This window comes from Lathyrus oleraceus, chromosome 2, assembly GCF_024323335.1.
Source record: "Lathyrus oleraceus cultivar Zhongwan6 chromosome 2, CAAS_Psat_ZW6_1.0, whole genome shotgun sequence".
NCBI lineage: Eukaryota > Viridiplantae > Streptophyta > Magnoliopsida > Fabales > Fabaceae > Lathyrus > Lathyrus oleraceus.
This window is the reverse complement of record NC_066580.1, coordinates 437,523,486-437,595,574: the sequence shown is the minus strand read 5'-3', so window position 1 is coordinate 437,595,574 and position 72,089 is coordinate 437,523,486. Positions and strand designations below refer to the sequence as shown.

General features: G+C 36.9%; 4 protein-coding genes and 1 pseudogene across 5 annotated transcripts; 4 read left to right on the top strand and 1 right to left on the bottom strand.

Moving 5' to 3' along the window:
• The first annotated feature begins 36,035 nt into the window (after positions 1-36,035).
• Positions 36,036-44,094, top strand: LOC127120087 (DNA-directed RNA polymerase II subunit RPB1). Of its 2 annotated transcripts, none has more exons than XM_051050467.1 (15): positions 36,036-36,320; positions 36,464-36,727; positions 36,959-37,258; positions 37,355-37,513; positions 37,683-37,844; positions 37,969-38,189; positions 38,276-38,417; positions 38,504-38,839; positions 38,940-39,226; positions 39,545-39,803; positions 39,894-42,955; positions 43,126-43,197; positions 43,361-43,414; positions 43,516-43,619; positions 43,908-44,094. In XM_051050467.1, exons 1-14 carry the CDS (start codon positions 36,237-36,239, stop codon positions 43,616-43,618), a joined length of 5,505 nt encoding a protein of 1,834 aa, XP_050906424.1. In that variant the 5' UTR covers positions 36,036-36,236; the 3' UTR covers position 43,619; positions 43,908-44,094. The 2 variants fall into 2 exon arrangements, with proteins under 2 accessions (XP_050906424.1, XP_050906423.1); XM_051050466.1 differs by having other exon boundaries at positions 36,037-36,320; positions 43,904-44,094.
• A 6,198-nt stretch (positions 44,095-50,292) lies between these two features.
• LOC127123595 (uncharacterized) lies at positions 50,293-51,186 on the bottom strand. The gene is made up of 2 exons (XM_051053798.1): positions 50,671-51,186; positions 50,293-50,613 (listed from the first exon to the last, which is right to left on the bottom strand). Exons 1-2 carry the CDS (start codon positions 51,184-51,186, stop codon positions 50,293-50,295), a joined length of 837 nt encoding a protein of 278 aa, XP_050909755.1.
• Positions 51,187-55,086: 3,900 nt separating this feature from the next.
• LOC127120091 (uncharacterized protein At1g76070) lies at positions 55,087-56,070 on the top strand. Its single transcript, XM_051050470.1, has one exon. It carries the CDS (start codon positions 55,444-55,446, stop codon positions 55,939-55,941), a length of 498 nt encoding a protein of 165 aa, XP_050906427.1. The 5' UTR covers positions 55,087-55,443; the 3' UTR covers positions 55,942-56,070.
• A 4,350-nt stretch (positions 56,071-60,420) lies between these two features.
• LOC127120089 (pentatricopeptide repeat-containing protein At4g02750) lies at positions 60,421-62,860 on the top strand. Its single transcript, XM_051050469.1, has one exon. It carries the CDS (start codon positions 60,579-60,581, stop codon positions 62,823-62,825), a length of 2,247 nt encoding a protein of 748 aa, XP_050906426.1. The 5' UTR covers positions 60,421-60,578; the 3' UTR covers positions 62,826-62,860.
• Positions 62,861-63,403: 543 nt separating this feature from the next.
• On the top strand, positions 63,404-66,952 carry LOC127120090 (DNA-directed RNA polymerase II subunit RPB1-like; annotated as a pseudogene).
• Positions 66,953-72,089: the final 5,137 nt, after the last annotated feature.

Sequence of the window (72,089 nt, the reverse complement as noted above, 5' to 3'; positions counted from 1 at the left end):
TACTTATGAATTCGATTCTTCTACCTTTACTCCACTTTCTTGCTTGTTGTTGAGCTCTGAGTCGTATTGAGAGGTTGAGTTGAACTGATGAGTGAGCTCGTGATGAATTTGAGGTTGAACGTTGATCTGAGGTGAGTCTTTGAGTTCGATGAAAAGTGAATTGAGACTGTGTAGAACCAAAGTTGAATTGTGATGAAGGTTGGATATCAATATGGTGAATGAATTCAACAGTGTTTTTTGGAGGGGATGAAAACTGAAGATTGTAGATGAATAATGAAGATGGAGGTGAATTATGTTTAGGGATTTTAGAGAGAGTGGTTCATAAGTTGTAGCTTGGGAGTGAGAGAGTTAGGGAGAGTTTGTTGGTGAAAATTTGGAGAGAGGATTTTGATTTTGTCATTGGTGATGATTGATTATGGAATGAAGAAGAATATGAGGATTGAGAGTGAGAAAATGGTGGAGAGATTTGAATGAGGAACGGTGAAGTCATTTTATAGGTTGTTAGAAGCATTGGGATTGTGGATGTTGGTTAGAATTGGTTAGGATTTCAGTTTGGATTTTGTAACTATCATTGTTGAATTCGAGGCATCCATCTGGCAATGATAAGTTAGTTGTTGAATGTAGTTAGTTATGACAGTTAGGTTTAGTTAGTTCTATTTTGGTGAGGTGGCATCATGTTAGGTAGTTCAGTTAACATGGCTAGGTTAGAGTTGTTGTCTTGAACTGTTATTTTGTGATGTAATTAGTTAACTTTAGGTTTTATTGCAATGCTTTGATGTTAAATTGTTATGTATGTATTGCTATAAATGATGTTTGTTGAATCGGTTTACCTGATTTCAGCTATAAATCATTATTAGTTAACAAATGTTAGGAATCACTATGCTTTCCATGTACTGCAACTGCTATAGATCTGGTGTGCAATTTGTTTGTTCTACATTGCATATCTTCACTATATAATGTATGCCATGAATTTGAGATGCAACCATAATTATGCTGACATGATCATGCCTTGCTGTTTTGTTTTGCTTATCTCGGTTATTGTCATGATTAGGTTGACTAATATGAATTATTACAGTTTGCAGGGCCAAGGTTAGGGCAATGTTTTGATTGAGTGCTTGTTCATGATTGCAAATGGTCAAATGCAGGTTAGGTATTGTAACAGGGTTTTGGCATGATGATGGTGATGAAGTGGCAGGTTTTGATCATGTGTTGTGGTGTAAACTTGTGAATATCAGATGTAGTGAGTGCATGTGATTCTACAGTTGGGTTGCCCTGCTTATTCTGCAACTCCAACTCAGGTTGGTTGCTTCATGATCTGCAACATATGGTTTCATTCTGATTTGGCCTTAGAACTATTTCTCATTATGCCTCATCATGCCATAACTTATAGCATGTCTTCTTATTCTCCATGTTTCTGACTTAGGACTACGTGGGATGGAATCATTGTTTATGTGTTGGCATTGCTATGATCTTATGGAGTGGTTCAAGTATTGACTATGACTTCATTCATTGACATGGTTTTCACTTAGGCCATTCTGACTTTGTATTCATGTTCAACTTGTAGTCTTGTTATGCATTGCAGAATTGTGGCATGTTACATTGATGTTTGGTATGACTGGGTTTTTCTGCAGGTGTGCTGCAAGTCTTTGTTTTTGGTTTCTGCATGATTGCTTGGCTCTTTTTGGAAGCATTGATTTTTTCCTGCTTGGCCAGGATCATTGCTACCACAATATTATATTGTTTGGAAAGTCTATTGCAAGTTTGGGATTGTATAGTTTTTGTTGTAACATGATTAACATGGTTTACTGACTGATGCACTACGTGATGTTCTTTCAGGTTGACAATGTTGGTTGCAAGTTTTCATTTGGTCATGTTTGCTCATGTTGAAGGAGAATTGCGGTCCAAAACGCAGCGGAAATTAAAATTTCTCCTTTAGAGATCCTTACGAATGGTCATGATCAGTGATAGAATATTTACCTCTTGTGACGGTTGAAACCTTTGGTGCAGATCTCTTGTAACGATCAAAACCCTTTGATGCAGATCCACGAAACGATCACGAACGTTGAACGATGACAACGTCTCTACTCAGTCCACACGAACGGATTCCTTCAATCTCAGTGCTAGCTGGTACGAATGAAGGCTTTGAGTGAGAGAGAGAGAGAGAGAGAGAGAGAAGACGAAAATAATGCAACCGCAATGAATGCTTCTGCACAAGGGTTCTATTTATAGAACCACTTGTGTGGGCTTCAAGCTAAAAGCCCACTTAAGTGTATTTTGGCCCATATCTTATAATATGCCCAAAATCACTTAAGCCCATGGTACCTTACCATATTTCGTATTCTACTCAAGTACACCGTACCTTACGATGTTCTATAATTCACTTAAGGGCACCGTACCTTACGGTATTCCTTAGTTACTCTATCTCTCATCAATCTGTCCTTTGTGTGTGACCCTGTAGGTTTTCGCGGCGTTGGCAATTATATTAAATCACGTATTTAACATAATAAACAGTGAGCGGTATCTAGCAACACATCACTGCTACCCAAGACACGAAAATGTCATGTGATCTGACAATTCCTTCTGTGATAATACTTATGTGTATAATTACCCTTTTGCCCTTATGTCTATATTGAACACAAGGCATAGACCGTGTCATCCTTGTCCAGTTCAATATTGGGCCCATAGACATTTATCCTGTTATGCAGGATGGGCAAATTCCATCTAGGTCACTCATGTCCCTCAGCATGCTTTGTGGAGTACCCATCAACTGCCTTTATGGCTATCCAGTTACGGACAACGTTGGATCAGCAATAAAGCACTCGACTCTACATCTAGGATCCATAGTGGTTTCAGGTCGAAGAGTGGAATACACTATTATCACCATGAGAATAACTTATGACACTTTGCATAACTTTCTATATAGTATTCTCATAGCGGGTCAATCCGGTATAAATATTACTCCTAATATTCATACCTATGTTTAAGACTTGATAACTCTTTATCCATGATCCATGAGATGTGATCACCAGTCTACAAACATAATAGTCTTAATGCTTTAATGTTATCCCACTTCACACTAAAGCTCGACTACGGATACTTTAGGAATAATGTCCTTATGTTTAATGTGTTCTCATGATTAAGTCACACTTAATACATTAAACGGACTATCTATTCCAGGGACTTTATTAATCAACCATAATAAAGAGAATGCCTTTTATTATTCGATACAAGTACCAAAATGTATTGGCCTCTAGGGCTTACACCAACACATGTTTCATAGCAGGTTCTGACTTGGATATTGACACAAGCTTGTGGCTTTAGTTTCATGGTATGTCAACAATACTTCATGGCTTATGCATTACAATGTGGTTTTAGTTTGGCATGGTATTGCATTTTGACTTGTGATTCATCCTGGCTTGTTTGTGCATTAGGCTTTCATGTGATCATGCTTCATGTTTTTTAGTTCATAGTCATGGCTTTGTGATCTAGCTCATTTCATTTATTATAACTTCATCCATCATGCCATGATCTTATAGAGTTCAGGTTCTGATTTGGCTCATGCTTTGCCTCTTGCTTATGTAGGTCATATGCACATGGAAATTGGTTGAACAAGACAACATGACATCGAGTTGGAATTTTGAAGCAACATGTCTAAATGGAAAACCAAAGGACCAAGATTAAATTTTTGGATTAGAAATAGGATTAGGGTTTTAGGATGGGGAATTTAGGGTTTTAAGATTTTTTGGGGATTGGGGTGACTTTGGTCAAAGTCGACAAAAAAGTCAACTGTTAACCAAAGTCAACATTTGGTTAAAGTTGCCATTTTTTGTAATTTTCTCATGGAATGAACATTTAATGACTATGTAATGAATGAAATTGATATATTTTGAATGAATTGGATTGGTTCTTGAATGTATGTTTAAATGGAATTGGTTGATTTTGAAATAGCACATGAACATGATATTCAAATGAACTTGAATTTGCCATGATAAACTTGAACATTTATGGCTTGAATCAATTATGATCATGAGTTATAATGGGCTTAGAATTAAAGCTCAAGCTCCAATGAATGAAACATAAGAATGGCCCATGACAAATCTTGAATTGACCATTAACATGAATTAGAAGACATGAATGAATTATGGGTGACCAAAAATCAAATTAATGGGAATGATGGATGGTACAAAGCATATATGAACTTAGGGTAGCATAGACCAATGTACAATGAATGAACCCATGGACACAAAATGAACAAACCATAGATGTACCATGAAATATGGCTTAAGCAAAGATTCATAAACCAATGGAAAATGGCATGACAATAGCAAGAGATGAACTTGACATATAATAACCAAATGAAATAGCAAAGCATGTACTAGGCACTTTCAATAGCCATATGAAATAGGCCTAAGCAAGACATGAACTTGGACTAGGAATCAAGAAATTATCACATGAAGTGCTAGAAATGAAGTAAATTAAGTTGAAATTAAGATGCCATGGAAATGGGCTTGAACCAATGAACATAGACAAGCAAGAGATCAACATGTGGGGCCATGAGATGAATGTCAATCAAACCAAAGAAAACACATGAACAAGTGAGCCTTGACTGGACCTTGGCCAAGCAAGTGAAACATACACACCATGGAATGATTGGACTAATGAAATGGGGTTAGGAGCACACACAAGGAGTAATGGCCATAATTAGGGTTTGGGGACACCATGATGAAATGAGGATCCCAAGATTAGTGTTTTGCTGCACCGTGAAGCCAAGACTGAATCACCAATGATATGAACAAATACACAAGCTGCAAAAGCTACCTCCGATTAGGGTTTGATTGATTGAGCCTCCTTCAATTGCAGAGAACCCCTAGCTACCACTAGGTGCAAGCACAAAGCTTTGAATCCATGGTATTTGTCCTGTTGTATTATACCAATGATCATGCAGGTGAAATGAATGATATGAAGATATACATATGACTAAGGTTAGTGAGATATATGAACTTTGTGAAAGGTAGGGTGAATTTTGGGGTACTACATATGTCTCTATGTCGATGACTTGTTAATAACAGGTAGCTACAAGAAGGAGATCAAAGACTTCAAAGGTGATCTCAACAATGAGTTCAAAATGTCAGATATGGGTGACATTTCACATTTCCTTGGCATCTAATTCTACAAAAGTGGCAGAGGTCTGATAACGTATCAAAGCAGGTATATAGGAGAAATACTCAAGAGATTTGAGATGCAAGATTGCAACCTAACTTTGACTCCAAATGAGCCCAGATTACAATTGTCGAAAGATTCAGATGAAGATGATGTCGATCCAGCTCAATATAGAAGACTTGTTGGGCCACTTCGATACCTATGTTACACAAGGCCTGACTTAGCATACAGTGTATGTACGGTGAGTAGATTCACGCAGAAGCCAAAGGTATAATATCTAGCAGTGGCAAAGAGGATACTAAGGTATCTGAAAGGAACTCTCACCTATGGCATTTTGTTTCCTGCATCTGATCAAGGAAAAGAATGCAAACTAAATATGAGAAAGATACAAGAATGGGTGGGGTTGAATTGTGTTAACTATTTCTTTCTTTTAAAATTGTTTGGTCAAATTCTAAACATAAGCTATAGAATCTGAAATAATCAAAGGTAGACAATGAATATGAAATACAAGAAAGAATAGTGACACACAAATTTATTCTAGTTCCTCTCACAACTTGAGAGTAATCCATCTGCTTGTACTTATAAGAGATTTTAACTATAGTCGCACAAGATTACAAACCACTCAAGCCTACGAGTAAGATACTTTTAATGCTCAAACACTAAAGTAAGAGACTTCAATGCTCAAGCACACAAGTAAGAGACTTCCAATTCTCAAGCACACAAGCAAAAGTCTCATATGCTTAAGCATACAAGCAAGAGACTTCAAATGCTCAAATACTTGGTAAGAGACTTCTAGCAATCAACCTAACAAATAAATGATTATTTGGGATACTACACTTGATATACAATCAGAGGTGTATAAAGAATAGAATGCAAATAGACTCTTATAAGACTTAAGGATTCCTAAGATATACAAGGAGAAGAAATCACAAGTTCAACTTATGCTTTTGTTTTGATATAATAACTTCTCTTTTAATGCCAATAGATGCTATGTTGTTTTCTTCAAGTCTTTAGCTCCTTAGATAAAGAATGAAAATAGTAGTTGAATATTTTACACAAAAGAGTCTTTAAGAATCTTGAATAGAGTCGTTAAGATGTTTCTCCAAATGGACACTAAAGTTGAAATCTTGTTTGAAAATATTTTTGCTACAAAAGGAATTATCAGTTGCATCTAAGTTGACTCTATGAAGAAAATAAAGCTTATGTATTCACGTGAAAAATAGGCTCAGAGGTTGACAATGATTCATCAGAGTCACTATGGTCTTCGCGCTTTGAATGACTCATGTTCTGATCATCAAAAGCAGACTTCTTCAAAGTCTGGTCTTCAGAGGTTGACCTCTTCAGAGGTCGACTTCTTAAGACGTTGACCTCTTCAGAAGTTGGTTTCTTCAGAGTTGCTATTTAGCTTCAGATCCATTAGATTTTGGTCTTTAAGCTTCTCTTAACATGTTCATAGTCAGAACTAATACCCGGATTGTTCATGAAATTTTAGTTTATGGTCCTGCACACTTGAACAAATATTAATATACTCAATTGTTCTTTAAATACTTTGTTATCATCAAAACCTAAGGGATGCGGGACAAACTAATTTTGTTTTAACACAAAGTCAGTAAAATAAAAAACCAAACTAATGGATCATCCACCAACTAAACCCTAAACTCGAAAAATAAAAGCAAAATGAATAATGTCATCAGAAATCATTCCATCTCAATCTCGTAGATCTTCTCTACTTAAAAAAAATCGCATAAACCTTAAACCCCATCTTTGAAACACAAAAAATGACCCACCTAAGTCTCATGACTTAAATCAATCTATAAAAATATTTTCTTCTACATCAAGCATGTTTCAATCCTGTGATACCTCTTCAGAGCATGTTGATAACATCATCATTATCGATCCCTCAATAAGAAAATCTTTCGGCAACAAATGATGTTCAATCATCGTTTGGGCAAGAGATCCTGTTGATCTAGAGAGTTACACTTTAAGAGGCTATGATGTTCATAACCTCACTCACACCTGGATGGTCAAACACACTCACTACTAATGAAGACTTTTATCATGTTCTAGTGCATAGATTATATGTTGCAATTGACAACTTATTCATTCATACCATTATCCCTCGAGCTGGAAGCTTCGAAAAAAGTTATAGAGCAAGACTTTATAGTCATCTTTCACCTCTCGTATAAAGACTTCTAAACCCATGATATCTTATCTTGAACTTTATGACGAATGTTACACCTGTTGGAAGAAGTGATTGATATGGGACGGTTTTCACTCGTATGTTCAAACATTTTCGCATCCCTAATGAGTCTGAAATCAAAGAAAAAAGTAAACACTTTGCTATTGGATCTAAATTAGGATGTATGCGTATTCCCATTATTAAGCATCCCTTTCTCAAATGCAAAAAAAATCTTACAAAGATCATGCTCCTTCAAAAAAAATCAAAACATACTGACCCAATATCAGTAACAACCACTAAAAAATAATATACTCCATTATTCATCCAAGAAACAACCATTCTTGAAACTACTACGAATTCTAAAAAATACGTTTAGAACTCACTCAGTTGTAATACGCTCATTCTTACATCTGAGAACAAACTTGTCACCGAGGGCAAAACCCTTGGTCTGAATTCAATTGTGCCTGAAAAAATGCCTCCTTCCAAGGATATACCTCTCACTGAGGATACCTCAACTTTGGCTGTTGGAAACTTAAGTCCAGTTATTCTGTCCTCACATATCCATCATTACACTCTTATCAACCTCTTAATCATCCAAGATGAAGTTCATCTTTACCGTGGTACAAACGACCAAGACCTCAAAGACAACGTCTCAAACTCTCCATGCCCATCTTTGATAATTCTAATTCTACTAACACCATAACATTTCCACCTAATGATAATTCTCAACCTTTCATTGATGTATTTCCCATCAACTCAACTCACGTGTGTTTACATTGAAAATTTATAAACAACCGTTGATCTTCCAAACTTCTAAATTTGGTCACTCACAGGATCAATCAGATTGATCCTAGGACATGTGCTAAGTGTCTCGTAAACGTGGTAGTAGTAAATGATCAAAATTAGACGTCAGATCAGAGTTTTAAAGAAAACTAAGGACAAAAGAGTGACTTAAACGAAAAAGAAAAGTCTTAAATCAGCGTTTAGAACTAGTAAAGAAAAATGAAGTAAACGACGGGAATTGTAAAGGATTGAAAATAATCAAGTAAAAAGTTTGCAAGTACTGAAATCTTAAGACTGTAAGGTAAAAGTTAAAAGTAAGGAAAGGAACAAAAGGATCTTAAATTTGCAAATGACAAAGTAAAAATAAAGTGTTTGAAAGGAAAAAACAAGGAAGAATGTTTCTGAAAAGAAAGTAAAGATAAATTTATAATGCTTTGAAATGATTAAACAATGGTGTAGATAACGTACATTTTGCGTTTTACAGTTCTTCTTCACACGAATACTTAGTAAATTTGCAGATTTTTATACACAATTTGACACATACTTTTCTAACACTAAGATCCTATATTTATACTGGATCGAAATGACCGCTTTGATGGTCCTTCAATCACGTTGATACATGTGGTGCCCTGCATGCGTGCAGTCGCTCACCCTACTCCACGTGTGTTCTTACGGTTTCTGATGAAGGTGAACTTACCTCCTTTATTTAAATTTCAAATCTCTGATCGAAAACTGTTTTCTAATCGCTTCTCAAGGAACTGCTCAAAAATTTCAGCTATGAGCTTGATCTTTATCCAATCAGCTAAGTCGATTTACCTCTAGCTGGTCGAATTACTTCTTGGTCAAAACCACCTGTGCATATTTTCTAATTTTGGTAATTTAGGGTGGGCGTCGAAAATATGAGCTAACAGATTGCCCCCCAAAAATGTCATTTTCGACACACGAGAGAGAAAGACATTTTTTGAGACCTTACTTCGACGCCTCAATGATTGATACTGTGCCATGTGTCTCAATGTTGGCAAAAACTTTTCAGTTCCTCCACTTGTCTGGTGACGTCAGCGTCATCATTGCTTTTCCTACCCACTTCTTTTTAGCCCACAACAGAATCTTTTTTTGCTCATCACGTTTCCTAGCTTCTAGAAAATCATGGGTTATATCATTAATTGTCATTTTCACTACATTGCCCAAGGGATACACGCGTCCCATTAACTTGTCCACCATTAATGTTGATTTAAAACGTCTCCCCGCAGGCATATAAAACCCAATTACTTATCTATTTCAAAACTTTCTCACATTCTCTGAATCTTCAATCATTCAAACTCTCATTTCTTCCAATATCTTCTAACTGAAACCCAGAATTTGTCTCCAAACCTTAACAACGGACGTTTCAAACAAAGCTCTCAAGGGAGCAAAAGTCTCTTTCAAAACCACCGCCAACAGGTCTAAAGCTCCGAAGAAGATCTCTGAACTTCCTCCATTTGCTATGCTATCCGCTCCACTTGCAGTTGGCAATCGTCAGTACCTACCAGAACCTCAGACAGAGAAGCAGCGCAGGATTTACGCTTCTCAGGTACTCATTCCTGTTTCTGTCTCTGATAAAACTCATGCCTTATCTGGACCTTTAGCGGAGTTAGACGCTAATACCAGCAAACTTAGAGAGTTTTTTTCCGTCTTACCATAAATGCAAACCCATAGGGCAGGCTAGAAACCCTAGGACTTCCTCTACCGAAAACACTCAGGCTGAGGACACTATAGATTTGAGGTTTATGAACAATGGTTTTAGAGCCTTCCGTGCCACCCTAACTTTTAAAGATCCCACTGATTACTCCAATTGGTTAAACAAGATAGAGAAACAAAAAGTTGAGGCTTGCAAAGATATAGAGATATAGGACCTCATTATGCTGTCAAAATTGGATTTAGATTACACTAACCATATGTTAATTTCTTCGATGTACTTCTGGGACATCACACACTATACCTTCCATCTTCCTTGTGGAATGATCACACCCACTCTCTTCGACATGGCTGCTATCACAGGGCTGAAACCCATTGGCCACACCTACGATCCTGATGTTGATTCCATGGATACCATTTCATTTTCGACTACAAGAGCGGCGTATTCAACACACATAACCCACTACCATGACAAAGACACTGAAATTGTCTCCGACGTGCAGCATATGGATTTTTTGGCTATGTGGTTGTCACACTCTGTATTCTGCTCTTAAATTATTACAAGTTTCCAAAAAACATCTCACCCTGGCTAACCAACTGCATGCGGGGCACGACGTCTGCTTAAGTGAGATGATTTTGGCAAGCCTTTACGAATCATTGAGCGACGGAGTGGCTCAACTAAAGAATCTGGGGGACAAAGGGAACCATCTGTTGTCTGGCCCCTTTTGGTTATTACAACTTTGGATTAATGCCACATTCGAGGCCAATCTGCCAAACAAGGGTTTCGTCAACGAGGATGCTGAAGGAATTCGGCATAGAAGGGTCGAAGGACCAAGACTAGCTCAACTAACCCCTAGGGACGAAGGACAAGCTCTTCAACCAACTTTCATGAGTTATATCATGATTTTTGCTAAGCGTCGTACCTTTATTTCGAGTATGGATCCATTCGCTTTCAAGAAAGTTGGCCCTAAGTGGTTTACTAGGACCTTCCCCTCTCCATCTAAAAAACAAGAGACAGAATCCTTGCTAATTTGGGAAGCCTTCTTGACGCCTAGGACTCCTACTCTTCGATTTAACCCTTCAAAGGTCCAAGTTACGTTGATAACTTACCAGCCCAACCTTGTTGCTCGAAAATTTGGGTTGGTTCAGGTCCTCCCGAAGTGCTTGTATGGCAAGAAGAGTAACCTCCTCCTTCATAATGCAGTTCATATTGAAACCACGACTCTCGGGCAAATAGCCAAGTATCCTGGCAGAACCCAGTTGACTCCATTCCACTTTGAGCCTAGCTTCCTTTGTAGTCGAGAATTTGGAAAGTGGTGGGCTAAGTATTACATCGAGGAATTCTGCAACGTTACTTCCTTTATTCAACTGTTTGACAAAGCTTTGCTTCCTTGTGCAGGAAAAGACCAGGAAAGGTACTTATATGCTTATAAGAGAAATTCAAGCTTTTCAAAACTACTTTGAAACTGCATATCGACATGATGATCTTAGTCGAACCATCCGCGAAGCAGTTGCTACGCTCAAAGAATTTTTTTCAAAGAAAATAGAAACCTTAAAGATTCCCTCATATGTTCCTCATGAGAAACACTATGAAATGGCTCTCGAACTATTTCCCCCAAAGTTTCCTCCAATGCCAAATGCTGACTTCGGAGTGGCCCTTGCCCCCCCCCCCCCCCCAATTTCCAGATTGGTTCATTTGTGGAGACTCTATTAAAATCGTAGGATAACAATCTCATAAAAAGGCTCAGCGGGTGGTTGTGACTAAGCACACTTTAGGCAGTTTCAAAGGGCATCTTCATATTGGAATCGAAGATGTCCGAATCGAATCGGACATATATGAAGGTGTGACACAGGGGGATTCCCTCGAAGTATATTCCCTTTGACAAGCTATTTTGCTTTTAGCTAACACTAACCATTTCCTATTGTTTTTGTTTAGCTATCAAGATCCCCCCAAGAAACACACCAGCAAAAGACCCATCGACTCGAAGGCCGAAGGAAGCAGCAAGCCTGCAAAGGTACCTTTCTTTCCTTGTACCTTTATTCGTGTTATACATTGATGATATAACATTTAATTCCTGGCTCAGGGTGCTCGAAAACCTCTGGTGAGTCCCCTAAGAATCCAAAAACCTGTTGTTGCCCTCATCATCGTAGATTCTGACGAAGATGACATGTCGCCTGTTCTCGACCTCACTTCTAGGAAAAGGAAGTCACAGCCGAAAACCACCGATGTTTCTAATCAACCACCAATCAAACTTCCAAGAAAAAAACCCGTTGCACTTATTATCCAAGAACCCACTCCTGAGGAAATGGCAAGAGTAGCAGCGGCTCAAAGTGAGAGCGAAAATTCTAGCCCCGGGGTCGAAGGTTATAAGGTATCACACACTTCTCTTCACTTCATTCAACTTGTTTGCCTCTTCTATCCATTTATACCTTATGATTGTATTGATTTTAGGGTGACGTGAGCACTGTCATTCTTTCCAAGAAAACTGCTTCCTCCATGCCTGTCTTTGTTCCTGGTGTTTTGAACAGCGCTGACGAACCTACCTATCGACCATCCTCTGAAAAGGGGTCCATAAGCGAGATTAATCAACCTCCACCTGGTGACCTCAATGCTTCTCCACCAAAAACTACTACTCAACATTCTCATACCAATGACTCTGGTCATGAAACTGATTCGAGCGAAGAAAATGGGGCCAAAGGTGATCCAGACCATATGGTTGAGGATGAGCTAGCTGAAGATGAGGAAACCCCTGGGGCTGATCTACATACAGCTGAAGGAACGAATGATCCCTAGGGAGAAGGATGGGGCATCGAAGACATGGTTGTAGAGGAAGCGGATGAAGGAAATCTTGCCACTAACCCTGATAATGTTGAAGGCCAAACAGAAGGAAAGGCTAGTGCAGGTGAATGACATGGTCGAACTCAAACCCCCGTTATGGCTGACAATCCGATAGTTTGAGTTTCGTCGAGTAGCATTGGTGCCCTTTCTGCAGAAAAATTGGCTATCTTGAAGTGAAGTCAGCCACTTGAATATTTAAAGGCTATGCTAAATTGCAGGGAAAGTTCTTCTAACCAAAGCCATAACACTTCAATGTTTGAAGATCAACCCTGGAGCACCCCTGTAACACCCTTCTAAATACCCCAAATTATTATAATTAAAATAACAATATATATTCATCAGAGTAATTATGCCCCGAAGGGTGTCACACAATCATTTCACAACAATTATCAAAATATCCTGTCATGCTCATTTCTTTAATCAAAATAAGATTCTTTGCATAAATCGCAGCGGAATCAATTCAACATCAATGTAAAACATGTAACACAATGCATGTCAATCATTCAACAACAGAAATCAAATTAATTAAAACATCCCCTCCCGATGTTACATCTATCAGAGCATGACCCATAAGAAACTACTCTAGACTCCAAGCATTAGCTTCTACTCAACTCATTTCTCGTTACCTGAAAAATAGGCGTAAGGGTGAGTTCCTCAATCAATATAATAAGCATTATAGAACAATATGTAATGCCAAGTAATTAACACATTAATTCACCCTAATCAGACTACGCATTCAGCAACAGCAATATTCGTTCAAATATCATACTCAACAGTAGATTCTCAACCATATTCAACATCAATAACACAACACACAATACACATATAATACTGGAATACATCCATTCATATTATATGCCATACATTCATTATGCAATGAGACTCTATGCATGCGGTACCGACTATTTGTGAACATATAGTTCAACCTCACCGTCCAAATCCAGGCACGGCTACCAAGCTCACTAGTCCCACTCATTTGAGACATAGTGACTCACTCACTAATTCCTCACCATGGGAATTAGCTACCACCCCAAATGGGCCATGAAATGCACGCTAATCACCTAGCATGCAAACATCAACAACAACAATCAAATGATATACTCACTAATTCCTCACCATGGGAATTAGCTACCACCCCAAATGGGCCACAACATGCATGCTAATCACCTAGCAATGCAACATCAACAATAATCAAGAATAGACACATGCTCACACTCTAAGCCATAATACAGTCTATTCACAAACGTATACATTCACATCATCATGTATACCATCACACATTATCAACATAATTAATCACAAAAGCACATCATATCATGCCACATAATCAACCACAGTATTAGCCCGCTCTACTAATACCTATACCACTCAAAACAACGGGAAATGATCCCTACAACATCATATCTCAGCTAAGTACATCACTCAGCCTAAACAACCAAAAACTGCACAACAACAGTTCAGGAAAATCCCAACTCTGCCCATACGCGTACTGTCCATGCCATACGCGTATTGCCCAAACCTGGCCAACTCCATACGCGTAATGCCTACTCTCTTACGCGTATTGCGCATTTCCTCGCCCAACTCATACGCGTACCACCTATCCCATACGCGTACGCTACGCGTAACAACTTCCCATTACGCGTACCAACAGAGACCAATTCACGTTCAAAATGCCATCTTTTCCACCCATACGCGTACCAACATCTCATACGCGTATTGCCTAGTGCCATACGCGTATGACCAGAGACCAGAGCTCTCAGATCTGCAATGGCTTTCTCTGCTACGAGACCTATCCAATTCAACCTTCTACAGTCCAAATTTCACACACAATTCATTCATATCATCTAACACGAATCATACACTTTCGATTTCACAAATTTCTAACCTTTCTACCTCTAATTCCTACGAATTTCGTCAATTATAATCCAAATTTTCGTTCATCTCAAAAGTTCACAAATTCAACATATATCATCCAATCAGAGGTAAAACAATGGTCTATTACTACCCAGTACATATCATCCCATAATACCCGTTAATCGATGATAAACCCCCCTTACCTGAGTAATCCGGCAAATTCCGCAGCTTCAAGCTCCTCCTCTTCTCTTGCTCTGCCTTTTGCCCTTTCTGCCTCTTTTCCCTTTTTCACGTGAAAACCTTTTTCCAAAAATTGGGACTTTTTATTATTCCAACTTATATACTCCAATAATATTATTCCACTAAATAATTATCCCAATAATTATTATTCCAAAATAATAATAATAATTCAAATATTCTAATTAAATTAATAAACATATTATTAATTTAATTTAAATAAATACATATTATTATCGGGGTGTTACAACTCTCCCCCACTAAAAGAGTTTTCGTCCTCGAAAACATACCTCAAGCGAACAACTCCGGATAAGACTCCTTCATCTGACTCTCGAGTTCCCAAGTCACATTGCCACCTGCTGGTCCTCCCCAAGCTACCTTCACCAAGGCAATCTCTTTACCCCGCAACTGCTTCAACTCTCGATCCTCAATCCTCATAGGTGATGTTTCAACAGTCAGGTTATCTCTCACCTGTACATCATCTACTTGGACAACATGCGACGGGTCATGAATGTATCTCCTCAACTGAGACACATGAAAAACATCATGCAAATTCGCAAGCGACGGTGGTAAGGCGATACGATAGGCTACCTCTCCTATCCTCTCCAAAATCTGATAGGGACCAATAAATCGAGGTGTCAACTTCTTCGACTTCAAAGCTCGACCAACACCAGTTATCGGAGTAACACGAAGAAACACATGATCTCCCTCTTGGAACTCAAGTGACTTCCTCCTCTTATCATGATAACTCTTCTGACGACTCTGAGCAATTCTCATCTTCTCCTGAATCATCTTAATCTTTTCTGTAGTTTGTTGAACAATTTCCGGTCCAACCACAACACCCTCACCGGACTCATACCAACATAAAGGTGTCCGACATCTCCTACCATACAAAGCTTCAAACGGTGCCATACCGATGCTCGAATGAAAACTATTGTTGTAGGTAAACTCAATCAAAGGCAAATAACAATCCCAAGCACCTCCTTTTTCCAAAACACAAGCTCTCAAAAGATCTTCTAATGACTGAATCGTCCTCTCAGTCTGTCCATCAGTCTGCGGATGATATGCAGAACTCAATCTCAGCTTAGTTCCCAAAGCCTTCTGCAAACCTTCCCAGAACTTCGATGTAAATCTAGGATCTCTGTCCGAAACAATACTCGACGGAATACCATGCAAACTTACAATCTTCTCAATATACAACTCGGCTAGCCTCTCTAACGGATAATCCATTCTGATCGGAATGAAATGAGCCGACTTCGTCAATCTATCAACAATCACCCAAATAGCCTCAAAATTCTTACTTGTCCTCGGCAAACCAGAAACAAAATCCATACTGATACTATCCCACTTCCACTCTGGAATAGCCAACGGTCGCATTAGCCCAGACGGCTTCTGATGCTCAATCTTCGACTTCTGACAAGTCAAACAGGAATACACAAAACTTGCAATTTCTCTTTTCATTCCCGGCCACCAAAATAACCTTTTCAAATCATGATACATCTTCGTAGCTCCAGGATGAATACTCAAGCCACTACGATGTCCTTCTTCAAGAATACTCTTCTTAAGTCCTGTAACATCTGGAATACACACCCGGTTACCAAATCTCAAAACACCATTCTCATCAACTCTGAATTCACCACCTTGACCTTGATTCACTAGAGTCAACTTATCAACCAAAAGCATATCGGATTTCTGACCCTCTCTGATCTCATCCAGAATACCACTTGTTAACTTCAACATTCCCAATTTAACACTATTGTGAGTACTCTCACACACCAAACTCAAGTCTCTAAACTGTTCAATTAAATCCAATTCCTTAACCATTAACATAGACATATGCAATGATTTCCGACTCAATGCATCAGCCACCACGTTTGCTTTACCCGGATGGTAATTCAAACCAAAATCATAATCTTTCAGAAATTCTAACCATCTCCTCTGTCTCATATTCAGTTCTTTCTGATCGAACAAATACTTTAAACTTTTATGGTCACTGAAAACTTCAAATCTTGACCCGTACAAATAATGCCTCCATAACTTAAGAACAAATACCACAGCTGCCAGCTCTAAATCATGTGTCGGATAATTCCTCTCATGAACCCTTAGCTGTCTCGAAGCATAAGCTATAACCTGCTTATTCTGCATCAACACACCACCTAAACCCAACAATGAAGCATCACAAAAAACCTCAAATAGTTCCGACGAACTCGGTAATATCAGGATAGGAGCAGTAGTTAACCTTCTCTTTAACTCTTGGAAACCTTCTTCACATTTTGAATCCCAAACAAATGCTTGCCCCTTTCTAGTCAACATCGTCAACGGTAACGCCAACTTAGAGAATCCCTCAATAAATTTCCTATAATAACCTGCAAGTCCAAGAAAACTCCTTATCTCAGAAACTGACTTCGGAGCTTCCCACTTAGATACCGCTTATATCTTAGAAGGATCAACAGCAACACCACCTCTTGAAATCACATGACCAAGAAAACTAACCTCTTCTAACCAAAATTCACACTTTGACAGTTTAGCAAATAACTTATTTTCTCGTAGAACTTCCAACACCACTCTCAAATGTTCAGCATGCTCTTCTTCAGATTTCGAATACACCAAAATGTCATCAATAAACACCACTACAAACTGATCTAGATACGGATGGAAAATCCTATTCATATACTCCATAAATACTCCAGGCGCATTAGTCACACCAAAAGGCATTACAGAATACTCATAATGTCCATACCTCGTTCTGAAAGCAGTCTTCTGAATATCTTCAGTTTTCACACGTATCTGATGATACCCAGATCTCAAGTCTATCTTGCTGAACACACTAGCACCAACCAATTGATCCATCAAATCATCAATCCTCGGTAAAGGATACCGATTCTTGATCGTCACTTTATTCAATTGCCTGTAGTCCACACACAACCTCATAGTACCTTCCTTCTTCTTAACCAATAGCACTGGTGCACCCCACGGTGACACACTCGGACGAATAAATTTCTTATCCAACAAATCATCCAACTGACTCTTCAATTCAGCTAGCTCAACAGCAGACATACGATACGGAGCCATCGATATCGGTCTAGTACCAGGTACCAAATCAATCGAGAACTCAACTTCACGTTCTGGTGGCAATTCATTCACTTCTTCCGGAAACACATCAGGAAAATCACACACTACAGCTAGATCGCCAATCACCAGTTTATCTTTAGCTTCCAAAGTCGCTAACAGCATAAACAACTCTGCCCCATCTGCCACTTCCTCATTCACCTGCCTGGCTGATAGAAACAAACTCTTTCCTTCTTCAATCTCAGGAAATATCACAGTCTTATCAAAACAGTTGATAGAAACTCGGTTGAACACCAACCAGTTCATACCCAGAATAACATCAATCTGCACTAGTGGAAGACACACAAGGTCTATCCCAAAGTCTCTACCAAAAATACTCAAGGGACAACTTAGACAAACTGAAGTAGTAGTTACTGAACCCTTCGCAGGAGTATCAATCACCATACTTCCAAACATCTCAGATATTTCTAACTTAAGTTTCACAGCACAATCCAAGGATATAAAAGAATGAGTCGCACCTGTGTCAATAATAGCTACAAGAGGAAAGCCATTAATATAACACGTACCTCGGATCAAACGATCATCTGCAAAAGTCTCAGAACCTGATAAAGCAAAAACCTTGCCTCCTGACTGATTTTCTTTCTTTGGCTTAGAACACTGCGGACTGATATGACCCACCTCTCCACAGTTGAAGCAAGTCACAGTCTTCAACCGGCAATCTGCAGCCAAATGACCACCTTTTCCACATTTGAAACACTTCTTCTCATTACTGGTACACTCATGGATACGATGTCCAGCCTGACCACATCTGTAACACTTAACAGGAGCACTAGAGTCTCCCCCACTAGGCCTCTTCATCCCACTCTGTCTCTGGAAACCTTTGCCAGCTGCATACGGTTTCCCACGATCGATCTGATTCTTGCCTTTCCTATCAACCCTCTGCTGATAGCTCTCAGCTCTTGCCTTGGAATCCTGTTCGAAAATCCTGCAACAGTCAACCAAATCAGAAAACACTCTAATCCTCTGATATCCAATCGCCTGCTTGATCTCGGGACGCAACCCGTTCTCAAACTTCACACACTTGGAAAATTCCCCAGCAGCCTCAGCATAGGGAGTATAATACTTAGACAACTCTGTGAACTTAACAGCATACTCCGTAACAGACCGGTTACCCTGCTTCAATTCCAAGAACTCTATCTCTTTCTTTCCTCTGACATCTTCGGGAAAATACTTCCTCAGAAATCTCTCTCTGAATACAGCCCAAGTAATCTCAGCATCTCCAGCAGCTTCCAACTCAGTGCGGGTAGCAACCCACCAATCATCAGCTTCTTCTGACAGCATATGTGTACCGAACCTGACCTTCTGGTTATCAGCACACTCAGTTACTCTGAAGATCCTCTCTATCTCCTTCAACCACTTCTGAGCACCATCTGGATCGTATGCTCCTTTGAACATTGGAGGATTGTTCTTCTGGAACTCACTCAACTGACGAGCAGCTCCCATTCCCACAACATTTGGATTCCCTCCAAGTACTCCAGCTAGCATACCCAGAGCCTCAGCAATCGCAGCATCATCTCTACCTCTTCCAGCCATCTCTATTCTGAAAACCCAACAAGCTAAAACAATAAGTACTGATAGGGTTACACAACACCTATCCCGTACAGGGGAAACAGAATAATTACGACTCGACACGATCGACTATGCTCTGATACCACTAATGTAACACCCTTCTAAATACCCCAAATTATTATAATTAAAATAACAATATATATTCATCAGAGTAATTATGCCCCGAAGGGTGTCACACAATCATTTCACAACAATTATCAAAATATCCTGTCATGCTCATTTCTTTAATCAAAATAAGATTCTTTGCATAAATCGCAGCGGAATCAATTCAACATCAATGTAAAACATGTAACACAATGCATGTCAATCATTCAACAACAGAAATCAAATTAATTAAAACATCCTCTCCCGATGTTACATCTATCAGAGCATGACCCATAAGAAACTACTCTAGACTCCAAGCATTAGCTTCTACTCAACTCATTTCTCGTTACCTGAAAAATAGGCGTAAGGGTGAGTTCCTCAATCAATATAATAAGCATTATAGAACAATATGTAATGCCAAGTAATTAACACATTAATTCACCCTAATCAGACTACGCATTCAGCAACAGCAATATTCGTTCAAATATCATACTCAACAGTAGATTCTCAACCATATTCAACATCAATAACACAACACACAATACACATATAATACTGGAATACATTCATTCATATTATATGCCATACATTCATTATGCAATGAGACTCTATGCATGCGGTACCGACTATTTGTGAACATATAGTTCAACCTCACCGTCCAAATCCAGGCACGGCTACCAAGCTCACTAGTCCCACTCATTTGAGACATAGTGACTCACTCACTAATTCCTCACCATGGGAATTAGCTACCACCCCAAATGGGCCATGAAATGCACGCTAATCACCTAGCATGCAAACATCAACAACAACAATCAAATGATATACTCACTAATTCCTCACCATGGGAATTAGCTACCACCCCAAATGGGCCACAACATGCATGCTAATCACCTAGCAATGCAACATCAACAATAATCAAGAATAGACACATGCTCACACTCTAAGCCATAATACAGTCTATTCACAAACGTATACATTCACATCATCATGTATACCATCACACATTATCAACATAATTAATCACAAAAGCACATCATATCATGCCACATAATCAACCACAGTATTAGCCCGCTCTACTAATACCTATACCACTCAAAACAACGGGAAATGATCCCTACAACATCATATCTCAGCTAAGTACATCACTCAGCCTAAACAACCAAAAACTGCACAACAACAGTTCAGGAAAATCCCAACTCTGCCCATACGCGTACTGTCCATGCCATACGCGTATTGCCCAAACCTGGCCAACTCCATACGCGTAATGCCTACTCTCTTACGCGTATTGCGCATTTCCTCGCCCAACTCATACGCGTACCACCTATCCCATACGCGTACGCTACGCGTAACAACTTCCCATTACGCGTACCAACAGAGACCAATTCACGTTCAAAATGCCATCTTTTCCACCCATACGCGTACCAACATCTCATACGCGTATTGCCTAGTGCCATACGCGTATGACCAGAGACCAGAGCTCTCAGATCTGCAATGGCTTTCTCTGCTACGAGACCTATCCAATTCAACCTTCTACAGTCCAAATTTCACACACAATTCATTCATATCATCTAACACGAATCATACACTTTCGATTTCACAAATTTCTAACCTTTCTACCTCTAATTCCTACGAATTTCGTCAATTATAATCCAAATTTTCGTTCATCTCAAAAGTTCACAAATTCAACATATATCATCCAATCAGAGGTAAAACAATGGTCTATTACTACCCAGTACATATCATCCCATAATACCCGTTAATCGATGATAAACCCCCCTTACCTGAGTAATCCGGCAAATTCCGCAGCTTCAAGCTCCTCCTCTTCTCTTGCTCTGCCTTTTGCCCTTTCTGCCTCTTTTCCCTTTTTCACGTGAAAACCTTTTTCCAAAAATTGGGACTTTTTATTATTCCAACTTATATACTCCAATAATATTATTCCACTAAATAATTATCCCAATAATTATTATTCCAAAATAATAATAATAATTCAAATATTCTAATTAAATTAATAAACATATTATTAATTTAATTTAAATAAATACATATTATTATCGGGGTGTTACAACCCCTGCGGCGAAATCCTCTCTAAAATCAAAGATAAAGTCTTTAAGGGTGACTTGTTTCTGTTGCTGTTGGCTGATCCTATTGCCCCTTTGACTCTAAAAGCTCATCTTAGCCAGGTTGACTTGCTAGAGGCTTCCCCCGAAGTGGCGAACATTATTCTAGAGATAGGAACCATGATCGACTAAGCTGTTGCAGATCATAAGTTGCTACCTCACCTTATAGGGGAAATAGATAAAAAGTTTGGTTCTGAGGCTACAACCTGGGATGCTGCTACCGAATACACCAATAAGGCAATGCAGTTGGAACATACCAAGTAAAAGAATAAAGAGAAGGTTGATGCTCACGATCGCAACATCGCTTCCTGCAGACAACAAATATCAGAACTTCAGGCAAAAATCTCTAAAGTTGAAAAGGACAAACATCAACTATTGGAATTTGATGAAGCTTCGATGGCTCAAGATCTATCATTTGGCATGGAATTTATCGAAAAAGCTCGACAGCTTGAGTCGGACGTCGAACTCATGCGCTCAAAAAGATCTTTGTGCGAAAAACGGTTGAAGCTCCTTAAAGTTAATTATCTTCAGATTAAGGTTAACCTTCCCTTTTAGTTATATTTATTTATTTATTTGGTAATGTAACGGAATTTCTCCTTGTAATGAATATTGGTCTTTTGGTCCTATGACTTTACTATCACCATTTGACACTCTTACCATTTTGGCTTTGCTTCATTTATGCGATTACCTGTCTCTTATTTTTACTTATTGGATTTTCGGTTTATATTTTTCCAAATATTTCCTATTTACCCTTAGAATCCTTCTATCTTCGCTGAGCTCTTCGATCTCATAAGCACGATTATAAAAAATCTGCAAAATTTGGAAAGGGCCTTCCCACTTTGGGGACCATTTCCCCAAGGCTCTATCTTTTCGATCCATTGGAAGGATCACTTTCCAGACCAAATCTCTAGGCGTAAAACTTTTAACTTTCACTTTCTTATTATAAGAGACTTCTATCCTCTTCTTTTGTTGCCTTAGTAATTCTAAGGCATTTAACCTTTCCTCGTCTAGATCGACCAATTCATCCAACATCATGCTCAAATATGATTCCGTTGGGAGTTCATGTTGCCTCTAAATCCTTAGGGATTGTAGGTGAATTTCTACTGGCAAAACAACATCATGGCCAAAAGTTATGCGAAAGGGGTTCGACTTAGTGGCCTCTTTAGGGGACATCGACATGCCCATAAAATCTGGTCCAGAGTCTTGTGCCAATTCCTAGGCTTTTTCCCTACATGTTTTTTTAATTAAACCAATGATCACCTTATTGGCAACTTCAACTTGTCCATTGGCCTAAGCATAATAGGGTGTTGACGTTAATAATTTGAAACCTATGTCCTTGGCGAATTCCTGCATTTTCCGACCAGTAAATACTGATCCTTGATCCGTTGTGATTATCTCTGGAATTCCAAACCTATAAATAATATGTTTTTGAATAAATTTGATCACATCCTCTTGGTTCACATTTGGTAAGGGTATGGCTTTAATCCATTTTGTGAAATACTCGACTCCTACCAATATATATATTTGACTTTTAGATGACAGAGGTCGAATTTCTCCAATCAAGTCCAAAGCCCAACCTTTAAATGGCCATGGTTTGATGATAGAATGTAATTCACTTGCAGGGACATGTTGTATGCCTGCATGCACCTGACACTCTTGACAACCGTTCGTGAATTCAACATAGTCTTTCAACATAGTAGGCCAATACACTCCTTGACGGAATAAGAGTCGTTTCATCTTATGACCGACTTGGTGTGCCCCACATGTTCCACTATGTACAATTGAAAGGGAAAAGTATGCCTTTGACTCACTAAGGCATTTCAGCAGAATTCCTTCAGGAGATTTCTTAAACAACTCTGAACCCAAAAGAACGTAACTTAATGCTCGATACCTGGTTTTTTGATCAGTAGATGTTGTGGGATTCTACAGGTATACTACTATTGGCTTTCTCCAGTCCTCATCCGTCAAACTTTTTATCACCAATATTTCGAAATTTCCTTCATCAACACATCCTAGCTTTGTCTTTTTTAAATCTAAAGGAATTAATCTGGTTGCCACCACCTTTCCTCTGACTTCTATGACTTTGTGCAACTTTTCCTTCGAAATTTTATACCGGGATGCAATTTGAGTTAAACCATTAGCTATCATATTTTCTATTCGTGGTATATGTCGAATATAAACCATTTCAAACTTTTTAAACAATCGACTGGCGATTATGAAATACATGATCAAATTCTCCTTAACACATCTATATTCTTTCGTGATCTATTTTATAACTAACTCCGAGTCTCCCATTATCTCGACCCGAGTTGCCCCCAATTCCAACAACATTTAAAGTCTTGTTATAAGGGCTTCGTATTCAACTTTGTTATTTGAACAAATGCCTACTACTTTGTACTGAAATTTTGTTGGAATTTTATTTGGACAAATAATTACGATCCCGACACCTATGCCATTTTTATGACTAGATCCGTCGAAGTACAACTTCCACGACCCTAATTCAACATAGTTCAAAGCGTCGACGTCAACGGAGTGATCGACTATGAAGTCTACTACCACTTGGCCTTTCACAGCTTTTAATGGCATGTATGTTAAGGAAAACTCAGTTAATGCTAATGCCCATTTCCCAATTCGACTATGCAAAATTGGTTTGGATAACATATGTTTAATAATATCATAATGAGATGAAACATACACGTCAACAAGTTTGATATAATGCTTCAATTTTGTACATGAGAAATATAAGCATAAACATAACTTTTCGATTATGCTATACCTAGTTTCTACATTGTTTAAAACCCTACTGAGGTAGTAAATGGCTCTTTTGACACCATTATCATCCTCTTGTGCTAACATGCTCCCTAAGGTTTTATCAGAGGCAGATGTGTATAATCTCATACTTTTATTTCTACAAGGTGGCGTCAAGATTGGTGGGTGGCTAAAGTACACTTTAATCTTATCGAATGCTTCTTGCTGAGCTTGCCCCCATTCGAACACTTCCTTGTCGAGTCGAAGCAAAGGCGAAAACGCTTGCATCTTCCCACTAAGGTTTAAGATGAATCTCCTTAAGAAATTGATCTTGCCCAGCAGCGACTGCAAACCTTTCTTCGTTGATGGCGCTTTTGCTTCCATGATGGCTCTGGTTTTATTCTGGTTTATTTTGATCCCTTTTTTAAGGACCACAAAACCTAAAAAATCCTCAGCCTGCATACAAAAAGCACATTTTAGAGGGTTCATTTTTAGACCATATTTTCTCATTCTTTCGAAAGATATTCAAAGGTGTTCTATATGACTTTTCCCTGAAATAGACTTAACAACAATATCGTCTATATACATTTGGATAAAAGTCTCTATGAAATCATGGAAGATTGAATTCATAGCCCTCTGGTAGGTTGCCCCCGCATTTTTCAAACCGAAATGCATCACTACCCATTCATAGGTGCCTAAGGCTCCAGGGCAACGAAATGCCATTTTTGGGACATCTTCTTCGGCAATGAATATTTTATTATACCAAGAATACCCGTCAAGCATGCTTAGATATTCATAACCTGCGGCAGAATCGACAAACATTTCCGCCAACGACATTAAATATTCATCTTTTGGGGTTGCAGTATTCAAATCTCTAAAATTTATGCAAACCCTTAACGTACCATTCTTCTTTACAACTGACATAATGTTAGCTAACCATTTGACATACCTGGCAGTACGGATGAAGTTACAACGGAGAAGTCTTTCAACTTCCTCCTTGATCTTCGATAGTATTGCTGAAGCAAATCGTCTTGGATTCTGCTTCACTAACTTCTTTCCAGGTTTGATTGGCAATTTCAATTCGACAAACTCCCTGCTTAAACCAGGCATTTCATCATAGTCTCATGTGAAATAGTCTTTAAACTCTCTCAACAACTAGACCACCTCGATCTTGAGTTGAGGATAAATGTTAGCGTTGATGTAAGTTGGCCTTTTTATTACCCCCTCTTCCAAGTCCACATCTTCGAGGGGATCTTGAGCCAACATCTTAATATTTGTTGCTAGCGGGTCCTTCTCGAAATCTAAAGGCTCGTCGTTGTAGATCGCATCAAGCCTCTGGTCTTGCTCTTCGTCTTGACCTATGTCAGGTGGTCTTGGGTTAAAGTCTTTCCCGGGACCTACTGGTGGATAAATTTCACTGGCTTCAACAACCATATTTTTTACTTCGGCCTCTAAGGCCAGTTGTTGCTTGTTTTCGGCTATGTAAGCCGAAATCCTCTTTAAAGTTGCAAACTCAGTCATCATCACTGAATTCACTTCCCCACCCTGTGGGGTCAATTCCGGATACTCCTAAATATCTGAAGTTATCTTCGCCTACTACCTCTATATCCCATTGGAAACCATAATGAGGATGGAGTGATAAGGAACAGTAGGCGTTGTCATCAGGGGTGAACGCAAACTCAGCCGAATCACAAGGAGCTATAGTGGCCAAGTGCTTGTCAAATTGGCGTCTGTCAACATGATTGATATGAGTTTTAAAATACCCCTGACCCGCCTCTATATTTTCGATGATGCCATCTGGACGCCAAATTATAATCCTCTGGTGCATCAAATATGGGACGACTCTAACTCCATGGATCCATTCTCTTCCCAGCAACATGTTATAGTTTGCCTTCGTTTCCATAATCATGAACATTGTGGACCTAGTGACTGTTCCCACAATCAATTCGACTTTGATAGCCCCCATGGTGGAACCTACTTTGCCTTCATAATTGGTTAACACCATATCATGAGGTTTGGCATCAGTGTCATATTTGCCAATTTTCGCCAGCATGCGATGGGGCATCAAATTCACAGTCGCTCCATAATCTACCAGTATTTTATAAACTGGGATGTTTTTGACTTTTCTGGTGATGAAAAAGGGTTTTAGGTGGCTCTTCATGGTGTCACTGGGTCTTTCGAAAAAAGCACTTTGCTCCTTGACATAACCATTATTCATTATATAGTAACAGACAGGTTTGTGAGCGACCATTTCCCTCTCGGTGATACTGTCATTATCATCGACTTCGGTGATCCGATCGAATTCTCTGGGCATTACAGATACTACTCCGACTAAAATGTCTAAGGAATCCTCTGAACCAGAGTCGAAGTTGTCAGTTAATAACTCATCTTCAGTAGCCATCTGATATTCTCCGGCCGTCTTACTTGAAATCTTGGGATCTCTTTTGGTGAAGTTAGGGGCATCCTTTTTCTTCACCATCACGTTGGTACTTGATTCAGCCTGGTCCATTTCACCAGCTTCTCTTTTGGCTTTTCTCCTTCCTTGTTCTCTTCTCCACTGGGATCTCGTCATAGGATTCTTTCCTTTATAGTTTTCGGACACATGTGGGGTCCTTTTGTCGGACCGAAATTCCTGGCGGTAAGCCAGCGATGAACCTCTTTCAACCTCGAAGTTCTGTCACTTGCCATGACCATGTTTCCTACCCTCAGCCTGCTTGGCCCACTTCCTATCTGATCCTTCGATGCTTGACTTAAAGGTTATGGGTTGGAAGTTTCGCCTAGCTTGCTTGGTTTCACTCAACTTCACCATAGGGCGCTTAGGATCAGGATATCTCCTAAGATCAAAAAACCTTTATAGGTTACCCGCTTGATTATTGTGGATGACTTTACGGTCATTTTGGTGATTCACTCTCCTAACCCCTTCCAGATTCTGGGCTGCCCTTTTGTCGAAGACAACACTGCACCTGGGGTATAACAAAACTTCCGATTTCTTTTTTTGGCACCTCCGGAGGAAGTCCGACAGTGTTTCTTCCTCCTGAGGGAAGGCAATCTTGTTGTATTCCTTTTGTCGACATTCATCATCAACTTCCATGGAGACTTATTGATATACCTCCACCATATTAACTTCCATGTGGATATCCTCATTAATATCCAACCTTTGGAATTGTTTTTGAAGGCCGTCAGTGGCCTTGTCCAATTGAATAAAATTATCAGCGGTTTCTTTAGTGATCATCATTAACTTTGAATTTCCAGCACCCTCGACATCTGAGGCTTCAACATTTTCTTTCTTGACATCCTCTGTACCCCTTTGTGCGAAATCGTCAAGAGGTGCCTGCTCGAAGTACTCATGTACTTTAACCATGACATGCCTATTGACAAAGTCTTCAGTAACCTCGGTCATACAGAAATCATTAACAACTTCAATGAAATTCACCTCCTCTGGATCAGTATAATGAGCTTCAAAAATTTATAGAGGATCAGAATCGATTTTCATATGGCTCTGTGTCTTATCACCGAACTTGAGTATTCCCTCCTGTATTGCATTCTGCACCAGATCCCTAAAAAGAAAATATTGAGATGTTTTATGACCAAAAAAACTATGGTATTTACAAAACCCTCGTTTCTTTCTTTGTTCTAAAGGGGGTACTTTAGCACCCAGAGATACTATCATTTGACCATCTTTGACCAGTAAGTCCAAAATTTCGTCACATTTTGTAACGTCAAACGTATATGTTTTCTTAGGAAATCTGTCATTCTTTTTAGGTTCGACAACGTTTTTCCCGTTAGAAGGAGCTAAAACTTTGCACGCATATGGTGGCCCTTGTGTCAATTCAGCAAGGTCGATCTCAGTATCGTCGAAGTCTGGAACTTCATGACATGAATCTTCGTGATCTTTCCTGAAATCGACATAGGCCATCCTTTTATCTTTGTTCGTCCTAGCCTTTTCTTCTTTTAAACGCTCTACCTATCGAACTCTGTTATCCAACTGAGCATACCCCTTAGGTATTGAGTATCCAATTTCTTTCTAATCGAATAGTCAAGGCCCCCATCGGCCATTTCGACCAGTTCATGTTGTGGTATTTGCGTAAAACACTTGGCTTTGAGTAGTCGAAATCTATTCAAGTAGTCATCAATTGGCTAAGTGAATTTCCGTCTGACACTAACCAACTCTTTCAAACTTATCTTCGTTTGCCCCATGTAGAACTGTTCATGGAACATTCTTTCTAGTTGGTTCCATGAGTGGATCGAATTTTAGGGCAAATTTGTGAACCATGTGAAATCATTCTTTGTAAGAGAACTTGGAAAAAATTTCATCCGAAGACTCTCGTTATTTGACATATCTCCAGCTTCGATTAAATATCTCGCCACGTGTTCGATAGCAGACTCAGTAGTATCCCCAGCAAACTTGGTGAATTTGGGGAATTTCGTCCTCATGGGTGCATCCGTTTGTAGGACATATTCTGCTAAAGGCGACGTATAATTTGGTCTTCTAAGGCCAATATTTACGCCATTTTGAACCATAATTCTTTCGACTATAGCTGTTAGGTTATTATCTGCTGCCACATCATCATGTCGGACTTGCCGTATGATATCATCAACATTTTGATTCTTATTTACCATTAACACCCTTGGTTCCCTGGGTACATGTGGTTCAATCCTAGGGGGTACTACTACTCCCCCTTGATTTTGCGGGATCTGGTTAATGGTGAGGTCTTCCTCAAACGTGGGCTCTTAATTCTCTCTTACCCGATCCCTAGGCAGGGGACGCTAGTGCTGAGGTATACCAAGAAACTCAGACATTCGAGCCACTTGTGTTGTCATCTGTTGATTCGACTGAGTTGTATTCTGAATCAGAGGATTTAGCACAGTGGTCAAAGTATGAGTTAACATTTGGACCATTTCATGATTGCTTTCGTCCATCTGTTGCCTCCATACCGCTGCAGAATTATTGGTAAGAGTTGGTAGTTGTACTGGGTGTCTTAGACCTAATGCTTGATTGGTTTGACCCACGTTTATCTCGGACCCTTGCACTGGTGAATTTATGTTATCCGCCGGTTCTGAAAAAGTAGAACCCACGTTTTTTAGATTAGCCATCACTGAAGTTGGCATTCAATACGATTGTTCTCGACCGCTAAATAGTATTGAGAAACCAGGGGGTACCAACGACCTATTTGGGATGTCCCTAATTGGTGAAGGAGTGTGAGGAGGTCCCCTAGGTCCAATGTAAGTTAGAATTGGTTCAGAATGGGAGATCGAATGCATAGGCATCGAACTCGCTATAGACGGAACTACTTCAGACACATGTGTTGTGCCCGTGTTTGTCCCTATCGAAGAAGAAAGGGGACACTATGTTGCTAGTTGATGGATTTTGAGAATTCCGAGTTTCTGGTGGATTCATATTCGCCATCCTCGTTTGGGATTCTCTCCCTGTTCGTCGTTTATGGCTATTTTACCACTTTTTAAAAGCATACAACGACTCTTTACTCAAGCAAAACTTAGCAATAAAAAATGTTACACAATACGTGACGTTAGCACAAGTCCCACTCGGCGTGCCAATTTGTTTACCTTGAAAATTGGTAAACAACCGCTGATCTTGCAAATTTCTAAATTTGGTCACTTACATGATCAATCAGATTGATCCTAGGACATGTGCTAAGTGTCTCGTAAACATGGTAGTAATAAATGATCAAAACTAGACGTCAGATTAGAGTTTTAAAGAAAACTAAGGACAAAAGAGTGACTTAAACGAAAAAGAAAAGTCTTAAATCAGCGTTTAGAACTAGTAAAGAAAAATGAAGTAAACGACGGGAATTGTAAAGGATTGAAAATAATCAAGTAAAAAGTTTGCAAGTACTAGAATCTTAAGATTGTAAGGTAAAAGTTAAAGATAAGGAAAGGAACAAAAGGATCTTAAATTTGCAAATGACAAAGTAAAAATAAAGTGTTTGAAAGGAAAAAACAGGGAAGAATGTTTCTGAAAAGAAAGTAAAGATAAATTTATAATGCTTTGAAATGATTAAACAATGGTGTAGATAACGTACATTCTGTGTTTTACAGTTCTTCTTCACACGAATACTTAGTAAATTTGCAGATTTTTATACACAATTTGACACACACTTTTCTAACACTAAGACCCTATATTTATACTGGATCAAAATGACCGCTTTGATGGTCCTTCAATCACGTTGATACGCGTGGTGCCCTGCATGCGTGCATTCGCTCACCCTACTCCACGTGTGTTCTTACGGTTTCTGATGAAGGTGAACTTACCTCCTTTATTTAAATTTCAAATCTCTGATCAAAAACCGTTTTCTAATCGCTTCTCAAGGAACTGCTCCAAAATTTTAGCTATGAGCTTGATCTTTATCCAATCAGCTAAGTCGATTTACCTCTAGCTGGTCGAATTACTTCTTGGTCAAAACCAGTTGTGCATATTTTCCAATTTTGGTAATTTGGGGTGGGCGTCGAAAATATGAGCTAACAACGTGTCACATCTTGTTTCAATCAGTTATCACCTTTTCAATCAGTTGACATAGACAATCAAATTAACTTGAATGTTTCATCCATCAAATACTTTGACACTCCAAATGATTAGCTAGATGATCTTCTAATTCAACATCAACTCCTTACAAATCAAAATCACTTATCTAGTGGTTTTAATACTATTGGTGAAACATATCATATGTACAACTATAATCATTAAGATTTGTAACACTCGTGCCTCCGAGTTTCATCTCCTATATTTTCCTCAACAAAAAACATTGAGAACAAATTCAATCTTGATGCCTTCCAGTCTCCTTCAATCTTTGATCTCTCTCCTCCGCGTATTCTAACCCGCACTTCATCCTCTCATCTACCAGAACCAGATACCTTTGGATCTCTAATCTCATCCTTTTTTAAGATTTCTGATATTAATGCTCACCCACCTCGATTTGATCTGAACGAAAAATCTTTTATTGAACCTGTCTCAAACGTCCACTAAGATGACATTTATCTTTGCACTATGACTATAATTTAATAGACACTCACAACCTACAACCAATACTATTAGAGCTGGATTTCAGAAAAGCTTATTCCACGGGTCTATCCAGATCTCTCTCCTTCAGACATCTCTAAAGTTAAATTTACGCGTTTGCTTTTATCCTTGGGAGCTACTGTCATACCCCAAAATTTGCCCATTAATCTCGCAAAACATTTCTCGAAGCACCCCAACTTATTCTGCAAGGCACTGACTTTAAAGGAACAAAAGCCCAGCTCACAACAGACCCAATCCAGAAAATGGCCCAAACTGGCCTGCTCGCTAGGCGAGCAACTCCTTCGCCTAGCGAACCCTTCGCTACACGCTCGCCTAGCGAAGCTTGCGAATATCAGAATTTTTGGGCTTCATTCTGAGCCCATTAGGTCACCACAATCACTATAAATACCGACACTTCAGTCACGAAAATGGACAGACGAAGACGGACAGAAACCCTGGCCTAGAAACCCTGGAGACTAACTCAGAGAATTCCGAGTAAAGAAACCCTGAAGGAACTCAGCGGCATCAAGGTTACCTCTGCCCAATTCAATCTGATTCGCCAATCCAAGGTCGCAATTCAGTTTGCAAACAGGTTTGCATCGCTATTATCGCCTTAGGTTCTTAATTTGCATATGGCATTATGATTAAATTTATGAAAATATCTTAAGTTTGGCATGTGAATTTTTAGTGTGTACCGGAATACCTTAAATGATTAACCATGTAATAGTTGTAATGAAAGCCATAAGGCATAAAATTGGCTGAAATTGTACTGTTATCAAAACCGGAATCCGCAGCCGCTCGCTAGCGCATCGCTAAGCGAGCATGCAGCGAGTATTCGCTAAGCCTTCGCTAGGCGAAGCAGGAGCGAACGTGACAGTAGCTGACTTTTCTGTTCTGATTTTTTTTTCTTGCCCATCTGACATGTTTTATCATAGCCATGCATTGTTTATCTGATCCTGTTACTGTTGTGATTTCTTTTGTGGTGTAATTCTCGATTGCACCCTGATTTGGTATTCTGACATGTTTGCTGAGTTTTGCAAAGGTTCACATATCTCCGGAAAAGATAGCTTGGTAGGTATTCCACTTTATTTGTGGGATACCCTCGTGGAGATTCATCCTAAATCACTTAACTGATGTTAATGTATTAATTTTAATGTGGAGACCCACCCTAAATTACCTAGCTGATTTTAATGTATTGATTTCATTGGGGAGATTCATCTTAATTACCTAATTGATTGTAAAATATGGCCTTTGAATGTGTGATCTCGGACCTCTCTTTGTTGCCCTACGGTATTACGGTATGACGGTCATGTCCCGCGAATGTGGGGATATACTTAGCAAAGACCCTTCGATTAAATCATCATAAAATAAATCATAGTCCCTCGGATGTTGCCTTCGAATATATGATTTTGTCCCTCGATGACCCTTCGGTGTAGTCTACGGTTAAATGATGAGTGTCCCCTCAAATGCTAAAGTATCCTTACAACTGTTGCCTTCAATGACCAATCGATGACCCTACGATGACCCTTAAATCCAAAAGGACAAGACTACTTACTTCTCAATAGTAAGGACAGTTTTACCCTCATAAGGATAGGAAATGCCCATAAAGACCCTAGGAAGGTATAACTCTTAATTGCTGGCTCACAACCTAAAATATTTTTCACACCCCACCTTTTCAAAACATCTTTTAGAAAATCACCACTTGGTATACATTCATACTAGAATCATTACCGAGTTATATTTTTCTAAACTACTTTTAAAAATAAACGAGATAACCACTTTGTATACATTCATACGAGAATCATTACAAAGTTAAATTCTCTTTTCAAAACATTTTCTAAATGAATCACAACCACTTTTTCCAGACAAACATAAGTGATCAAGCAATTAAGAGCCCATGGATAACCATGGATACAAAGGGTGCTAACACCTTCCCTTTGTATAATGTACCTCCCGAACCCAAAATCTAACTAAGGTCTTTCCTGTTCTTTTCCACCTTTCCTTATTGGATAAAAGAAAAGTCGGTGGCGACTCTTGCTAACCGCGACATTTGCTTTCCAAAGCAAAAACACATCAAAGTCAGTTCACCGTATGACAGCTACCTCTGATGACGAAGCTCCCATTGTTTAGCCTACTTTGACACCGATCTCTTTACCCTTCTTTTTGCTTGTTGACAAAGGAGGATAAAAATATATGTTAAGCAATGTTGCATATGCCATTGTCCTTCTTTATGTTATTTAGTTTACATTTGGAATAGGGTCACATTTGTACCAAAAATTGATGATTAACTTATGTTACTTGATCCTCAAACATTCAAAATACTAAATTTAATATCTTAGAAACTTTATTTAAATGCTTTAAATCTTTTTATATACTCACCTAATCCAAACAAGGGGGGACATATGTCTATTATATATGCATCATTTGAGGGGGAGTTTCTTGACTCATTGCTCTAACCAAGTCTTTGTCAAAAAAGGAGGGGGGGGGGGGATTTTTAAACATACTCTATTTTGTTTTGAAACTAACAAACTATTTTAGACTCTTAAAATATTTATACAAATTTTGTTGCATGATGAAGCATGAAAAGTTAACTCATAGCTAATCAAGATCACCGATCAATAAGGCTTGCAAAATTCTCTAGAAAATAAACTTCCATTCATAAGGATTCACATCATAAGTGCACAAATAATGTGAGGACTCAAATTCAATTTCAGACACCAAGTATCATAAAACGCTAAAAGACAAGACACAAATTACAAATAAAACAGTAGTTGCTGTCCTTGATAACAAGTTCTAAATCATCTGACCATAAGACCCGAGGAGCCACCCACCTTCAATGGATTTCACATAATTATAAATGATTATTAAGGATGGTTTTGTCATCAAGTTCTCAACGGTCTCATTACTCTATGTAAAAGAAAGACTCTCACTTATTGAATAAGATATAACAAGATAAAAAAGAAAAACATCAACCCATTTCCACCTAAAAAGCAAAGAACAAGTCACCACCTTACCGTGTAGAAAGTATCTTATATCCTCACGAGGTGTGAGGACTAGACTAACCACATTGGTGAACCATTATATATCTCTTGTATGATATCTCTTAAACTCTACTCTATTTAATTCTCATATTGTCAATCACGTTCTCACACATAGAACACTAAACATTGTCTTAGATTCATTCAAACCTTTCTTCTCCAAAGACCCCTTGATAGTTTTTGTTTATTATTAAACATTGTTAAATTTCCAGAAGGTCACAATCCACCCCCTCCTTTTTGTGACATTCCTTATTTTAACGTGCGTATGACTTATAATATAGACTAACTTCACACTATAAATATCTTCCCATTATATTCTCTTTCATTCATTCAATTCAATCTATATTACGAGTAACATTCATTCCTTTTCATGGAGTTTCCACATTCTTATATTTTAATCTCTTCATTATATGCTCTTTTAATTATGTAGGTACCAACATTATTGATAATATGCAATCAATGTTAATTTGACAATTCAGATTATAAAAGTAAGGCTTTTCGTACATTAAATATATGTGGTGTTTTCTCTTAACTATCCAACTTTGTTGAAAATTCTTCCCACAAGTTGTTGATGAATTATTCTTTTTAGGCATAGAATTGAGGTGTCAAAATTTATGCATCACTAAGTCAGGCAGTACCATTTGAATCAACACAACCAAGGCAAATAATATCAACTAAATCAGCACCATTAAATTGGACATTACCACCTGAGTCTGCACCACCACTCTCTTCAACTCAACCAATTCCAAAGAAGAAAATAAAACCTTAAAAGGGTTAAATTATATTTTGAGCCAACCATAATTATGTGTATCTTTCGTGTAGACCTTTTATAGTAGTGTTTATGCACCTTTTATAGTTGTGTTAGTGTACACATTAAGCCATTTTAGAACATGTTTAATATCATTTTGCTTTAATGTCTTTAATTTGAATCAAATAATGTAACAAAATTATGATTTAATGCCATTAAGTTCAAGATTTTGTTGATATGAAATTTCAGTGTGGTAAATAATAGGTTATAGTCTTTGAAAATATTATGAAATTTTTGTATGATCACTTTAATTAGAATTTGGTTACCGTCGTCGTTTGGTCTCTTAACTAACTATAAGGTTTCATTTTAGTCATTTCACTAAATTACTGATTCACTATTTTGACTTTTGTCATGCTCTTATACCACTTATAAAAATTGATTTTGTTATATTTTTTATATGTTTTATTTTATTTAAAAAATAAAAGAATATAAATTATGAATTGAAATAGAAATTAAAAATAGTGCATTGATAGAGTAAAATAATTTTATATTATCATCTAATAATGATTCATTATTCAATCATATGTCACATAATTAATTTAAAATTATGAGGGTAATTTGACAAAATATAAGATGATGATTAATTGACAATATAAAATTATCTTATTATCCGTGGATATTGTTTTTCTCATTAAAATATAATATCTCTTTTAATATATTGTTTTTTTAAAGAAATAAAAGAATACTTAACTATATGGAGGTGAACCCGAAAATGATGCTACCCAATCGCGTCAAGTGCGCAATAGATGTACGATAGCACAAATGCGCACGATACCGTCTATAAATAAGAACATAGGGCTCTCATTCATTCTTTACATCGAGAGGACAATTCCTCAACCAGAGAGCAGGTTCTTGAAGCCGATCTCTTCTTACACACTCATAAAACTGAAACTCAACCTCAAAAATTCAACAAACACCATTTCTATTACACCGTATCAAAGTTAATTTGAATTTTCGTTATTACCTTATTTTTTCCCTCCGAAACCCTAGAACGCCACCGCCATGGATATACGTTTCCCTTTCTCGCCGGCGGAGGTCTCCAAAATCCGCATGGTTCAGTTTGGAATACTCAGTCCCGATGAGATCGTAATTTTCTCAATTCATTTTATTTCCAAGATTTTCAAATACCATTACACTAGTAGAATTCAAGCGTTAGAGTTTATAACTTCACGTTGTTGCGTGTAAAAACAATATTTGGTTGATTGGTTCGTTTGTTTGTATATTTTCAGAGGCAAATGGCTGTGGTGCAAATAGAGCACGGCGAAACGACTGAGAGAGGAAAGCCGAAAGTTGCAGGATTGAGTGATCCTCGACTTGGAACTATTGATAGGAAAATGAAGTGTGAAACTTGTACTGCTAGTATGGCTGAATGCCCTGGTCATTTTGGTTACTTGGAGCTTGCAAAACCTATGTTTCATATTGGGTTTTTGAAGACTGTTCTCAGTATAATGCGTTGTGTTTGCTTTAACTGCTCTAAGATTCTTGCTGATGAGGTACTTTTGAGGTTCTTTTAGGGAATGTGCTTTGCATAATACCAATTGAGTAATGTATATAATAGTTAGATTTTGAGCACCCTAGTTATATAGGCGGTTGTTACGTTTTGAATTGCTATATGTGGGTCAAATAATAGGAAGGAACTTAGATGCTTCTTTTTTATTATGGTGTGTGTATGTATGTCTAGCAAAGTGAAATTAGGTTCTTTAAATTGATTGTGTTTTGTGCAGCAAGATCATAAGTTTAAGCAAGCTTTGAGGATAAAGAATCCAAAAAATAGGCTGAGAAAGATTTTGGATGCTTGTAAAAACAAAACCAAGTGTGAAGGAGGTGATGACCTTGACCTTCCTGGTCAAGATACCGAGGAGCCGGTTAAAAAGAGTCGCGGTGGCTGTGGTGCTCAGCAACCAAAGATCACTATTGAGGGGATGAAAATTAATGCAGAGTATAAAGCTCAAAGGAAGAAAAGTGATGATCAGGATCAGCTTCCTGAACCTGTAGAAAGGAAACAGACTCTTTCCGCAGAAAGGGTAATTTGATTTAGATTATGGATTTCTGGTATGAACATTTCTATGTTCACTGTTACAGAAATTAATGTAGTTGGTGACTTGTTATGTCCGTTGAAGGTTCTGAGTGTTCTGAAAAGGATAAGTGATGAGGACTGCCAGTTGTTAGGCTTGAATCCTAAGTATGCCCGCCCTGACTGGTTGATCTTACAAGTTCTTCCAATTCCTCCTCCACCTGTGAGACCTTCAGTAATGATGGACACATCCTCCAGAAGTGAGGCAAGTATCTACATACACTGTTTTACAAATTTTCCATTTTCCAAGCTTTGTTTTTTTTTCCATTCATTTCATTATCTTTTGATACTGATTGAATTGACCCATAACTTTCTCAGTGACAATTTTAATGAATGTTTTCTTTCAATACTGATGTTGTCTCTTTTTTATGCAGGATGATTTAACTCATCAGCTGGCCATGATCATCAGGCACAATGAAAATCTTAAGAGACAGGAGAGGAACGGTTCTCCTGCACATATTATATCCGAGTTTGCTCAGTTGTTGCAGTTTCACATTGCCACGTATTTTGATAATGAGTTGCCTGGATTGCCAAGGGTATACTTGTTTTGGACACTAGCATTAAATTTAACTTTTATAGTCGCTTTGCTTGTTATAATTTTCATTGATGTTTAATTATTCATAATTGGCAGAGTATTTTTTTTTGTATTTATTTTCACAGGCTACTCAAAGATCAGGAAGGCCTATCAAATCAATATGCAGCAGGCTTAAAGCGAAAGAAGGACGTATTAGAGGCAACTTAATGGGAAAAAGAGTTGATTTTTCTGCTCGAACAGTAATCACACCAGATCCAACCATCAATATCGATCAATTGGGAGTGCCATGGACTATTGCTCTAAATCTTACATACCCCGAGACTGTTACTCCTTACAACATTGAAAGGTCTCATTTGGATATGGCTTTTCAGTTGCTTGTTTCTTGATGTGTTTTCCATTAATTTGACTGAATATTCTAAATGAAAATAACAGATTGAAGGAACTTGTTGAGTATGGACCCCATCCTCCACCTGGAAAAACTGGTGCTAAGTATATCATTCGTGATGATGGACAAAGGCTTGATCTCAGATATTTGAAGAAAAGTAGCGACCACCATTTGGAGCTTGGATACAAGGTATTATTTTTAAACAATGAATTTTATTTTAATTTTAAATTTTTTGCTCAAAGCCTTCTGACAAGTTCTCGATGTTATGGTTTTAGGTGGAGCGTCATTTGAATGATGGAGACTTTGTTCTCTTCAATCGTCAGCCTAGTCTTCATAAGATGTCTATCATGGGGCACCGAATCAAAATCATGCCTTATTCTACTTTTCGGCTTAACTTGTCTGTTACCTCACCATACAATGCTGATTTTGACGGTGATGAAATGAATATGCATGTTCCTCAATCATTTGAAACCAGAGCTGAGGTGTTGGAGCTGATGATGGTGCCTAAATGCATTGTGTCACCTCAGGCAAACAGGCCAGTAATGGGAATTGTCCAAGATTCGCTTTTAGGATGCAGGAAAATCACCAAAAGAGATACATTTATTGCAAAGGTTATATTGAGTGAATTTTTCCTGTTATTGCAGTTTAGCTCAGCTTCAAATTCTTGTACAAGCTGCTTAGAAGTCTGATGAAAGTTCTTATCTTTTGCAGGATGTTTTTATGAATATATTGATGTGGTGGGAAGATTTTGATGGGAAAGTTCCTGCTCCTACGATATTGAAACCAGAACCACTGTGGACTGGGAAACAAGTTTTCAATCTGATTATTCCTAAGCAGATAAATCTTATTAGATATTCTAGTTGGCACAATGAGGCCGAAAGGGGACCTATAACCCCTGGAGATACGATGGTCAGAATTGAAAAGGGGGAGCTTCTTACTGGTACTCTTTGCAAAAAGACACTAGGAACTGGCACTGGAAGTCTCATTCATGTCGTTTGGTATACAGCTCCCACAATTAGTAATTATATGGATATTTCTACTTTAAATTATCAGCAGAATTAGATTGTTATTTTAATTTTATCATGGTTCATTTACCTTTACAATCTCTATTAATTGATAGAGGAATTTATTCCTTTTACTTGAACTCCGAACTCTTATTTGAGTTAGATAGATTATTCCATATTATTTTATTATTATTATTATTATTATATAGTGCTTTATGACAATAATTGTAAATTTGAGTGGCTGTGATAAATGTTATTTTCAGCTCCTTTCTTCTCTGTTCTTCCTACTGATGAATGTGTACTTGAATACAGGGAAGAGGTTGGCCCTGATGCAGCACGCAAATTTCTTGGCCATACTCAGTGGCTTGTAAACTACTGGCTTTTACAGAATGCTTTTAGCATTGGAATTGGTGATACCATTGCTGATGCTTCGACCATGGAGACTATTAATCAGACTATTTCACAGGCTAAGGATAAAGTGAAACAACTCATCCGGGAAGCTCAGGAAAAGAAATTGGAGGCTGAACCTGGTCGGACAATGATGGATTCATTTGAAAATAGAGTTAACCAGGTACTTGCATTAGATTTCTTCTCACTGTTATATTTATTGAAAATTTCTTTTTGATGAATCTGATGTACTATGATATTTGGTAATATCTAGACTTTGAATAAAGCTCGTGATGATGCTGGAAATAGTGCCCAAAAAAGTCTATCTGAGAGCAATAATCTGAAAGCTATGGTCACAGCTGGTTCTAAGGGAAGTTTCATCAACATATCTCAGATGACTGCTTGTGTGGGCCAACAGAATGTTGAGGGTAAACGAATTCCATTTGGGTTCATAGACCGAACACTGCCCCACTTCACAAAAGATGATTATGGGCCTGAAAGTCGTGGGTTTGTGGAGAACTCATATCTCCGTGGACTGACCCCTCAAGAGTTCTTTTTTCATGCCATGGGAGGTAGGGAAGGTCTTATTGATACTGCAGTGAAGACATCAGAAACTGGGTACATTCAGAGGCGGCTTGTAAAGGCTATGGAAGACATCATGGTTAAATATGATGGGACAGTTAGGAATTCTTTGGGAGATGTCATACAATTTCTCTATGGCGAAGATGGTATGGATGCTGTTTGGATAGAAACACAGAAGCTGGATTCACTGAAAATGAAAAAAACAGATTTTGATAGGGCATTTAGGTATGAATTTGATGATGAAAACTGGAAGCCTACTTACATGCTTGAAGAGCCTGTAGAAGACTTAAAAACAATTAGAGAGTTTCGTAATGTGTTTGAGGCGGAAGTTCAAAAGCTTGATGCCGATAGGTTTCAACTTGCAACTGAGATAGCCACTACTGGTGACAGTTCTCTGCCTCTACCTGTCAACCTTAAGAGGCTTATCTGGAATGCTCAGAAGACCTTTAAGGTTGACTTCCGAAGACCTTCTGATATGCATCCAATGGAAATAGTGGAAGCTATTGATAAGCTCCAGGAACGACTTAGAGTAGTTCCCGGGGATGACCTTTTAAGTCAAGAAGCTCAGAAAAATGCCACTCTCCTGTTCAATATTTTGCTTCGTAGCACTTTTGCCAGTAAAAGGGTCCTGGAGGAGTACAGGCTTTCTCGTGAGGCATTCGAATGGGTAGTAGGGGAAATAGAATCAAGGTTCCTGCAATCACTTGTGGCCTCTGGGGAAATGATTGGTTGTGTGGCTGCACAATCAATCGGTGAACCTGCTACTCAGATGACTCTCAACACTTTCCATTATGCTGGTGTCAGTGCTAAGAATGTTACCCTTGGTGTTCCTAGGTTAAGGGAAATTATCAACGTTGCCAAGAGAATTAAGACACCTTCTCTGTCTGTGTATTTGAAACCCGAGGTTTGTAAGACTAAAGAGAGAGCGAAGAATGTGCAGTGTGCTTTAGAATATACCACACTCAGGAGTGTGACTCAAGCCACAGAGGTGTGGTATGATCCGGACCCAATGGGTACAATCATAGAAGAGGATGTTGATTTTGTCAGGTCTTACTACGAAATGCCCGATGAAGAAGTTGCTCTTGATAAAATCTCACCTTGGTTACTTCGCATAGAACTGAATCGTGAAATGATGGTGGATAAGAAGTTGAGTATGGCTGATATTGCTGAGAAAATCAACCGTGAATTTGAAGATGATTTAACATGCATATTTAATGACGACAATGCTGAAAAACTTATACTTCGAATCCGTATTATGAATGATGAAGCGCCCAAGGGAGACATTCAAGATGAATCTGCTGAAGATGATGTTTTCTTGAAGAAAATAGAGAGCAACATGCTGACCGAAATGACCTTACGGGGTATTGCAGATATCAACAAAGTTTTTATTAAAAATACAAAAATTCAGAAGTTTGATCAGAATGAAGGTTTTAAACCTCATGAGGAATGGATGCTTGATACTGAAGGTGTCAACCTTTTAGCTGTGATGTGCCATGAAGATGTTGATGCAACAAGGACCACAAGTAACCACTTGATTGAAGTTATTGAAGTTCTTGGTATTGAGGCAGTCCGACGGTCTCTTCTGGATGAATTGCGTGTTGTCATTTCATTTGATGGGTCTTACGTCAATTACAGGCACCTGGCTATTCTTTGCGATACCATGACATATCGAGGACATTTGATGGCAATTACACGTCATGGTATCAACAGGAATGAAACTGGCCCAATGATGAGGTGCTCGTTTGAAGAGACTGTTGATATTCTCCTTGATGCTGCAGTATATGCTGAGACTGATTACTTGAGGGGTGTGACTGAAAATATTATGTTAGGTCAACTAGCCCCCATAGGCACTGGTGAATGTGCTCTCTTACTTAATGATGAGATGCTAAAGAATGCTATTGAGCTCCAGCTACCTAGTTATATGGAGGGTCTTGATTTTGGCATGACACCTGGTCGTTCCCCAATATCTGCTACTCCATATCATGAAGGCTTGATGTCTCCAAGTTATCTGCTGAGCCCAAATCTCCGACTGTCTCCTACCAACGATGCACAGTTTTCACCATATGTTGGTGGTATGGCATTTTCTCCTACCTCATCTCCTGGTTACAGTCCATCATCACCAGGCTATAGTCCATCATCACCTGGATACAGCCCTACTTCACCAGGGTACAGCCCCACTTCCCCTGGATACAGCCCCACATCACCTGGGTACAGCCCTACCTCTCCAACATACAGTCCTAGCTCTCCTGGATATAGTCCTACGAGCCCAGCTTATTCACCTACAAGTCCATCTTACTCTCCCACATCGCCCAGCTACAGCCCCACATCGCCCAGCTATAGCCCCACATCTCCCAGTTACAGCCCTACATCTCCCAGCTACAGTCCCACTTCACCTGCATACAGCCCAACTTCACCAGCATACAGCCCCACTTCACCTGCATACAGTCCTACTTCTCCATCATATAGTCCAACATCACCTTCCTATAGTCCAACTTCGCCTTCCTATAGCCCCACATCACCCTCTTATAGCCCAACATCTCCATCATATAGTCCTACGTCACCTGCTTACAGTCCCACCTCTCCTGGGTACAGCCCCACATCACCCTCTTACAGCCCAACATCGCCCTCTTATAGTCCTACTTCCCCAAGTTACAATCCACAGTCTGCAAAGTATAGTCCTTCATTGGCATATTCTCCTAGCAGTCCAAGATTGTCTCCATCAAGTCCATATAGTCCCACGTCTCCAAGTTACAGGTGAGTCATTATGCAGTAAAAGTTATTTTCCTTTGGATTTTTCTTATTGTTCAGTTATTAGCTTGTTGGGTGGCTGAGTCTGAATATAATCTGGCCTATTTTTATCTCAATTGCATTTTCTTGTGATGATCGTTTATGCCATGTAAAAATTTATTTTTTTCAATTTCCAGCCCAACATCTCCATCATACTCACCAACATCTCCTTCATATTCTCCGTCGAGCCCAACATACAGTCCCAGCAGGTAAGTGAACTTCATAATCACCAACATCTCCATCATATATTCTCCGTCTAGTGTATATGTTAATATCAGTATTATAATTAATTTTTTCCCTCTTCAGTTGCTAATAAAACTTCACCAAATATAATTTTTTCTGTTACTTATTCATGCTTATGCATTTTTCTAGCCCATATCATTCTGGTACGAGCCCAGACTATAGCCCAAGTTCACCGCAGTTTAGGTATGCCTAAATCATAGATGATTCTTAAAATGCTAAATGGTTGGAAGGCCTATAACTGAGCATGATCTGTTTTTGTTATTTTTCTATTTGACTTCTTGCAGTCCCAGCACTGGTTATTCACCAAGCCAACCTGGTTACTCACCATCATCTACCAGCCAGTACACTCCACAGACGAATGACAAGGATGATAGAGGCACTCAATGAGGTGAGCTGTTAGTTTCTTGAAAAATCATATGATTGTTAATTTAATATACAGGGTTCAGAAGTAGAAAGGTGAACTAAATATCCCATAATTTCAAATTAAATATTGAAAAAACAATTGTGTTGGATTTTGCACAACATCTGGAGATGGCTGCAATGATAATATGTATCATCACGTGAGCCTATTTGTATTCTCAAGTTACTTGTATCATCACGTGAGCCTATTTGTATTCTCAAGTTTAAATTTAGGCTTAATTGGCAAATATCTAAGTTGGGGTGAATGTGCAGACAGATTGATGCTAGACGGGATTCGAAGCTCTGCTGGGAATGGACAATAAGATGTTCCATGTCTACTAGTTTGCTTTGTATTAATCACAAATGATTTGATTCTGCTGATAACATCATACGATTCCAAATTTTACGTTTGTAGTTAAACACTTTTTCCTATTCAAATATATACCGAACTTATTCCTGTTAAAGTGTTGAGGATGGTCCATTATATACCGTACCACTTAAATCAAGTTTACGATTCAATGAACAATTTTGCATGGATTTTATTTTTGTTGCCTGTCTTTTCACCTACGTGACCTTTCTTTTAGTATGAAAACAACTTATCTAGCGTATAACCTTCAAGATTTGAGCCTTTTAATTTTTTAATTGAAAACAACAATTTTAGACTTCTATAAAGTGGTTAAATTATTTTCAACACAAACTGTTTTATTTGTTTTCTTAACCAATGAATTAAGTGTATTCTTTATTTTATTTTATAAAAACAAATAACATCCAGTTTCGTTTAAAACTCATTTACAGTTTAATGAATTCAGTAAGATTTTTGGATCATGGTTCAATTGATTTAGCTCGTTAAATCATAAAAAAACTAATAAATGAATAGAATAAATCAATAAAAAATACTTCTAATTGCAATCAAACTAGATTTGATTTAGAAAACATCACTTCATTTTCCTAAATTTATCCCATCACTTCTATCTTTTGTAAAATATTTCTTCCATTATCTTTTATAAATAATTTTTAGATTCATTAAATAATTGATGTATCGAATCTATATAGAATCTTTGTTTAGAGTGTGTTTCGATTTGTATTTTATACGAGATAACTTGATGTTTTTTTTTGAGGAATATAAATTTTGTGGACCAGTTAACTTATAAGGAAGTTATTTGGTAGGCTATTATATATATAAATAAAATTCTAAGACTTTTTTTTATGTTGTAGATATCACAATTCATTTACAGATATGCGATAAAAATGAAATATGTATAGTTATCTCTGATGCATTCTCAATTACACAAATATTTAATGCGCGAGAAGAGATGATAAGGTGGACTAAAGAGGTTGAAATTATGAATAAAGTAATTGTTATCATCACTCGTTTAGATACCGAAGCGAGAAAGAGAGGGAGTAACAATAAAATAACATTTGGTTGTGATGAATGTGAGAAATTCAAGGAGTCAAATAATGGAACACAAAGTGCCATTAAAAATTCTTAGTCAGATTCTAAACACAAAGTCTAGAGTCTGAATCAGAAAAGAGGGACAAACAGCAGATAAAGAATGAAAAAAGAAAAAGACACATAAAATTATTCTGTTTCCTCTCACAAACCTAGAGTAATCCAGTCTCATTGTACTTACAAGAGATTTTCAATATAATCACAAATGTTATAATTTGTTCAAACACACAAGCAAGAGACTTTCAATGCTCAAGCACAAAGTAAAAGATTTTTATGCTAAAGCACATAAGTAAGAGACTTCTAATACTCACACACATAAGAAAAAGACTTCCAATGCTCAAGCACACAACTAAGAGACTTATATGCTCGAGCATACACGCAAGAGACTTCAAATGCTCAAACATTAAGAAAGAGACTTCTAACAATCTACCTAACAAATAAAAGATTGTTCGGGGTAATACACTTGATATACAATTAGAGGTGTAGACAAAATACAATACATGAATACTCTTTAAGACTTAGGGGTTTCTAAGATATTCAAGGATAAGAAATCCTAAGTTAAACATGTGCTTATGTTTTGACAGAGTAACTGCTCTCTGAATGTCAATAGTTCGTTATTATTCTTCAAGTCTTCAGCTCCTTATATAGAGAAGGAAAAGAGTCGTTGGTGAGTTTGCACAAGAGAGTCTTTGAGAAGCTTGAATAGAGACGTTGAGATGTTTCTTCAAATGGTTAATGTCGTTGAAAGCTCATTTGAAATCCCTTTGCTACAAAAGGAATTAGATATTGCATATCAGCTGTCTTATTAGATTTTACTTTAAGTCTTCACATGATCAGAAGAAGACAAAATAACCTCAGAGTCTGATAGTGACCTAACAGAGTCATCTTGATCTTTTTACTTTGACCGACTTCAAATTTTGACCTTCAGAAGCTGACTTCTTCAAAGTTCGGTTTTCAACTTCTGATCCTTCAGATTCCGATCTTTAAATTTCTCTTTAGATGTTCACTAACAAAACCAATACCTAGATTATTCCTGAAATTTTAGTCTTTGGTCCTGCACACTTGAACAAATATTAGTATATCCAATTGTTCTTTAAATACTTTGTTATCATCAAAATCTAAGGAATTGATACAAATCAATTTTGTTCCAACAATCTCCTTTTTTTATGATGACAAACACAAGTATTTAAGAATAATGGTTGTTAATTTAATTAACAAGTTGACTTCAGGATCCGAGGTTTGTAAGCTCCTCATGGGTTAAATAATCCAAATGATGAGGTTTGTAAGATCCCCCTAAGTTCTATCCAGGTTAATTAAATTTAAACTTTAAAGAATAATTAATAAATCTTCAGAATTTAAACATAAATAATAACTGTCAGATTCATGTGCTTAAATATTTTTATATCTACTCCCCTTTTGTCATCAAGAAAAATAAAGGAAATATAAAAGATACTAAAGACAATATTTCATTAATCAGAGAGAAGAAGAGAGTCAGTGCAAAAACATGTTTAAAAAAATTGAGAAGACAAAACAAAAGGGTTTGTTAAATCCTAAAACCCAGGGTTTATGCTTCAAAAGCTCCAAGATAGATTTGAGATCAGAACTCATGACATCTATCCTAGCAATCACCATCTTCATTTGAACATTCATCTCTTCTTTCTTACCAGTTATAACTTCTTAAGTGGAAACTACAAAAGCCAATTTTTCCTCTAAGTGCCCACGCTTCTCACTGGAAGAAGCTACATACTCAGATGAAAAAGACTTGAGATTTTGCATAACTGTATCCACAAAAGTTCTGAGAGTGTCCAATTTAACTGCATAAGCTATCAGATTAGATGCAATGATCCTCTCAACAACCAGATTCTAAATTCTATCAAAGATAATTGTCTCAAACTATTCCATTTGGTATTTTTTATGAGGCAGGAGATTTAGATTTTGAGTGGAGTGAGGTGTAGAGGTACTAGGTAGAGCTACTGTGCCAGATTATGACATAAATCTACTTCTCTAGAAGGAGAAAAATGATGATAATATGCTTTACGTTGTTGGTTAAGTTGTATTTTTGGTACAATTTGGTCTTTTGTGGTTTTTGGTTGAGGTTGGTCCTGAGTGACTAGTCCAAGATCAATGTGATCTTCAAAATCATGTTGATTTTAAATAAGGTTTGATTGAGGTTTAATTGTGGTTTGTGTTAGGATTTCTTGGTCAGGTTTAGATTAAGTTTGAGGTTGGTCAGAATCAGTTAGACATGCTAGATAGGTTTGTTCATAAGGCAACTCATCAACTAGGTGACTTATCAGTTCCTCTAGGATAAATGCTATAGGTAAAATTTCTTGTTGAGAAAAGTCCTTAAGCATCTAACCAATGCAATGAGAATATGATCCAAAGGTTGGTTTGGGAGAGGCCATGACATGGCCTATAAATAAGTTTTAGTCATGTTTTGGTGAGGGTGTGTGTTCTGATGATTGTTTAGGAGATTGAGGTGGTGTTGGAGTTGGTGATTTGGTCATAAATGGTGAATTGGAAGAATTTAAGACATTATCAAAGACATAATTAAGAGGATTACCTCTGTGGAAAATCTCTGCAGCATTTAAATAAGCTAGCTCTTCTTCCACAATAGTCTCAAGAGCCTGAGTAGTAGCTTTTTTTAGAACATGAGAAGCTCCAACTTCAGAAGTACCCTTACCTCCTTCAACATAACTTCAACTTTCACTTGCTTCTATAGAACTTCAATAATGGAAGGTTGTTCCATAACCTGATTGATCAATGCAGATGCTATCAATCTAGATCCTTCTTGAATAGCCTCTTCAAAGAGGTTCTGAGCTACTTTTTCAACAAACTTGGTCCTCTTGATCAGAGGCTGGTCATTATCATCATCATCTTCTTTTTCTTTTTCTTGCAACACCATCTTCTTTAACTTCTCCTTCTTCATATACATAACTAAATCATAAGAGGTTGTCTCATTAGGAGTTTTGCTAGTGGCTCCACTTCTTGTCTTGGTAGGCATTAAGACAGTTGTAGAGGCCACTTCTTGTACCTCCTTCTGAACTTTATTATAGTGTATAAACTTCTTCTTAGGTGGATTATGAATCACCTTCTCAGATTCAGAAGCAACCTGCTTCCTTTTTCTTGAAGGCTTGTACACACTTCCTTATGGGGGTTCTGGTTATTTCTTGCAAAGATCTGTTCTTTCTCTCTACAACTTCATTTTGTTATGGATTTCTAGGAGAAGAGAACTCATGGAGAATTCCATGTTTTTCACAAAAAGTTTCAAATGGCTCATTTTCAAATTCGCTTCCATGATCACTTCTTACTTTTAAATTTTTTGATTCTTTTTTATTTTATACTTGTATGCAGAAGATGTTGAACACATCATATGATTCATCCTTAGTTCTAAGGAATTTAATTCAAATCCATCTTCTATAGTCATCAACTATGACTAATCCATATTTCTCCCCATTGATTAATGAAGTACTTACTGGATCAAATAGATCAATGTGAAGTAATTCTAAGGGCCTGAAGGTAGACACACTGTTCTTAGTTTAAAAAGAAGTTTTATTAATTTTCCTTACTTGGCATGCTCCACAATGAGCATCTAAGTGATAATTAAGTTATGACAATCCTTAAAAAAGTTTTAACTTGCTAAGTTTATAGATTAATCTCTAGTTAGCATGACCTAACCTTTTGTGCCAGAGCCACTTTTCATTATACACTATTAGAAGACAAAGTACCTTTTTTACCAACCAATCTAGAGAAATTAGTTTTTATAAATATTTCTTTTTCTCCTACCTTTGAACACTATGAAATTGTCAGACTCATTCATGACTATACAATTGTTCTTATTAAACATGACTTCACAACCACTATCACAAAATTGACTAATGCTCAATAGGTTATGTTTTAGTTTATCTACTAACCAAACATTATTAATAGAGATAGAGGAATTACCAATAGTACATGTACCAATGATCTTTCCTTTTTGGTTTCCTCCAAATCCCACAACTCTTTCCTATTTCAAAGTTAGGGTTTAGAACATATGTTTTTCTCCTGTCATATGTCGTGAGCAGCCACTGTCCAAGTACCATGACTGTTGCTTTGCTTCTTCTTTGAAGCATATCTATAGCAAAAACAATTTCAGATTTAGGTATCCAGTCTTATGGGTCATTTGGGGTTAGTTCGGACAAATTTCTTCTTACTTTGTACCTTAACTCTCATATAGTAAGGCTTAGGATCATTCGAGACTTTTGATTTAAAAGTTTAATATCTTGAATGTATCTTGGCCTTGGGTTCAAAACCTTTCAGAACCTTACATCCAGATGTCTTAGGTTCTGGTTTCCTCATAATCTTTGACTTTAGAGTCCTACGTTCTGGTTTCTTCAGAACCTTTGACTTTAGAGTCTTAGGTTCTGGTTTCCTCAAAACTTCTGACTCAACAATTTTAAGTTCTGACTAGTTCAGAACCTTTGCTTTGTCAACAACAGGTACAAAATAAGAATCCAACCCTTTCTGAACAGAGCTTGAAGAAGAAGGTTCTGTTGGTTTAATCATGGTTTTACACCTCGGATTAAAAGGGTTTTGAGAATAACCAATACCTTCTCATTTGTTATAGTTACACCATAAATCATGGATGAAAGTTTTGTTCTGTTAAAGCCAGTTATGATTAACTCTTGAAGAGCCATTTCATGCTCATCAAGGAGTTTATAATATATTTCCTTTACTAGAGCATTATGATTTATTTATAAAGCTTCATTTTTGTTTTGAGAAGATTTTAATTCATCTTTCAATAGACCATATTGTTTTTTTAAAAGATTTTCATATGTCTGGATTTTTCTTGACACTGGCCCATAAGGTTTTGAATAAAAGTAATAAAATTAGAACGAGATAGTTTAGAAAATACCTCATCCTCTTTTTCAGACTCTGATCCAGAATCTGAGTCAAATTCTATTTTAGAAGATGTAAGAGCCATCGAAGCTAGATTGGCTTGTTCTTCATCTTTGTTAGAGCCTTCTTCATTATCAAGTTCATCTCATGTTGCCATGTGAATCTTCTTGAACTTATTTCTGAAGCTGTCCTTCTGATAGCTTCCTTTCTTTGACTTATCCTTTTGCACCTTTGGACAATCAGCAGTGAAGTGACCAGGCTTCTTGTAGTTGAAACATACCTTTTGATAATCTTTCTTATCTCTTGAACTTGATCCTCTGAAGCCACTGCTTCTTTATGAGAATATTTTGTTCTTCTTTGCAAGATATTGAAATCTTTTGATAATAAAGGCCACCTCCTCATCAGCTGAATCTTCTTCTGAACCTTCTACACAAGAAGCTTCTTCAAACTCCCAAACTTGAGGAGCCTTAGTAGATTTAGCAACAGATCTCAAAGCAAGAGAGTTTGATTTCTTGGCAGATTCTTCTCCATTTAGCTCTATCTCATGGCTATAGAGGTTGCTTATAAGGCTTTCAAAACTTAATGTGTTTGAGTTTTTGGCTTCCTGAATAACAGTCACCTTTGGCGCGTGTCTGACAGGAAGACTCCTAAGAATCTTCTTGACATGATCAAAAGTTGTATAACTCTTGTTCAAAACTTAAAGTCTATATACAATAACTTGAAACCTTGAGAATATGGTTTCAATATCTTCATATTCTATCATTCTGAACAACTCATACTGTTGAACTAGAAGATTAGCCTTTGCTTCCTTTACTTGTTGATTTCCCTCATATGTAGCACATAGGGATTCAAAAATGGTTTTAGTAGTAAATTTATCAATAATCTTGATGTACTCAGAGTGACGTATAATATCTACCAAAATACCTTTAACTCTATGATGTTTTCTATAAGTCTTTTTCTGAGCAGGTGTGAGACTTTTTTTGTCAGTTGCCATTCGAACTCCATTAACTGGAATATCAATTCCATCCTCAAGAATGTCCCACAATTCATCATAAAGACCTATTATGTGAGTGTACATATTGCTTTTCCACCATTCAAATTCTATAGAGCCTCCACTAAAAGTTGGAGGTCTAGCTGTATAATTATTCTTTTCAAAAGTACTATAATCATGACTAATAACAACATGTGGTTTAGCAGTACCACTACCAATCCCCGATATTTTAGACATGATTTAATATGTTTTTCTTAGGATCTTTTATGTATAACTGTTAAGTGTTTAACATAAACCAGGATCTGATACCAATTGAAGGTGAGAAAAACACAAAGGGTGTGTGTGTGTGTGTATGGTGGGGGTGAGGGTAGGGGTGGGTGGGTGGGTGGGTAGGGGGGGGGGGGGTTAGATTATAAACACAAAGTCTAGAGTATGAATCAGAGGTGAGTGATAAACAATGAATAAGGAATGAAAGAAAGAAAGAACCGCACAAAGTTATCCTGATTCCTATCACAACCCGAGAGTAGTCCAATACCCTTGTACTTATAAGAGATTTTCACTTTAATCACACAAGATTACAATTTGTTCAAGCACACAAGCAAGAGATTTACAATGCTCAAACACAAAATAAGAGACTTTTATGCTCAAGTACACAAGCAAGAGACTTCCAATTCTGAAGCACACAAGCAATAGACCTCTAATGCTCAAACACACAAGCAAGAAACTTCTATGCTCAAGCACACAAGCAAGAGACTTCAAAGGCTTAAACACTAAGTAAGAGACTTCTAACAATCTACCTAATAAATAAAAAATTGTTTGGGGTAATACACTTCATATATAATCAAAAGTGTAGACAAAATACAATAAAAGAAGACTTTTTAATACTTAGGGATTTCTAAGATATACAAGGATAATAAATCATAAGTTAAACTTGTGCTTATGTTTTGACAGAGTAACTGCTCTTTGAATGTCAATAGTTTGTTGTTGTTCTTCAAGTCTTTAGCTCCTTATATAGAAAAGGAAAATATTCATTGGAGAGTTTTGCACAAGATAGTATTTGAGAAGCTTGAATAGAGACATTGGGATGTTTCTTCAAATGGTTAATATTGTTGAAATCTCATTTAGAATCTCTTTGTTACAAAAGGAATAATACGTTGCATCTTAATTGTCTTATAAGATTTTGCTCAAGTCTTCACGTGATCAGAAGAAGACAAAATAACCTCAGAGTCTGATAGTGACCTATTAGATTCATCTTGATCTTTGCGCTTTGAATGGCTCTAGGTTCTGACCTTCAGAAGCAGACTTCTTCAAAGTCTAGTATTCAGCTTTTGATCCTTCAGGTTCTGATCTTTAAGCTTCTCTTTAGATGTTCACTAACAAAACCAATACTTAGATTGTTCTTGAATTTTTAGTCTATGGTCATGTACACTTGAACAAATACTAGTATACCTAATTGTTCTTTAAATACTTTTTTTATCATCAAAACCTAAGGGATATGGTAAAAACCAATTTCGTTCCAAACAAAGTGTCATGTTCCACCCAAATACATATTGTTATCCTTGCAAGAGTGAGATCCAGAGAATACCACTTGAATCATGCAAATATATAAAAATAAGAGTAAGTTACAAAAGAAGATAAAAGGTTCTATAAAATAGATATAACATTTGTTTAAGTTGATAGAGGATGCCAACTATGTTTACTAGAGTAGAAGAAGAGATGACTTGGATGTTGCGAGAGATATTTTTTGGGTCATCCAAATTAAATCAAGTTGTTGAATATTTTTTATATTGTTTTGATTATGGATATCAGATACAAGACAAACAAATATAGACAACCTCCGCTTGAAATAGCTAGCATGATGTCAACCAAATTGACATTTTCGGTTGCATTTGCCTATATGATATTTGAGCAGACATAGAACTTTTGTTGGGTGTTGGATAAGCTAAAACAATTGTTTATTAAGTAATAATTATGTCCACAAGAGATATTGACTGATATAGATCTTATTTTGATGAAAGGAATTGAAGTTGTATTTCCAAGGATAATTAATTTGCTTTGTCGATTTTACATCAACAAAAATTATTGGTTCAAAATACAAGCAATATGTAATGAATGTCATGCAAACGACGATAAACACATTATGAATGGAAGTTGTATGAGCTAGTGATAAGGTTGAGTATCATCAACGATTGCAACAATTTGAGCATACATGTGTTGATTGTAGTGAATTTATTGATTATGTGAAAGACACATGATTGACTCCTCATAGGCATACATTTGTTGTAGCATGGATCAATCGAGTGGTGCATTTGGGTAACATCACGACTAATAGGTATGCACAATTAGTATCTCTAGTTTATATTCTTTAAATGTGTGGTTTTTATTTTTTTTTCGTTATAGGGTTGAGTCTGCTCATATCCCGGGGAAGTCCACAACCACTAGTTACATTCCAATTCTCTCATCTTTTTTCCAACAGTTGGAAAATACACATGACTCCAACTATGCTTCAAAATTAATATTATCAATAAAGTAATTATAATTAAAAATAGTTAGACTAAATAAAAATATACCTATAAGTAGAGTAACATATCCTTCGAGTTGTTTACAAGTAAACACGAAAGCATCTCTTAAATATCTATAGAGTGTGACCAACACACCTACTCCCCAACTATATCTCTTACATCCAACCAAGTCCTTAAATAGTAGTAGATATCGTGCCTCGACAAGAGTAAAAGTATTGTAAAAAAAAATAGTGCAACCTACCAGCATCATCATATAGGTTATGGTAGCATAGTCCAATATAGAAGTAGATCAATGACGTGTAAATAACTCATACATCTATTTCAGCTTCTAATAATCACCACTACAAGCATGAACATATACTACTTCCTCCTCAAATGGAACTCCCAAGAAATCAACTGTAATACCAACAACATCTTCTTCAATGACACCTGATGGAGGGGCCTAAAACTCACCCCTGATCGGAAGGTGAAGCAGACATGAAACATCATCCAATGTAATGTTCATCTCGCCAAATGATATGTGAAATGACGATGTCTCTAGATGCCATCTCTCTACAAATGCTGATACCAAGTTTTTGCTTATCATCGACAAACTGATTCTCTGAAGTGAAGATATACTAGTGTCACTCAACAACCTCTTCATCACATGTGAGAGACAATGTAGAACCCATCCTATAAGATTGTTCCCGTGTCAAACAACCTTGAGTTCTTTCTTCGGACCTCTCCCCTGAAAACAATTTAAAGTATATGTTATAAAATATAAAATAAAGATAAAAAATTATTTAATAAAAATAAAGTAACTGCCATTTACTTACCTCACTGAACCATAAATGGCGAATAATATGATACTCGTACTTTATCAAAAGAGACGTATCGTACGAATCTCCTGAAAACCCTAACGATTGTGGAACAATTGCAGATGCACTTACATGCTCATACTTTCCATCCATCACCTCCCTAGCGTCCTGTCCTACACCTGCGTGTATTTAGACATCCGATGACTAAATATATGGTAGCTTTGGATAACTATAAGAAAAGTTATCCGATAGTTTATTTTTCTTCATCGGATAACTTCTGTCAAAATTCTTTGAAGGAAAAATCTAAAACACAATACAAACTTACTTTCAAGACTTTCGGTGTTCCAATGTGTGAGATTTGCAGTAGTTTTTCTGATCGGATAAATAGGGAGAAAGACTTCTAGTTTTATATTTGTGGATTAGATAACTTGGGTTGAAGAGTTTCGGTATGTAACAATATTTTACCCCTCTCACTGGCTTAGAAATCTTCAAAATAAAATGAGAAAAAAAATCAAAATTTGAAATAAATAAAATATTTATACAAGAGTATTTGGGTCAAAATTGATATATTATAGGGATAGGAGGATAAATGATGGGGTATGATATATGATAAAATCTTATTCAAAATTTAGAGATTTGATACATTTCTAACATTAGTTTTAAAATTCAAACTGTACTTTTTTCAAAATTTCAATATATTGAGCGCTACAACTTACAAGGCTCTCAAAAAGACAAATAAATCAACATAAAAGCAACAGAGAATATGCTTTATGAACTGATAATTGTGATACTTTAACGTATCTCAGCATACCCTCTCTCATTCAACGGCATCACATTAAGTCATGTTTAATTAAGCCTAAATTTCTGTGTCAAAACAAATGGCCTATTTCAATGTCACAATGACGCATCATCCTATGTAACCATGACAAATCCAAGTTCAAAAACTGTTTTATATTATGCCGGCAACTTAAGCTGATTTCATCACACAACTCTCACTCTACAACATTAGCACGCCACTTCTCTATCATCAATGTCAACCATAATCTTTCTTTAATTTTCTTATTAGTTCATTCCTAATCATGAATCATACCTTTCATCTACCTCTTCTTATGACCCTTATATAGCATTATTCATCACTCTTTAAAACCATTGACCTCAAAACATATAATCTCTAGATGGAGAAACTACATAAAATCAAAACCACGTTTTTGAAGTTTATGTCAAAACAACCCGTGTCAATATCATTAGTAACATTTCAGAATCCAACTCTTAGTCCATGTCGATCACCTACGACACACGTTGTCTCATTATTTCCTAAGGAAGCTAGAAGAAAGCAGAAACGAGGAATTAGTTTCAGTCCAAAAGAACCAACTTCTCCTAAAGTCTCGTGCATGGGTCAAGTTAACTGCAAGAAGAAGAAGATGAAGGAGAAGGAAAAGAAATTGCATAAGGAGGTTGTTTCAAACAAAAAGAATGATTCTGTTCGGTGCCATGAAAAGAAGGTTCTGGTTTGGATTTCTAAGGGAAGTTGCGAGGGAAGGAAACAAGGCGGGGAAGAAGAGAAGACATCAGCTATGGTTAGTAGTGTTCCTCCATCGTTGGATGCTATGAAGAAATTTACTAGTGGGAGAGGATCTTTGTATGATTTTGATGCAACACTATCAGAAAGGTGAATGTAACTACTTTGGTTTATAATAATATAAGAATGTAACTTTCTTTTCTAGTGCATCTAATCTATAGCTAAGATGATTTAATAATTGTTTTAGTCACACCAAAAACATAATGTTATGAGTGTTTTTTTATATGATCTGTCTCAGTGTGTGTTTAAGTTTGCTATGTATCATCTTGCGATGAAGGCTAACTAGGTGGTCTCAATTGTGGTTGTATTATAGGGGATATTGATGGAGTGTGGGTTAGTGGTTTTGCCAATTTATGCAGTGCGTATACGCTAGACAGTTGACAGTCATAGTAGTTGAGTTGCATGTGGACTTTTTAGTTGTGGTTTAGTTGCTTATTAAAAGGGTCAAGTGATACTCTTAGTGGTGGGGTGTCATTGATGAAGAGATATGTTGTTACATTGAATTGCACCAAAAGAACACATTCTTAGGAATTTAGCATTGTCTCTTTTAAGATTACCACTAGGATTCTCAAACCCTTTTCTTTGTCTTCAACTCTCATAATTTGTAAGGTTATCGAGACAAGAATGATGAAGATACATATTTATAACTGCTGAAACATAACACATAATTGACGGACCCAAAATCCAACTCATTAAAAAACTGATCCACGAACCGAAACAACCTAGTCCGGATACACGAAAATTGTCTGGATCACCTCCGATATATGACGTACCCGAATCACCAGTCGGAACCGACTAAAACATCATCATTCGTCGGATTGTCGACCTCCACCGCTCGTGGGAGCTCTGTCGCGGACCTCCTCCGCCAGACCACTACCAACCGAGTCCAACAAACCACCATGCACCGTCACCGCCACACCAACTTCATTGTCAGCCTCACTCTATGCCACCACACCAGCTCCACTACCAGCCTCCTCCATGGATATTCCGTCTTTGTCGACTTCCAGGATGGTTTTTGGTTTCTGTCATCTCAAAACATGTTATTTTCTCTTCATCAGTTATTTCAACAATTTTCAACTTGAGTTGAAACCGTGGTTATGTCAATTTACCCATCAACCATCTTGATGTTCTCTGCCAATTAAACATATATTAAACAATTTTTATCAAGTTCAAACCTCGCTTGAACCTTGGTCTTTCCACTTGCATCCACTTGCTCATAACCACCTTTTTCTTACGTTAGTAGTCTAACAAATCCATAATTATGGTTCTTCAACCATCTTTGACTCCACCTCCTTTCAAATGCATCCCCAATGATCTCTGTCTTTGAGTTTTGCAGCCCTTCAACCACATTCATAACATAACACTCAAGGTCATCATAATTGCCCATTTGAGTTGGTACAATCTTTTTTCTTACCTTATCACGAGTCAAATGATAATTATATATCTTTGTAATTGTTTTCTCAACACTACTAGTATCCATAGTAGGAAACTCCAACTCAAACTGAATCCTCTCTCCGCCATAGTTTATAAAAATTTCATTCCCAAATCTTTACTTTATTTTCTCGTGATGAGACCCACCAAAAATAATACATATGCGATTGATGCATTTTGGTCCTCAAGGTTCAATTCCCAACATCTAATAATCATTTCTACCTCTTGCATAACCTTTGAAGACACAAGCCACAACTTTACCATAAAGTTGAATTAACTTGATTTGACCAGGACAAAAAAATCTTGACGACATTCAAAATATAATAGGTTATAGTTTTTCTACTCCAAATCTCCATAAGTATTTGGAAGTCTATTCCTACAAATAAATATTTGCCGATCAAGTAAGGTACTTTGACACCAACCTTTCCTCAAAAACTCTATGACAACTCACTAGTCAAATGTGTTTTCATCCATTGTCTTTTGTAAAATTCATTAAAGTGCTCTGAAATAACCTCTAGGTATCTACCATGCCTTGACCTCAATTTTCATAGTTTATTCTTTTCATGAAAGTCTTCACTAGATGATGATGAGTAAACAACAACATTGGAACCTTCTAAAATACATAAATCACATATTTTAGACCCTTTAACTATTATCATTTTATCATGTAAAATCTTCAACATCCAATATTCAAATATAGTACAATAAGCTAGCTCATCAAACATGCTAATAGATAACCGATTATGCTTGAACTCTGATTTACAAGTTTAATCAATGAATCAACGGATTCAATCTCTTGACATTTACAACCTATCATAATCTCAAATTCCCAATCGTTCCTGTCCTGCAATTTTTGATTTGTGTGCACGCACATGTATATGTGAGAGATATTTTAAAATTTTCTTACAATTTTTAAATAAAATGGAATGAAAGCCAAACAAGATCTTTAAAAGAAAAATTCACCATTGTTTTAGCTAAAAAAAAAATTATAATTGTATATAGGGACGGAGCTACTCCTAACACCATTTGAACATAAACCCCCACTAATATTCTACACATATATTAATATATAATATTCACATACACTTGTTTATTCTGCCTCTATATATTGAATTCTCCAAAATTAAAATTAAATTCACAATATATATAATTTATTGATATAGAAAATAGTTAAATAACTTTTTAAGAGAAGACAACGACTAATTATGGACTCTTAAAACCACTGTGTTATATCATTATTTTAGTAGATTTTGTCTATTTATTTTTATTTTATATTATTATAGACCATAATATTTATTTTATCAATAAAAAAATTAAAACAATGTCATCAGTAAGATTTTAGCTAAATTAATAAATAAGTATAGTATTTTTGTTGATCATGTCCGTTAATCTCTTAGCTTAAATTTTTTTTATAATAATCTTTTAACTCTTTAAAATGTATTATATTAATAATTTTTGTCTAATTAGTAAATTCATCATTAATTAAATAAAAAAGACTTAAATGACACATTTTAATTTTGAAGAATTAAAGAATAAATATGAACCATTTTAAAGTTAAGGGATTAAAATGTGTATCTGAATGTTAACATCCGAGATAAAAAAGATGTACATATAATAAATACTAACACATGGATTTGAACATGAAAATTTGTAATTGTGTATTTCAGACAATTATTATCATTTCATCTGCAAAATAAAATTTTATATATATATATATATATATATATATATATATATATATATATATATATATATATATATATAAATAATATTTTAATGTAATATATTATATATAAAAGTAATATATTATGTTTTAAATATAATTTAGTTGATATGCATATTTTTAATGTAAAAAGATTACACATATATTCAATTATGTCTCACAAATTTAGATGTTTGTGAAAATAATTTATAAGTAATTTAAGAAAATGACATTAATGGAAAAATAATTTAATTTATCTATGGTTAGTTTTTATACACCGACAATACATATAACTTGTTCCGTTAAAGAATTAATCCGTGGATAGATGATGAAGTTTGTTAGAGTGATCTCAAGATTCTGATGCACAAATCAATATGAAAGTGAAAATTATGTAAAAATGATGTAATATCCATTAGTCACGTATCTAGATTAAGAACTAATGATATTAATAATTGGTACTCGATACATGAATGCAAATATCTGAAATGGGACCAGATTAAAAATTTACAACGAAATATCACAATAACTAATACATCATGAATTCTTCAACACAGCAGACACCAAATCCTCAATGTCAATTCTGGACGTGTGAGTGCAATCCAAATACATGCTTATCTAAACAATTCAGTATCTCAATTCAACTCATCATACCGTCCACACATAACCCAACCACAATGACCCAACTACGACAATACGGGCACCGAACTCAATTACGACAGCGCGATTAGCGGCAATCCCCCGACTATTGGGAAGAAATGATTGAAAATATCTCAAATACGCCATGATCTCCACACCAACCACATTTTCCTCAAGTCAGTACTCAAAGACTCAAAATACCTCAGGAAAATCGTGGGAGATCCGAAGACAGGCGAATGTGTCGGGATGTGGAATTGGGGACGTTTCGATTGGACGGATCATTGATTTTCTATTTAATTGTCATGTAATTTAATTTTATGAAATAATATTATAAATTAATTTTAATTTCATATTTTAAATTAAATTTATCAAAATTAAAAAAACAAAATAAAACAGTAGTCATTGCATGTGACTCATGCTCCTAGTGGATGCATGCATGCGCCACTTATAGTCATATAATGGTGTCTATGTGCAACAATATAATTGCATATGCCATTTTGATTGACTACTCCTTTTAAGTTTAAATTTTTTGTTTGTTTAAAATCTAATTACTTTAATAATTTATTTGAAACCGTAGCTATTTTATTATATAATTTGAAAATATGATTATTTAAATAAAAATATTCCATATGTTACTCAAGTGAAAGTTAACTTGTTCCTAACATCTGAACATAAAAAACAAATTTGTAGAAAATGGTCTTTTTTTAAGAGTTAAAAGGATGGTATTCGATGTAAAAAAATGGTATTAAAGCTTATTTTTTTATATAAAGTTCATATAATTTTATCTACCATCTTAATCAAATATATATATTTCGATTCAAAAGAAATACGACCTCCTCTAAATCCTTTTTTTCCCCTCTCCTATGAAATAACAATATATAAATGCATGACTGCTTAAAAGAGTCCTACGGCTCCGTCCATTGTAGGGAGGGACACACGACGGCGGAGGCACCTCTGTCTCAATGAAACTTAACAATGGAATAAGATCAACAGTTGAACAAGGAAAAAATGTATTCAACCAAAATCAGAAAATCATTCATCTAGGAAAACAAGGAAAAGTTGAAGAAGCCAGAAGAGTATTCTCAAATGTCATCCACAAAAACCATGCCACATATAATTCCATGATAACCGTGTTTGCAAAAAATGGCAGAGTTATTGAGGCACAACAACTGTTTGATAAAATGTCTCACAGAAACATTATTTCATGGAACACCATGATTGCTGGGTATCTTCACAACAACATGGTTGAAGAAGCCAATAAGTTGTTTGATGTAATGCCTGAAAGAGACAATTTTTCGTGGGCTTTGATGATTACTTGCTTTACGCGTAAAGGGGAGCTTGAAAAGGCTAGAGAGTTGCTTGAGTTGGTTCCTGATAAGTTGGACACTGCTTGTTGGAATGCGATGATTGCTGGTTATGCAAAGAAGGGTCAGTTTAATGATGCTGAGAAAGTTTTTGAGGAGATGCCTGTAAAGGATTTGGTTTCTTATAACTCTATGTTAGCTGGTTATACGCAGAATGGGAAAATGAGTTTGGCAATGCGGTTTTTCGAGAGGATGGTTGAGAGGAATGTGGTTTCGTGGAATTTGATGGTGGCTGGGTTTGTTAATAGTTGTGACTTGAGTTCTGCTTGGCAGTTTTTTGAAAAGATTCCAGATCCTAATGCTGTTTCTTGGGTTACAATGTTGTGTGGGTTTGCTAGACACGGAAAGATTTTAGAGGCTAGGAAACTCTTTGACAGAATGCCTTGTAAGAATGTGGTTTCTTGGAATGCCATGATTGCAGCCTATGTCCAAGACTTACAAATTGATGAAGCTGTTAAACTGTTCAAAGAAATGCCGTATAAAGATTGTGTATCATGGACTACAATAATTAATGGGTACGTTCGGGTTGGCAAGCTTGATGAAGCACATGAAGTTTACAATCAGATGCCTTACAAAGACATAGCTGCGAAAACAGCGTTAATGTCAGGATTAATACAGAATGGAAGGGTAGATGAGGCAAGTCGAGTTTTCAGTCAACTCGGTAAACGTGATGCTATTTGTTGGAACAGCATGATCGCAGGCTATTGCCAAAGTGGAAGAATGGGTGAAGCTTTCAATCTATTTAAACAAATGCCCGTTAAGAATGCTGTTTCGTGGAATACTATGATTTCTGGATTTGCTCAGGTAGGACAGATGGATAGAGCTGCGGAGATCTTTGAGGCCATGGGGGAGAAGAATATTGTTTCCTGGAATTCTCTTATTACAGGTTTTCTTCAAAATAGTTTATACTTGGATGCTCTTAAGAGTTTCGTTTTGTTGGGGCAGGAAGGAAAGAAACCTGATCAATCAACTTTTGCATGTTCCTTAAGTGCATGTGCTAATCTTGCTGCTTTGCAAGTAGGCAAGCAACTCCATGAATTCATCCTGAAAAGTGGCTATATAAACGATTTGTTTGTTAGCAATGCTCTGATTGCCATGTATGCAAAATGCGGAAGAGTAGAAAGTGCTGAACAAATGTTTAAAGATATTGACTGTGTTGATCTTATTTCTTGGAATTCCTTGATTTCGGGCTATGCTTTGAATGGATATGCAAATGAGGCATTTTGGGCCTTTGAACAGATGTTATCCGAAGGGATGATTCCTGATGAGGTTACCTTTATTGGAATGTTGTCAGCTTGCTGTCATGCCGGTTTAGCCAATCAGGGTTTGGATTTATTTAAATGCATGATTGAAGATTTTGCTATTGAACCTTTGGCTGAACATTACAGCTGCCTAGTTGACTTGCTTGGCCGCATGGGTAGGTTAGAGGAAGCGTTTGACATAGTGAGAGGGATGAAAGTGAACTCAAATGCTGGATTATGGGGTTCATTGCTCGCAGCTTGTCGTGTACACAAGAACATGGAACTTGGTAAAATTGCAGCTATGAAGCTGTTAGAACTCGAACCGCATAATGCCTCTAATTATATTACTTTGTCAAACATGCATGCTGAGGCTGGCAGGTGGGAAGAGGTTGAAAGATTAAGGGTGCTAATGAGGGAGAGAAGAGCTGGAAAGCTACCTGGCTGCAGTTGGATTGAAGTACAAAATCAGATACAAAATTTTGTCTCGGACGATCCAGGGAAGCTGAGAACTGAAAATATTAAGATTATATTGAATACTTTATCTGCACATATGAGAGTCAAGTGTAACATATCCGACATGAAATCAGTTTTTGACATATTATGATTATTATGATTGGAGGTACTCTTAATCTGGTCTCATAGTCTTTGCTTTAGACTAACATTGAAAAGGTCAATTCAAATACCTTTAAATGTTAGTATAGTGTTACAGTAGATGATCATATATCAATAGAAGAAAGACAAATGACCCTTTCTCTCTGATTTTGTGGCTAAATTCATAAACCAAAAACTGGTGTCCATGAAAAGTTTATATGCAGATCTTTGAAAGTGCTTTGCGTTCAATAAGTGGACGAGGATATCGGACCATGGAGTCTAGGGGTATTTCCTTTTGAGTTTGATTTGGTGTAATCTCCTTGTGGATGGATTTTATGTTGCATGAACAATTTCTGTCATTTGTTGTGGTTGGTTGTGCTACAGTATTATGTGTTTCTGTTGCAGAGCATGTTACTGAGTTGACTAACGCAGCTGACTAAAGGTTACATTCTGAGTTGCTCTTCTCAAAAATTTCAAAATGGGCTTCACTATGGACACATCATTCATGCCTTTAAAGTTGCGTGTTGACATTGTCTTTAAACTCTGAGTGCAACATCTCAAAGGTTTTGTTGTGTTTACCTCATTGCTCTCCATAATTAGTGGAGAGTCACCTGAACAGAAGGAAGCTCGAAGAAAGCACAAAGATGGAAGCTTAGGTGCAACAGATCAAGCCTCTCTTGTAGTCTTGTTGTACATGGTTCAAGTCCAAGCAAAAGCAAGAAGGGCCAAAAACATTAATAGGTAGACTTTTTTTTAGAAAAGTAAATAGGTAGGCTTGTTGAGCAACATTAGCATATATGATAAACTTTGATTTAATAATATGTGTAACTTGAATCAGAATTTCACTTTGATGTAGTTTGAATTTTAGTGGTCCATTATTAGTGTAGATTTCAGGCTTAGAGAATAGATATGAATTGGTAAGGATTCCATTCTCTGATTATTTGGTGGATTTAGTGTAACATCCTAAATCCTGAATCTTATATAAAAAGATTTAATCGATAATTTAATGTGTCACTACGATAACCATTCAAAAACTCATCGATACATTTGACAAGAAGCCGCGGAAAATCATATCACAACAATTTCGAAATTAAATTTCACAAATAAAAAATCATAGCATTAACTCAAAACATAGCAAAAACGCCTTTTTCCTGATGTAGAAAGGAAACAGACTTTTTCCGCAGAAAGGGTAATTTGATTTAGATTATGGATTTCTGGTATGAACATTTCTATGTTCACTGTTACAGAAATTAATGTAGTTGGTGACTTGTTATGTCCGTTGAAGGTTCTGAGTGTTCTGAAAAGGATAAGTGATGAGGACTGCCAGTTGTTAGGCCTGAATCCTAAGTATGCCCGCCCTGACTGGTTGATCTTACAAGTTCTTCCAATTCCTCCTCCACCTGTGAGACCTTCAGTAATGATGGACACATCCTCCAGAAGTGAGGCAAGTATCTACATACACTGTTTTACAAATTTTCCATTTTCCAAGTTTTGCTTCTTTTTTTCCCATTCATTTCATTATCTTTTGATACTGATTGAATTGACCCATAACTTTCTCAGTGACAATTTTAATGAACGTTTTCTTTCAATACTGATGTTGTCTCTTTTTTATGCAGGATGATTTAACTCATCAGCTGGCCATGATCATCAGGCACAATGAAAATCTTAAGAGACAGGAGAGGAACGGTTCTCCTGCACATATTATATCCGAGTTTGCTCAGTTGTTGCAGTTTCACATTGCCACGTATTTTGATAATGAGTTGCCTGGATTGCCAAGGGTATACTTGTTTTGGACACTAGCATTAAATTTAACTTTTATAGTCGCTTTGCTTGTTATAATTTTCATTGATGTTTAATTATTCATAATTGGCAGAGTATTTTTTTTTGTATTTATTTTCACAGGCTACTCAAAGATCAGGAAGGCCTATCAAATCAATATGCAGCAGGCTTAAAGCGAAAGAAGGACGTATCAGAGGCAACTTAATGGGAAAAAGAGTTGATTTTTCTGCTCGAACAGTAATCACACCAGATCCAACCATCAATATCGATCAATTGGGAGTGCCATGGACTATTGCTCTAAATCTTACATACCCCCCGAGACTGTTACTCCTTACAACATTGAAAGGTGTCATTTGGATATGGCTTTTCAGTTGCTTGTTTCTTGATGGGTTTTCCATTAATTTGACCGAATATTCTAAATGAAAATAACAGATTGAAGGAACTTGTTGAGTATGGACCCCATCCTCCACCTGGAAAAACTGGTGCTAAGTATATCATTCGTGATGATGGACAAAGGCTTGATCTCAGATATTTGAAGAAAAGTAGCGACCACCATTTGGAGCTTGGATACAAGGTATTATTTTTAAACAATGAATTTTATTTTAATTTTAAATTTTCTGCTCAAAGCCTTCTGACAAGTTCTCGATGTTATGGTTTTAGGTGGAGCGTCATTTGAATGATGGAGACTTTGTTCTCTTCAATCGTCAGCCTAGTCTTCATAAGATGTCTATCATGGGGCACCGAATCAAAATCATGCCTTATTCTACTTTTCGGCTTAACTTGTCTGTTACCTCACCATACAATGCTGATTTTGACGGTGATGAAATGAATATGCATGTTCCTCAATCATTTGAAACCAGAGCTGAGGTGTTGGAGCTGATGATGGTGCCTAAATGCATTGTGTCACCTCAGGCAAACAGGCCAGTAATGGGAATTGTCCAAGATTCGCTTTTAGGATGCAGGAAAATCACCAAAAGAGATACATTTATTTCAAAGGTTATATTGAGTGAATTTTTCCTGTTATTGCAGTTTAGCTCAGCTTCAAATTCTTGTACAAGCTGCTTAGAAGTCTGATGAAAGTTCTTATCTTTTGCAGGATGTTTTTATGAATATATTGATGTGGTGGGAAGATTTTGATGGGGAAGTTCCTGCTCCTACGATATTGAAACCAGAACCACTGTGGACTGGGAAACAAGTTTTCAATTTGATTATTCCTAAGCAGATAAATCTTATTAGATATTCTAGTTGGCACAATGAGGCCGAAAGGGGACCTATAACCCCTGGAGATACGATGGTCAGAATTGAAAAGGGGGAGCTTCTTACTGGTACTCTTTGCAAAAAGACACTAGGAACTGGCACTGGAAGTCTCATTCATGTCGTCTGGTATACAGCTCCCACAATTAGTAATTATATGGATATTTCTACTTGAAATTATCAGCAGAATTAGATTGTTATTTTAATTTTATCATGGTTCATTTACCTTTACAATCTCTATTAATTGATAGAGGAATTTATTCCTTTTACTTGAACTCCGAACTCTTATTTGAGTTAGATAAATTATTTCATATTATTATTATTATTATTATTATTAATTAGTGCTTTATGACAATAATTGTAAATTTGAGTGGCTGTGATAAATGTTATTTTCAGCTCCTTTCTTCTCTGTTCTTCCTACTGATGAATGTGTACTTGAATACAGGGAAGAGGTTGGCCCTGATGCAGCACGCAAATTTCTTGGCCATACTCAGTGGCTTGTAAACTACTGGCTTTTACAGAATGCTTTTAGCATTGGAATTGGTGATACAATTGCTGATGCTTCGACCATGGAGACTATTAATCAGACTATTTCACAGGCTAAGGATAAAGTGAAACAACTCATCCGGGAAGCTCAGGAAAAGAAATTGGAGGCTGAACCTGGTCGGACAATGATGGATTCATTTGAAAATAGAGTTAACCAGGTACTTGCATTAGATTTCTTCTCACTGTTATATTTATTGAAAATTTCTTTTTGATGAATCTGATGTACTATGATATTTGATAATATCTAGACTTTGAATAAAGCTCGTGATGATGCTGGAAATAGTGCCCAAAAAAGTCTATCTGAGAGCAATAATCTGAAAGCTATGGTCACAGCTGGTTCCAAGGGAAGTTTCATCAACATATCTCAGATGACTGCTTGTGTGGGCCAACATACAATTTAATGAATGTAATAATTTACAATATTACTATTCTAAGTTGACCTTGTAAATGAAATATTATTATTCTAAATTGACACTTTGATAGATGATCCATATTACTATTTTAAGCTGACATTTTAGATAAATATTTCTAAATAATAAATAATTTTGTTATTTATTATAACACCCTCCCTTTGAAATATTTATCACAATGCTCCATTGAAGTCTTGTCGAGGAGAATATTATGGGAACATATGTTGCCTCGTTAAAAACTTTATTAGGCAACACCCATTGGGATAAAAAACTTAATTAGAGAAAAAGAGTACGACATTATATTCCCCCCAACATAACACATTTAGTTCTTCAAAGATCTCGAATGTGACATATTCCAATACTTTGTGTGTGCTTCTTGAAAAATGATGTAAGGAGTATCTTTGTGAAGAGATCTGCCATATTGTCACACGAACGAATATATTGAATATCAACCTCTTTGTTTCTTTAGAGTACTTGTGTGAATTCGAAGAACTTTTGAGGGATATGTTTGGTTCTGTCACTTTTGATGTAACCTTCTTTCATCTGGATAACACATGCAACATTGTCTTTATACATAATTGTTGGGTTATTGTCAGTTGGTAACCCATGCGCTCCTTGGATATGTCGAGTTACTGATCGTAACCATCTACACTATTTGCTTGCTTCATGAAGGGAAATTACTTCGACGTGATTTTAAGAAGTTGCTACAAGTGTCTCTTTTCTCCACTTATTATGAACTCTTCTGGAGACTCTTCAAAGCTTTCATCTTCTCTTGGATCATTTTGATCTTCTTAGTAGTTTGTTGAACAATCTCAAGTCCAAGCACAACACTCTCACCAACATCATACCAACACAAACGTATCATACACCTTTTACCATACAAAGCCTCAAACAATGTCATTCCAATACTAGAATGAAAATTGTTGTTGTAAGTAAACTCAATCAACGACAAATAGCTATGTCAAACCCCTATTTGTTCTAGCACACAAACCCTTAACAAATCTTCTAAGGATTGGATAATGCTTTTTGTTTGACCGTCTGTTTGCGGATGATAAGCAGAACTCAACTTTAGCTTAGTACCCATGGTTTCCTGCAAATTCTGTCAAAACCTCGATGTGAATCTCGGATCTCTATCTGTAACAATACTTGAAATAATATCGTGCAAGCTAACAACTTTCTCAATATAAAATTCGGCTAACTTCTACAAAGGATAACTAATCTTAATCATAATGGAATAAGTCGATTTAGCCAGTCTATCAACAATAACCCAGATGGAATCACATATTTTTGTCGTCTTCGAAAAACTCGTCACAAAGTCCATGGAAATGTTATCCCATTTCCACTCAGGAATGCTCAACGATTGCATCAGATCCAACGACTTCTGATGTTCAATCTCCGACTTCTGACAAGTCAAACAAGTGTAAATAAACTAAACTACTTCCTTCTTCATTCCTGGCCACCAAAACATTCTCTTCAAATCTTGGTACATCTTAGTGGCACCGAGATGAATACTCATGCTACTTCTATGACCTTCCTCAAGAATACTCTTAAAAATTATGGTACATTTGGTACATAAATGATGCGTGCTTTTCGCAAGTATACGAACGCGTCAGAGTAATATAAAAGATTGTCGAATCCATAGAGACCAAGTGTCAATCTATCGTTATCTATTGTTATAGTGTTTATCAAAGGTAATTGAAATAGGTGTTTTTAGAGTGTACAATGAAAAGTAAAGTGTTGAGTAAAGATTAATTAATAAAGACAGGGTCGAATGTAGTTCACGTAATCAATTGATAATCCAAGTACTTGCTAATAGAATTACTTATGGGCAATGTTTCCTACTTTGAAAAGAACTAATTTAACGGGAACTGTCGCTTTCGCGTATTCAGAACCGAGTTGTACCCCCTAATCAAACCCTCTTATTGTCACTTATAAAAAGGTGCGCGTTGCGTTAGAGTAGTAAACTTATTTTTAAGAAATATAGTATCTTAACTAAGTTGAAAAGTATTGTAACCTGGATTTCTTAACCAAAAGAGGTTCTCACGAACCAGACTCTAAACTTATAAACGCGTCCGAAAATAGTTTTGAAATCTCTTTTCTTCTTAATGTGAAAATCTCCTAGTGAACTAAACAAAGCGCTTTCGCTGTTTTTGAAATAGTTAAAAACAATTAAGTTTAAAAAGACGTTGGACGGCTTTCGATCTTACCCAACGGAATTGAAGTGCGGAAAAACTTAAGTTGAAAGTTAAAATAGCCCTTAAGTGCTTCTACGAACAATTGTACGGATTATCGGTTCAATTATGATCCTTACATTCTAACCTTTTAGATTTAGTTAGACATGGTAAAGTAAAAGTGCATTAAAGTAAATAAAAGTAAAGCGAGTGCGGGAAATAAATAATTTAAAGCGAGTGCGGGAAATAAACAAATTTAAAGCGAGTGCGGAAAATAAACAAAGTAAAAGCGAGTGCGGAAAATAAACAAAGTAAAAGCGAGTGCGGGAAATAAACAAAGTAAAAGCGAGTGCGGGAAATAAATAAAGTAAAGGCGAGTGCGGAAAATAAATAAAGTAAAGACAAGTAATAAAAACCTGCTCCAATCGGAGGGCTGAGTAAATTGCAATGCGGAAATGAAAATGGCGGTAGGATTAACTTCCTTCCAAAGTGCTCCAAACTCGATTACAGACTCTATCACAGACTCGATTACACAATTGTGGTAACACTCCAATGCGAAGTGATTACCACTATAAAATACTGAATATATGCCTAAGTGAAACAAAGTTGCTTTTGAGTTTGCCTCTGCTCTAAGTTTGGATGATTGTAAAAGTGAATTCGCGTTTCTATTTATAAGCAAGTAAAAAGATGGAAATGACTTGGATGCCCTTCAACTTGAAAATAGGAGGGAACCGTTTTTCCTCTTGTGGCGCCCGCCACAAGGCCATGGCGCCCGCCACAAGCACAATATGGGGCGCCTTAGTGGAAGTAGTGGGAAAACGTGGGAGTTGATGGAAGTTGAATTTGACACGTCATGGCAGGGTCTATGGCGCCAGCCATGGGGTAGGCCACAAGAACAAATTGCTGAATTTTAGGGTTTTTGGCTCTTTTTCGCTCCTTTTCTCGATTGGGGCTCCGATTAAAGTAAAAACCTGAAAACAAAGGAAAACACAGTAATAACACAACAAAATGACAATAAAACAACTAGAATGCATGTGAAATCGGAGTCAAAAATACGTAAATTTCAGTGTTATCAAACTCTCCCACACTTAAACCTTTGCTTGTCCTCAAGCAAAACATTAAAAAGCTCATAAAAGAAAACGGGTGAAAACGAATGCCTCAGGTAAAAATTCTAAGTTCAAGTCGGGATGCAGTGATAGGTACTAACTGAGTGAACTACGGGTATCATGATGACACTAATCCACAAATACGGACATAAACTTCATTCCTATATTAACCAACCCATATTATCCCACAATACCTAGGTCTGCCTCTTCATCTCTTTGTGTCCTTTTCATTCAGGCGCAATCACATTAAGCCCGTTATCCGTACATGCTTCATAGTAGAGTGGCCTGTTAGTGATTATGATCTGAGCATGGGTTTTCTGGCACATAAATATGTGTAAACCTTTTTATTGGATCCAACTGTAGTTGTGGGGGATCGGATCGTAATCCGCCCTACCGAGTTCAGTGCCAGATGTAACACCTCAAAATTTGCCCTCCTCTCTTGGGACTAGCTAACATATTGCATTGCATTTTTAGGTCATTAGGCATTGCATATTGCATATCATGTGGTTACATTGTGCAAGTCATCCTCCTAAGTCTTGATCAGAAGATGAAGAGGTCATGATGCAAGCTAGGGTTTCATTGGACTGATCACTAATTGTTTGAATGTGGTGGTTCAAATTAGGGTTTTGATTTCCCAAGGAGATTGGTCTATATCTTGGTTGAAATGATACATCATCATCATCATGGTTTTGATATCATCCCAGAGGTTCAAGAGATTGATCAGATACCTTGGGATTAGGGTTTTGACCACTGGTCAACCCTAATCATCTGCATTGGGCCAGTCAGGGCTTGTGAAGGAGATGGGGTCTACAATGGATATGGGGATCATCATGAGGTTACATTGTGCTTATGGAGGCTAGGGTTTCATCCTTGAGCCATTTCATCAGGAGATTGAGGCTCAGATTGATCAGTGCATTGCCAAATTCATCTATCAATTGAAAAAGTCAACTGTGGTCAACTGTGCTTGATTTTATGGATTTGGAGGAGGGAGAGAGTTGGATACACTTCATTCATGTTGAAACAAGTTTCATTTGACATTTCAAACCTCAAGAATGAAGAAAATAAAGTCAGGAGAAAAATTGCCAAAAATAGAAAGTGACTTGTAATGGAAGTTTCCAAAAATGGAAAGTTTTTCACCACAAAATTACATGTCCAAGAATGCTTCAAATGGATTTTTGTTCAACATGAAAGTTGTAGATCTTGCTCTCACCTTTCCAAAAAGTCCAAGAACTTGAAATTCCCATGCATGGTTGACAATATATGGTCCATTCATTTTCCAAAAATGCCTAAAATCAAAGTGGCATAACTTTCACATGGAATGTCCAAATTGGGTGATCTTTCTTTGAGCAAACCCAATTTCACATGTAATTTCATGTTGCATAATCAAAATTCATCAAAAATGCTCATGGCAAAAGGTCATTTTTCAAGTGGATTACTTTGTATTTTTGGTGTGAACATGTGATTTTGAGAATTGCTTAGGATTTGCACATGAGAACCATTTCAACACATCACATACATCAAATATAAGTTGTGTGGACTGTTATTTCACTGTTCCATTGGTAATTTGGCAAGGTCATTTTTGGACTTTCACCTAAATGCACATTAACACTAATCCCTTGGTTTTTGATAATTTGGATTAACAAGGTGATTAAGGCTTTGGTATATATTGCTAACTGTAACAGAATTTGTTAACAACATTTCATTTTCCAAGAATTGCAACAAACTTCCCCTCCAATTCTCTCAAATTCTCCAAAATTTCATCAAGCATTTTTGATCATTTCTCCATCAAACCTTCATCAATTTGCATCGTGCTTCTTGGATTCATCTTCCACAAGATTCATTGAGGAGCTGTTTTGATAAATCGTGGCCTAAAGCTTGGAGATCGTGGACTGTGGAAAGCTTGGTCAACAATGGTGTTTTGCTAGTTTTTGCATCTGGAGCTGTTTTGGATCGAGCTAAGCATTGCAATCACCTTCCCTAACATTGATCTCCATCTGTTTTGCATAATTGG

Excerpts from the sequence above, each read along its gene's own strand:
- LOC127123595 (XM_051053798.1), bottom strand. The coding sequence starts at position 51,186 with ATGTCTAAAATATCGGGGATTGGTAGTGGTACTGCTAAACCACATGTT. Across the intron at positions 50,614-50,670 it reads TCTCAAGGTTTCAAGTTATT|ATTCTTAGGAGTCTTCCTGT; the intron begins GTATATAGACTT and ends CATGTCAAGAAG.
- LOC127120089 (XM_051050469.1), top strand. The coding sequence starts at position 60,579 with ATGAAACTTAACAATGGAATAAGATCAACAGTTGAACAAGGAAAAAAT.
- LOC127120091 (XM_051050470.1), top strand. The coding sequence starts at position 55,444 with ATGGAGAAACTACATAAAATCAAAACCACGTTTTTGAAGTTTATGTCA.
- LOC127120087 (XM_051050467.1), top strand. The coding sequence starts at position 36,237 with ATGGATATACGTTTCCCTTTCTCGCCGGCGGAGGTCTCCAAAATCCGC. Across the intron at positions 36,321-36,463 it reads TACTCAGTCCCGATGAGATC|AGGCAAATGGCTGTGGTGCA; the intron begins GTAATTTTCTCA and ends GTATATTTTCAG. Across the intron at positions 38,190-38,275 it reads ACTCCTTACAACATTGAAAG|ATTGAAGGAACTTGTTGAGT; the intron begins GTCTCATTTGGA and ends TGAAAATAACAG.